This window comes from Dicentrarchus labrax, unplaced genomic scaffold (genome assembly GCF_905237075.1).
Source record: "Dicentrarchus labrax unplaced genomic scaffold, dlabrax2021, whole genome shotgun sequence".
Taxonomy (NCBI): Eukaryota; Metazoa; Chordata; class Actinopteri; family Moronidae; genus Dicentrarchus; species Dicentrarchus labrax.
In genome coordinates this window covers 4,043,555-4,115,643 of record NW_026136706.1, presented here as the reverse complement: position 1 = coordinate 4,115,643, position 72,089 = coordinate 4,043,555, and the positions used below count along the sequence as shown (strand labels likewise).

Here is a 72,089-nt window from a genome sequence, read left to right as displayed (position 1 = left end):
CAATGGGGACAAAAATTGAAAAAGGCGGCAGAGCAACACATGCAATTACCCATTACAGTTTACTCTGCACCCTGTAATATCATTTTACTCTGTAGCATAGACGGTGAATAGTTTGAGGTTAAAGATGACTGGAAGCAACAGAACTGTTGTTTTGTTTTTAATGTGACACTCTAGTGTTTCTTGTGAATGTTTACCTCTTGACTTTGTATCAAATGAATTCATACAATACATACTCAGATATATAGCTCAGCTGGATATGGTTTTGGGGGATTTACATGGCAAGCCAGATTAGTTTAAAAATCTCTTTTTTGCTCAATTTCTAACGTGTTGTTTTGTCTGCGGGATTTCAAAAGAATGTAACCTAACCATGTTTTATGGTAATATTGGGAGAATGTAATGCTGAACCTTCTCTGACACACTCCCAGAGTTGGGGGACTACTTCAAAAACATTCCCATCATCCAAAGCTTTGGAACAGCCCTCCGCTTTCATTCTGCCACACTGCCACTCCCTTGACAATTTTAAGACAAAACTCAAGAAGTACATGTTTTCTATGGCTTATGATTGTTCTTAGTGGGCTTTAGTATTTTTTATTTTATATTGTCTTGTTCTGTCTCTGTTTTTACATTTGTGCATATATATATATATTGTATTTTAGTGATGGGCCTTTTTTTCTTTACATTAATTTGTATAGCACTTTTAAATGTGCCATATAAATAAACTTGATTTGATTTTGATTTGATCAGTTATTGATTTCTATTAAGTAGGAGCGCATAGATGCTGCAGCAGATGAGGCTTAAAATAGGGGGATTTTAAAAATGACTACACAAGCAGCTTATTTGGATTACATTATACAATGTCTAACACTGTTCACTTTGCTTTGAAAACTATTATGTAAACTTTATAACAGCCAAATTTACTGGTACAGCTGAAACAATATCCAGTGTATACTCAATGCCAAACACAGCTGCTAGTGCTGCCAAAACTCTGTGTGCTCCTCCCTAATTGACCCACAACAACCTGTGACTTCAGTTCCTACTGCTACAGTTTGCCTTACACATTGGATAAAATATTTATTAGGCCTGTTGTTTATTTGTGCATGCACAATATTAATGTGTACTTCTTGTTTGCACAATTGCTCGCTTTAAATTGCATCTATAGGGACAAAATCAAATTTTAAGAGTACTTCAAATGCACAAATGTGTTATTTGTATGCACTGTGTATTAATTTCAGATCATAAATGTGCTATTTGTGTGCAAACATTAGGCTTTAATTCCTCCATAACTCATGCCAGGCGGTAGGATTTAAATAACAACACACATTTTTATTACAGATTGCTTCAGAACCACACAGTACAGCCACACACTGATAAATGATCTATCACTATTTCTCCTGACAAAGTGAAGGCAAGTTTGGGGACTGTCCATTCGGTTTTTGACTGGGAAATCCCGAAGACGCGCCGGAAAATACCGAACGCCGCGGTGCCTGCTGGGAAACTACAAACTCGACAAACCGCCATCTTTCTTTATAGCGAGTTAGTAGGGGCAACATAACAACCAGTTTTTTTGAATGGTTATTCCTGCAAAATAGAACCGCTGAAGCGAGTCCACTTGGTCAGTTATTGTAAATAACAAGTCTAAAAGAGGAGCGAGTGGGTCGGAGTTGCAGATACTGTACAAATATCAGCCATAAAGACACAGTAGTTTGGTGTAAGCGCTCGACTTGGTGGAGGTGGTCAACATGGGCCGCTCTCGAAGCCGCAGCTCGTCCCGGTCCAAACACTCTAAAAGCAGCAAGCACAGCAAGAAACGGAGCCGGTCTCGGTCGCGGTCCAGAGACCGGGAGAGGTCCAAGAAGCGGTCCAAGTCCCGGGAGTCGAAGAGGAACCGCCGCCGAGAATCTCGCTCTCGTTCCCGGTCTACAACAGCCTCGTCCCGCAGAGAAAGAGCAGCCTCGCCGCCGGAGCGCATCGACATCTTCGGCCGGACGCTGAGCAAGAGGAACGCTCTGGACGAGAAGCAGAGGAAGGAGGAAGAGGAGAGGAGGATAGAAATGGAAAGACAGAGGAAGATGTGAGTATATATTTATTATTAACGCACCCACCCCTGGTTGCCTGCGGCGTTACATAACGATGCCCTTACAAACTGCAATGTGTGCTAAGCTAAATGCTAGGCCAACTGCGTGTGTGTGTGTGTGTGTGTGTGTGTGTGTGTGTGTGTGTGTGTGTCTCTTTGCAAGCTAATGCTAACGCTGCGCAGGGCCCTGGCTGCACAGGGAACATTGTGGCCCCTGTTAGAGCCCCACCGCTGCACCACAGGGGCATGTTCACCCTGTTAAAGGAAGGGTTTGCGTCTCACGTTTTAGTTGAATTATGGAGCCCATTTGGTTTTTAATATAACTTTCTATACTCTGCTGTGGTGGTGTTCACAAGTAAAAGTGATCACCCCTGCAGTTCTGTCCATCAATCACTTCTGTCTCGATACGATTGATTACATTGTCCTTGGTGTAAGGAAGTGACGTAGAGCTGATTCTGCGGGTCAACCTGTGGCTCAGTGGTCAGAATAAGTTTAATACAGTTTATTTATACACACTTATGTACAGTTATTTTCACCATCAGTCAATCTGATGATGATTTGGATGATCAATCGATCATCGCTGATACTGTGAGTGCTTTTTATTGAGCAGCAATCACAAACATTGGGGTGCTTTTCTGATTACATAAGCATGTTTAAGCCCCATACCCCATAACCTACCTCAAAGTACTTTAGTAGATATTTAAAATCCATGCATAAATCATTATGGACAATATATCTGGTAGCAGTCTTACATATGCGTAAGAAAACAACCCACTTTATAGATATTATATTTGCTAATGATGACAGATTTACATACTTTATGCATGCAAGAATGCGAGCTTATAGTATCTAACTCGGTCAGTTAGCCTTTCAGCAATGTCCTCACACTGTCACATCTCTGCATCTTAAAGCCCCTCAGTGGTTGCCACACATAATGCCCACGTCCTGCTTATTGTCTGCAGGCAGGTTCTGTCTGTTTGACAGGGAAGCTGTTATTGTGAAAGTGTGTGTGTGTGTGTGTGTGTGTGTGTGGGGTAGCCAGAGGCACACAGACACCTGAGATCTGAGCCGCAGTCCCACACCTGGCCTCCTGTGTAGCTCCTTTTTTTTTTTTTTACTGCCTAATAGCCACAGGGCCACTTAACCAAGCATACAAATGTAAATATCCCGACACAGAGACTTGGTAGATAAGGAAGGACCTGGGCCTGGGTTGGGTAAGGTCTCTGGTTTCCCAGTGGCTGACGGGATGAAATCAAACCCAGGGAGGAGGGCAGGTTGTGTGTTTACAGTTGAGCCAGAAGCGATGTGACAACACACCTCCCCACTCTTAATAGCTTCCTGTTCATAGTGTCGTTGGAGAAAAGAAAGAACAATTTAAAAGCATTTTCAACAGGCAAACAGGATGACAGGTGACCTCCATCTGCGTTAACCCTTCAGTCTGCCACAGTACTGGATGGGGTCATTCATCCTTACAGGGGTAATAGCCTGATAGAGGAAGTTCCAACATCAGTGCTTTTATAAACGTCACTCAATCTGTGAGTCTTCCTTAGATTTAATAATTACTATTAAACACCTATGAAACCACCAATCACAGTTCATTGTGTGCACACACTTTCCATTTCATTTTAGCATTACGCTGCTGACACATTTATTCTATTTCACTCACTGCATTGTAATGTCACTTTAAATATAAAGTGATGGAAGATTAAATCCATATCACCCACTCTTAGATTGCCTTAACTATATCCTAACACAGCAACAGACTTGTCTATATCTTAACAGCAGAAGAGACCAGACACTTTTAGGCTCTTTACTGTTGAAAAGAAGTGAAACAAACTTTAATGTAAAACTATGTGACTACTCACAGATTGATATAGTGACGGTTTAAACTGCACTTAAGTTAAGTTTCATGCATGATCCCACATATTGCACCAATCTGTTTGTCTTGAGGACACATGTGGCCTGGGCCTGGGCCCTTCTCCTTCGCTGGGCCTAACTGTGAGCTCTAGCACTCAACGGGGAGTGACCCGCAATATTATGGCCCTGTGGTCGACCCCGCTGTGAGGGCACAGTGGAAATAGATGCGAAGACAACGCTGTTAAAGCACCAAAGCAGTGGGGAAACTACACTACGCTCACTGTAGACCAATGGCAAAAATGTTAATCGCAGTGACACCACATGTCATTTAAATGATGGAGATCACTGAGAGAGCTACAGAATGAAGAAACAATAAATGTTTTATTTACAGAGCGCTTTTCTAGGAACTCAAAGACAAAACAATGCTGTAAAAGCTAGAAGTGACAGATACTTCCTTGTTTTTGAGGTATGTTTGTTGCTCATGCCTCGTAGGGCATTTCTAAAACATTTTCAGAAGAATGAGTGTTTCACTTTCTGGTTTCTGCATTTGTGTCTTTGGTATCAGATCATCTTTAAGATAAATACACTCTATCCCCAATTTCCTATAACCCGTCCCTCTGTATATCTGCGTTCCATCCTCAGCCGGCAGCAGGAGATCGAGGAGAAGCTGATAGAGGAGGAGACGGCGCGGCGAGTGGAGGAACTCGTGGCCAAGCGGGTGGAGGAGGAGCTGGAGAAGCGGAAGGACGAGATTGAGCGGGAGGTGCTGCGGCGTGTCGAGGAAGCGAAGCGCATCATGGAGCGGCAGCTGCTGGAGGAGCTGGAGAGGCAGCGGCAGGCCGAGTTGGCGGCGCAGAAGGCCAGAGAGGTAACGCTCGGTCGTTTGGAACGCAGCCCCTCCCTCCCCTACATACCCCCACAACCCCTTACCCCCCTGTCCCCATCTCCCTCCCAGTCACCTGCTCTGACTGGTGCCTTTCTACGGGACATGGTGGAGGTGCAGGGGCCTCCCACCCGATCTTAATTTACTTCTCAGAACGTAATCTAGCCATGGTACAAGTTTCACTGTGGGGAGGGTGGATGCAGAGCCTGGAAGTGGCCGTCCTGCAGGGAAACACTGTATTTAATGGGAGAGTGTTTGTCTGCACACAACGTAGCAAACATCGTATATAGAACAAGAGGAACCCTGCCAGTTTGAGAGTCTCTTGATTCATCAGTAGTAGGTATGTTTATCTACTGAGATGTGGCAGCAAAAATTTCTAATTAATATTAATAAAACTATTCATATTTTCTAAGAATTTCAAATATGTGAGATGAGACACTGTGCAGTGGGGAACAAGGCTGCAAATGAATCACAAAAAAGGAACTTAATACAAAATTGTGGCTTCACAGTATACATATATACATATATACACATATATTATTCTACATTTGTTTTGGAGCCATTTAACAGCTTTTGCACCGAGCTAGATGGAAATTTGGGTTTTAAACAGCAGGGTCTTGCTGGAACTGAAGCTGCAATTTGGTTTTAAGGATGACGATTGTCTGTTTCATATTTAAAGGTGGAACGTGAATATTGCCACTGTTAATTCTAGCGTCTCGAAAGGATTACCTAACCTCCCAGTGAGAGTTTTGCCATGGCAGGGTTACAAAAATTGACTGACTTCATTCATTACCATAACTTTGGACCGGCTTGATTTTTTGCTTTCATATTTGTAAGCATCTCTGTTGATGTCTGTAATAAAGAGCTGTCTCTCTTTTTTTTTTTTTAAAAGATGACATTTCTGTTATACATTCACCGTCTCTGTACATCACCGATTTAAGATTTTTTTCCCAAATGCCTATAATTGACAGCCCTTTTAAAAGCGTAACGTAGTTGTTTTATGTGTCGGGTTATCCAGCCTTTAGTTTGAGTTCTGTTCAGAAGCCCTAACGGCCTTTATCACACAGCTTTTAAAGGAACCGTCTCAGGATTCTTTAAAGTTAACACAAACCTCTTTGCTTCTGTCTTTCCCTTTTGCGTTTTTTAGAGAGTAAAGGTAGACAGCTGTCTGACAAACCCTCTGCCCCACCTCCCCAGGCGTCATTAAGAAAAAGAGGGTTTGTTGACACTACAGTAATAATGTATTGTGAATGAGAGGGGCAGCTAAAGCCTAGTGACCCCGACTCGCACAGGCAGGGAGCAGCCAGTGGCTCGGTACTAATAGGATGAGAAATGTAGTCTGAGCGCGCCTCCTTTACCTACTTGGACTTATTCGGTCACCCCTCCCCAGCCTTATGCTCTGTCTGTGCGCTGCCACTCTGCTCTTTCCAAATCTCCCACTCTCAATCCTAGACACCGTTACCGACAGGACCGGTAGAACTAACAAGGCTCTTCTGTAACCAAAAGGTCGAGGTCAGCCTTAAAGTATTCAGCTGAGTAAGCTTCAGCTAGATGCCAGCGACAGGGCACCAGTCCAATCTTTCCTCTAACAGGAGCTTTTGAAACATGGCTGGAGACGTTCTGTCTGTTTTCTCTGACATTTTCACTCAGATTTGATGTGTAGAAATGTTAATCACGTTTGTTTAATTCACAGACAGTTTGTCCTGTACAGGTTTTCTTTACCACCCGCCCTTACCTTCTCTTTAACAAGCCTCTGCTCGGGGATACATTATGATGGACCACTACATTTCCTGTTTCCTGTTTTGACACAGTTAACTATCTCTGACTTCACCTTTATCTGTTAATATCTATATTTTTCTAATATTCATTATTTTATACAGCTAAAGAGCTTTTTCTCCCTAGAACAACAAATGTACTGTGTTGTGTACTCATGACTTGCTTCTCCTATAGGGTTGCTGCTAAGTTTGATATTGTTATCTTTAAATACATTTGTGTTGTTTTTATTTTGGAAACACAACTCACCACCTTCCTAACTAGCACTTGACCTGAGCTGGCCTGCAGCCTTTCAGCTCACCTGTGACTTGTGTCCTGTACTGTAAGTGTACCGTGGTCCGGTCCTCCTCGATCACACACAGACACCACTTTGCACTGTACTCTCCTTCACTCTGCTATCGTCTCAATGGGGACTGAGCCACTGTAAAGCAAAGGAAAAACGTAAAAAAACAAACAGATTGTGAGCTGTGGCTGCAGGCGCAGGTTAAGCAATACAGAGATCAGAGTTATAAAGAGGAATGCCGCGGGCGCGGTACGGCAGAATCCCCCCATACCTACCTACCCACCCACCCACCCACCCCAGGAGCGCTTCTCTGTCTCTGCAGGGGCCACACAGTCCGGACGAGACAGTAAATATTCAACCGTTTAATGCCGAATGCTTTCACCAGTTGTGTAGGTACACAGGCAAGGAAAATGCGTAGGTATACGTGCATTGGTGAGCCAAAACTATTCCCTCCTTTATTTGTATCCTTTTTTCTCTTGCTTATAATGATTGTTAAAAAAACAGCAATTGTATTTTTCTTCTAGATTGTATTGTCTGTCATTTATATCTGTCTTCTATTTATGAATGTGATGAGTGGGTTTTCCCCCTTTTTTAAATTCTTGTGTTTAAATGTTAATGTCTTTCACAATAATGCAGTGAGTGCCCTAGGTGTGGCTTAGCTTGTAATTTATCTAGGAGGGTAATAACAGCAGTAGAGGGAGGGACAAAAAATAGCGGGTTCACCCCCCCCCCAGTTTCTTTATGCTTTTTGGTCCCCCCCCTCCCTTGTATTTTTAAAACAATTCAGGCTGACTGCAAAGAATGCCACAGTGTGGTCATATGTGAGAGGCTAAACAAACTTCTCTGTGGTGTAATGAGTTAGCTGTGCGTGCGTATGTGTGCTGGTGGCGAGTGCGTGTGACAATTAGAGGGCAAGCGTGTGTATGTATGTACATAAAGTGCTTTGTGGCCGTAGCCTGTTCGTGCGCTAACATGGAGCCGTGTCACCCGTCTAGGAAGAAGAAAAATCTAAGCGGGAGGAGCTGGAAAAAATCCTGGAGGAGAATAACCGCAAGATCGCCGAGGCTCAGGCCAAGCTGGTACGCCCTGCTCTCTGAACAACCGTTGCTTCTTTTCTGCCTGTTTCTGGATGCATTTCTCCCATTTCTGTCAAATTCATAACCCTAAATTTAAACATTTCTGCATGCCGACCTCAACACATAAAAAAGCACTAGCACTATTAATCTTGATAATGTGTTTATGTAACATTCTAACACAAGTTATTTTCTTCCTCGATTCACGTTATATTTATATCCCAATTATTTTAAAACATAAATGTAACTGTCCTGATCGCATCCAATGATAAATCACATCACTCCTATGAACTGAGTCCAGTAAGAAAAACAGACGCGCATCATGTCTGGGTTATGTGCTTTTAATGTCCCTTATGTGTCTTTAATTACAAATATCTGTCCTCCACTGATTGAGACCTCAAGGCTTTCACCACACCACAACACGACCGAATAACTTAATAGTCCTTTGGCAAGGACTTATTCTATTGAGTGGCTCTGAACTGATGGTTATCAGCCGTGGTTAACAATCCAGTGGGTTTTATTTTTTTCCTCTTGGCTATGTGAGCTTAAGTTTGTCTAATTTGTAAAGCAGTGTTTATTTGATTCAGGCTTGATTTGGACAAGCTGTATCAAACAGCTGCACACTAAAAAAAGAAAGAAAAGCAGACACAGTGATGCTGGATCTTAAACGGGGGGGGGTAAAGAAAATGCCAGCAGTTTGTGGGCACTTGGCTCGAGGGATTTGGTCCAGTGTCCCTGTCTGACCTTATTGTTTGTGCTGCGTGCTTTCTCTCCGACAGGCTGAGGAACAGTTGCGTATTGTGGAGGAGCAGAGAAAGATTCACGAGGAGCGCATGAAGCTGGAGCAGGACCGTCAGAAACAGCAGAAGGAGGAGCAGAAAATCATCCTCGGCAAGGGCAAGTCCAGGCCCAAGCTCTCCTTCTCCCTCAAGGCCACCGAATGAGACTGCTCCCCCCTTCGTTCCACATGTCACGCCCTGCCTTCATCCCCATCCAGCGCTCCCTCCTCATCGTCCGACCCCCGCTCCTTCTCCTCCTCCTACTCCTCCTCCTCTGTGGAACGCTCGCTTCGTTTTGGAAGTGCAGAAGGAAGGCCGAGGAAAGGGGTGCAACAACCCGGCGTGTTAACTGGCTCGTCCCTGCGAAGGCCCGCGTTGTTCCTCCCGGCCTTGAAGAGGAGGCAGCTCTTCGCCCTCGAAGGACCTGACTGCTCCCTCCATCCTTCCTCATCCCCGCCTGCACAGATGACTCTTGTTTGTGCTTTTCTTTTCTCCTCGGTTTTATTTACATTTTTAGGGAACTTGGAACTTTTGATGTAGAATGCTATAACATGTCCCTCGCCCCGCAAGTCTTAACTCTGGTGTAACAGCGAGCAACTGTGCGCCCGTGCTCTTCTTACATGTCTTCACAGCCAGCAAACTACAACAGAACGCCAGTCCCTGATATAGAGGAGTATGTGTGACTTTGTCTAGTTCAGTGTACTGTAAAAGCTCATGCGCAGCTTGGGAGTTGGCCTGTGGTTTTCCCCCCGTTTTTCATTTAAAAAATAAATAAATAAGGTTCCTAAAATGGCTGACGCAGTAAAATCACAGCGCAGCCTTTTAAAAGCACAGTTAACTTCCCGTCCAGCTGACAGGTTTGTGTCTTCCACCTCCCTTACTTCCTTTGCCCATAAGCTCCGTTCACCACATAAATCCACAGCTTCTTTTCTTTCTGCTTCAGCTGTCTGCCATGTATATAATTTTTTTTCTAAAGGACACAGCAGAGCATGTTGAGAGGAAATGTAAAGCTTGTGTTCGATTTGAAGTCGCTGCAGTGCAGGTGAACTCAGCCTCCACTCCCAAGCTACCCATGACTGAACCACAAACCTACAACAGGATATTTGTCTCGTCCATGATAAGGGGGCCCTGTGGGTTAATGGAGGGGGGAGAGAGAGAGAGAGAGACGGGGGACGTTTCCTGTGTGATGTAATGTTAATAGCCTTGCTGTGATGTCCTGACTCCCACTCCACCTCCTCCTCCAAGTTACAATTGTGTTATAAAATTGATCCACATGATTAGAAAACAAAAGTCACGGTAATGGTTAATACTCGGTTTGTTTTTATCAGACTCTTCGGGGGGGGGGTAACTGTGAATTGTACGAGAACACCCGACCAACACAGTCCATGTTCTGTCCCTGAATTTTGTTTGTAGTAAATTAACTTGGCAAGGCGCCTCACTTGGTAAGTCTTGATTCGTAGAGGATGGACAAGTTCAGGTAAGATAAGGTTTGAGGTCAGCAGCAGTGCGAGTGTGTGAGAGTGAATGAGAGAGAGAGGGAGAGAGAGAGAGAGAGTGTGTGTGTTTGTGTGTGTGTGTGTGTTTTTGACTGACAGGCTGATCTCAGGTGGGTATAATGACTTTTTGTTATGTTGTGGGATTTTTTTGAATTTGTCATGTAATTTCCCCCGATTGTCAAGGGACTGAACAGTTCAATAAATCCATTGAATGCCTCCTGATGTGTCTGTGTGTGTGTGTGTGTGTGATGCTCTTAATCTGAATACATATCTGAGGGAACATTTGAAGAAGTGCAGCGTAAACCCACTTGAACTCTGTTTACTTAATGTCCCCCTTCACTCAGATCTGTTTTTCTTGTCCTTCCTACAGTGTGATGTTAGATGTTCACTGTGCAGGGCGATGTATGTGCAGAGTTTGACTCTAGAAGGATATTTTCACATTTATCTGCTGAAAGTGGAAAGTTTCTGAGCTCACTGAACTTCAGATTTTAAGGGGCGTGGCCTACAAGCGTGATTTTTTACATCACAGTTTAGAAAGTCAGTCCTGATCCAGTATGCAACTTGTATAGTATGATGTAGAAACCTGAAGCCACCAGTGCACACACTGAGAATGGACTTAACAGTGAAGGAGGAGACATCTTGTGTCCAGCAGGAACACTTTAGAAATGAACAACATTTGCATAATCATCGGTTCTGGAATTTTTATTGATGTAAAATGCGTAGATGCTTTTTTAAAAGATTTTAATGTCGAAATGATACCTTTTTTGTTGTTGAGAAATAAGGCAGACATTGTTCCAAGTAGACTATTTGTATAAGTCATAATACATCTGGAGGGGATCTTTAAAATTGGCTTTATCGAGAGTCATAACCTCACAAAAGAAGGTCCAATTGCAAATTGGAACGGCCTTAATTCAAACTGAAGTCACTTCACACAATCATTTTAAATAAGTAGTCATTTGACCTGGTCAATGACAAATTTTAATGGCATTACTGGCACCGTCTTGTGTTTTGTCAGCGGGTTATTGCACACTATGATCCATTTTCTACCCTTGAGCCGTGCAGGACCAATACATCAACGTCAAGTTAACGAAATCCCTGCAACAACACCACCTAATTAGTTGGCAGCTCCAGTTTGAGACTCTTGCAGCCGCTGGTTTGTTTCCAGGCTGCTGTGACTGAGATCACTGCAAACCGAGCCGTGAGTTCAGCAGACCACGGCCTGGCCTCGGTCTCCTGTTCACTGGATTAAAGTCAATGATAAATAACCTCAACAAATACACACTGATACTGTGGAAGCCCATTTCCACCAATGTAAGGGGGGAAAAAAGGATAATTTGAGTCATATAATGAGAAACCTTCAAATAATTAGAAACTTTCAAAATACCGTCATTATTTTGAGTAAACGTCTCAAAATATTGAGAAAGTTTCTCATTATTGTGAGACGCTAATTCATTATTTTGACATAAGTCAAAATAATTAGCAATTCTCATTGTTTTTATTATTATTTTGAAATACTAAATCATTATTTTATAATAAAAATAAATAAAAAATATGAAAAAAGAGTCACTATTTTGAAATACTAAATCATTTTGAGAAGGTTTCTTATTATTTAGAGATTCTAAGTCATAATTTTTGAGAAACTTGGTCACTATTTTGAGAATATTTCCCATTATAATGATTTACAGAATCTTTTTTTTCTTTTCATCACATTGGCCGTAATGGGCTTCCATAGATCTCAGAGCGGCATTTGGAAACAGTTTAATTTTAACGGGCGAGGACTTTAAAACTAATGAATCCAATTGTTAACTGCCGACTACATTTAAAGGTGCCAGTGAAGCAGTGATGGATGAAGATATGAATGTTTGATTAATGTGATTAATTATTAAACTCTGGTCACCGGAGTAGAGGAGCGACGCTGCTCTGCTCATCAATTAGATTATTCTCATAAAATTATGATTTATATGTCAACATGTGTGACCCGCAAGTGAGGTTGTGGTTTAGAGTGTCCATCACCAGCATCCGTAAGAAGGAAGGAGAAGGAAGTCCCGCGTCCCCCCAACAGCCAGCGGCCCCGGTGCCAAGAGCTCCACCGCGGCCTGCCCTGTGCGCGCTGTCCCGCTGCTGCCTCAGCCGGTCTGCCTCAGCTCCGCAGCTGAGTGAGTCAAGTAATTAAAACAAGGAGGAATTTTAGTTGGTAAGAAAACAGCTGGCTTTGTAAAGTTTTTTTTTCGCCAACAAACCAATTTTATAGAAAAACACAACAGAGAAGGCAACTTGGAACTGCTCAGTGACAGAATACAGGCGGCAAATAATGAGCTTATTCATATGTGGAGCAATTATTATTATTAGTTAGGTTATTTGAATAGTATTTTCATTGCAAACTGAGCTTCTCAGACACTTTTTTTTTTGTTGCACTTACTTGAATTAAATTATCAGTCTGTCTGCAGGAGAATTTCCATTTCATCCACTTTATCTTTGAGCATTGTGGAGGACAACAATAGTCCGACTCCTGTCCAAACTGCTTTCCTGTTTGCAAGTGTCAACCACAAAGATTCACAGTTGAGTGTGTGTGAGTGTGTGAGAGTGTGTGTGAGTGTGTATTTCCCAGCTCTTTGTGTGAGCCGGGCTGGTCTTCAGGAAAGACGCTCCGCAGCCATCCCCCCGTCCGACGGCGGGGCTGATGCGGGGCTGAGCGACCCGCATCAGCCCGGCGGAGGAAGGAAAGAACACGGTTAAAAATAAAAGAAACTCCGAACTTTCTCTGCGCTGTCAGCCACAGATTCTCACTCAAACATACATTTAAGAACTCAAGAAAAGTTCAACTGCACATTGGTATTAAAATGCAGTGCCACAGAGTTGCACAGTGTAAAGCCCCGGCTGTGGAACCGCTTCAGTGACGATGAGAATGGGCAGGTTTTAGGAATATTTTTACAGTGAGGGGAAAAAAACAATTAAAATACATTATGGGCTTTTTTTCCAGCCACTTTTATTTAATTTTAAAGATGAGTGAAACTCGATTTAAAAGTCCTAAACTCTTCTGAAAACGTATTATACATATTCTAAGTCACAAAAGAAGTATTATAGAAATATTGTAGGGTGGTCTCCAGCCAGTAAAGAAACCTAAATTTAAATATTTAGAGAAAGTTGTGCAGGGGCCCCGTGCACAGAGCCCGCACGTCAGCCTCGTTAATCTAATATACATTCCCTGTTTGAATGCAATGGATGTAATGCTGCTGCAATAAACAGCCAGTCTGCGCTGGAAGCTCTCCTGTGTTTATTCCGGGGACAGAAGTGGGGATCGGACTCGTCAATTATCTTCTCGGTGTTATATCAGCCTGATTATCAGCTAAGCAAACAGCGGCTGCCTTTAAAAAAAAACAAAAAAACAGCCCTGATCGAATTAAGTCGTTAAAAAGTGTCAAAACTTCACACTTTATATTCGGGGAGATGGCTGCCAGAGTGTGTGTGTGTGTGTGTGTGTGTGTGTGTGTGTGTGTGCTCGTTAAATTAGAGGCCATTGACTAAAAAATTCAGTGTTTGCAGAGAGTGTGAATGTGCCCTTTCAATCAGCTTTGAAGGAACTTTTGTTAAAATAATGTTTTAATAGTTCAGGAACAATACAGGGTTGAATTCTGGGAATAATAGGAACTGATTTTTTTTTGTCCTTATAAGGAAGAAAATCAGTAAAAAATCAAATAAAATAAAAAGCTCTTAACTTCTCAGAAGTTTAAGGGACATGTGAATTTCCCCTTAAAAGCAGCTCTATGTGCGGAAACAATATAGGTTTTAAATACCACAATGTTCTATAGTATTTGTTATAAATGAATACACTATATTTTATATGTTTTTTAGATTTTATTTAGATATAAAATAAAAGATAATTCGATTGTTTCTGACTCTCCTCTGATGCCTCTGAGGCGGATTTTCCGCTAGTGGGCGCTCTTGTCTTTCGAAAAAAACCTCTTATCCGTGCAGGGTCGGCGCTGTGAGTGGAGCCTCCTGCAGCGGCACTGTGGCTCACTACAGTGCCGCCGTGTACGAGCCTTGTGGGAGCAAATGTTTGCTCGTTGCTTTCATTATGGGGCTATCCACAGAAAACCATAAACAGGCAGGAAGTGCCGGAGAACGGGCTGTGTAACGCTTTCCTGAGGAGTAAAAACACGGTCCACTCACATAGAGCCTGCTCCGCTCAGCTGACCTGCTGTCAGCTCTTTATGTTCTTATTACAGGTAATAGGAGGAGTGCAAACACACAGACTTTTAGTTGAATTCACCTTCATTGGATGTATATTTGTTGGATTCATTTTATTAATACATCAGATATTATAATTAAACAAAAATCACAAGTCTTATCCATCCACCTGCCTGTTTGACAAAAGCAGCATTCGGGCTCTAATTCCTCCCCATTTTCGCTCACCACTAGTCACCGTGCTGAACCAGTTGCCCCCCCCACCACCACCACCTCCCCTCCTCCTCTTTGACTGACAGCAGAGCTCCTATTGACTTCCCCGCCGAGGGACCAATCAGCGGCGGCGGGGGGCGGGGCCTGGGCAAAACCAGCTCAACCAAATATTCCCAGTCGCGGTCCCTTGCAGTTACTTTCCATCCAGGTTTCGGAGCAGCGCTGAGGCATCACCCCTGCGTTGTCTGCGGGCGTTCGGGACGGATCTGCAGGAGAAGAAAAAAAAAAACAGCCGCAAAGCGCTCGTTCTTTGGGGACCTCTAGTATGAGAACTTCCATTCCAGCTCCTTTGATTTCTTTCATTCTCATATTTGATCATTTTCTTTTTTTTGACCATCCGACCTCATTGTTTCGCCCTTCTCATTTTTCTGCTGCTGTCACCCACAGTTTGTTGCTCACCACCACCAGCTCCAGCTGAGAAGGGGAATATCTGAACCATTCCACCACCAGCCATCACTGTCCTTTTCTCTGCTGCTGCTGCTGCTGCTGCTCTGGATTTTGGCGTGCACACTGCTGGACTATAACGCAGGGGGATTTATATTTGTATTGATTTCCATCTGCCGCCCGGTCCACAGCGGACACCAGCACTTTTTTCTCTCTGAGGGATGTATTACAGCGGGTTGAAGTCTGCGCTCTGAACAGGGGAGAATATTAACGCACTGTCCGCTGAATGAACTACAGCCGTGCGCCTTTGGCTTTTGGAGCAGGTCTCTCATCTGGAGATGCTCTCGTACGTCTGATCGGGGTTTGTGATTCGTGCGCATCTCCTCTGGATCGGGATATAAGGTGAAGAAATTGCATCCCTTTCTGGAGCGCTGGTCCTGATTTTTTTTTTGTTTTTTTTTTCTGTGGACACATTTGGTTCTTTTGAGAAGGGTTGTGCACCCACCCGGAGGCGCGCAGGCTAACCATGGGGGACTCGATGTGGAGATATTATTTCGGAGTTTTGTTTATTGCCTTCAAAGTGGACTTGTGCCGGGCGCTCATCCTGGAGTCCATCTACTGGAACACAACAAATACCAAGTAAGTGGAGCACAAGCCGCGCTGATTACCGGCCCCCGTAGCGCCGTACGCTCTCCCGTGTGGAGGCGATTTCATGCCAGACTCCGTTGAAAAATCGGGCAATTTAACGTTGGCTCGCTGGCCGCCCATGGCGTCTATGCGTAAAAATAACACGAGTTAACATTAGGTGGTTATGCAGCAGCAACTCTTCAATTCAGCACACATTGAGTGGAACAAAGAGCCCTCAGAGTGGCGTGATTTTTAAATTTCGAATTTATCTACGCATGTTATTCCAGTTCCACCACACTCCACCGCGGCGGGCGGCTCAAGTCGCGTCTCTGAAGTAAGATTTTGTGAAAATAAATGTAGCTCAGTGAATCGTCTGTACGCCGACTCTCCCAGAGAGCCTTAATGATTCGAAAAAAAAAACCTAAATGAATCTCAACCCGCTCTGCAGCTCCACTCACACATTTATTTGAACTGAGTTTGGGTTTTTATTGCTGGGAAGTCTCAGGGTTAACCACATCGGATAATGAAAAGCCTAAAACGATAAAGCCATCACCAAAACACCTGCCGGGATAAAGGAAGCTGCGTTTATCTCTGCTCGTTGCTTTACTCACTGCTGAACTGATAGATTTACTGTGTGTGTGTGTGTGTGTGTGTGTGTGTGTGTGTGTGTGTGTGTGTGTGTGTGTGTGTGTGTGTGTGGGTCTGGTCGCCGTTGGGGAATATTTACGCGCAGTGGACGGCGAGGGCCCGCTCGGCCGTGCGTTATGGTGCCACTCAGCAGTAAACCCGCCTCAGTACTTTGTGTGATCCCTACGTTATTTTGCTGCTTATTGGCATGTTCCTGCAGAGTCTATCGGCTGTGTGGCTCATCTTGGTGGGGCGCTGGGGGGTTTGGGTTGAAATGAATTCTGAAGGTAACTTTACGCTTCGCCTCCTCGGTCAATAATAACTTCGTCTGGGCGTATTGTAATTCATATCTGACTGTAACAGGTCCCAATCAGCCAAAATAGCAGAGACCCTTTGCAGCTGCACTCAGCCTCATTAGCAGGCCAGTTTCGTCCCTTTAGATATTAAATGTTAGTTGTGAGATTTTTTTTAAATCCTGAGAATAATATTAAAGCGAAGAGAACCCTTGCTGTTCCTGACGTGCCGAGGCGGAGGCTCCGTGGAGCTGCTGGGACGCTCCACCGGGCCTCTGCTGCTCTGATGCGGTTTCCAACACTCTGTGTGGAAGGAATGAAATAATTAACTGAACAATGAGCCGCATTTGAGGGCGGATGGTGCTGGAAATATGCTCGATTAGATGCAAACTTTTGATGGACCGTCGTGCGCCTCCAGCCCGCTGCTCTCACGCCGTTCACACGCATAAACCCCCAGAAGCCTCAACGTAAAGGCGTCACAACAGTGCAGCTGGGTGCGTTCGGATGTACATTTTCAGGCTGTCCTATAGTTGTGTGTGTGTGTGTGTGTTTTTTTTTTTTTTTAAGTAGTGCTTCAGCTATGAGCACCGGTGTGTGATTATTAGACGCAGGCCTGTTTGTGTATTCCCCAATCTAAGATCATCTACACCATCCATTAGCCTCCTTAATATTCCTACGGGCCAAGAAAGGCGGTTAAACTCCTTTCCTGCAAATAAAAAAGGTGTCTTTCTCCTCCTCTACACCCCTGGTCTCAGCCCGGCGGGGGGCGCCCCTCTTTGTGGCTGTTTAGTCACGGCCAAACTCCCAACTCGCTCAATAATTCAGCTTTTGGCTCCGGTGCAGCCAGAGAGCCCCTCGCCCTCTCTGCCTCCTGCTTTTCCCCTCAGTGAAAATGCTCACAATGGGGGCGTTATGATGGTCTAACAGGTGTCTATTGTTGCTTAAAACTGCAGGAAATGAGCGTCCACTTGTGTTGTGCGTAACCGTGCGCGCTCGGGCCTTGTTTGTCTGTTGTGCCGAGTGTTTCAGAGGATTGGCTGCGTAGCTGTCTGCGGGACAGAGCTCTGGTGTTCTATATGCTGCAGCCTCGGCCTTCCAAAGCCTCTTGACTGCCACGGCCATCTGTGTCCAGACGCGTTTGAATGCGGACTGCGCATCCAATGACGCGCTAATGTGGACTCGTTTTGAGGAGCAGCAAACAATGCATTTCTACAGGTTAAAATCGGCTGTGGTTGCACTTTGCAGGTCGATATTCCATCCCAAATTGCACTGTGGTGTGTGTCAAATATAAAGCCATGATGTAGTGAGCAGTTGTGCCCCAGTGTACCATTTGGTGACCATTTGGCTTCAGTAAAGAGACAAAAAAAAAACACCCCAGGATGGTTTTAGCAAGATATTTGCTTGAGAGATTTTAGCCTTGAAGCCAAAGTGGCAGATCACAGCAAATATAAACACTGCTAAGAATAGATATTTTTGAAATATCTTGCTCTTATGCTTTCTGGGAAGGCTTTCTTTCTATATAGGGATCACCCAACAAGTCATTTTGTGCTTTTAAAATACCTTCCTCACAGAGCCAGAACATGAAACCTCCTCCATTTTGGAGCTGCAGCAGCCCTTGCAAATTAGTATGTCATTTCACTTGGCGCGTCAGCTTTGATTTTGAAAAGGAGGCAAAAAAAAAAAATGAAAGAAAGAAAGGGGAAAGTGTGTCCACCCTCGGAGCAAGTATAGGCCCCGAGCTGCCACAAATGCGGCGGGCATTCCGGCGGAATTAGTGTGTGCATGTGCGCATTCTTTGCGTTCAGTCTGGGTGAGGAGTTCAGAGGTAAAAGGCCAGAGAGTGATATCATTGTGTGACCGGTCACCTCTTTCTCTTTAGGTGAAATTCCCCCCTTTTGTGAGTCGCCTCTTTTATGGAGCTGAGGCAGAAGAATGATTTCATTTTGTAGTTCAAGTTCTGTGGCGGAAACAAACTTTTTTTTTTTTTTTTACACACAAACTGAAAATATTTTGGACATTTGGCTAACATCTTTCTTTTTTGAAATCCGTCTTCTCTATTAGTCTTTAGGGGATGCTGATGAGGACACAAGTTTGTCCAATTTCTAAACTTTTTTTTTCTAATTTCTCACACATTCTCCTGTCCGATAAATAACTTTCCTGTGAGTCTCGGCCAAATAAACGACACCCAGACTTTTTATCGTCCCCTTTCACAGCTTCCTCAAAGTCCTCATGCCTGTGTGTCAGTTATTCCTCCTCGGTAACAGAGAACCCCAAAGCGTGAATATCTTTATTCAGCAGGTCAGCAATATGCTCGACAGCTCAAGTTGTCCCTGCCTCCGCGTCTCTCTTTTAGTCGGTGTTAGTCCTCCTCTTTGACTATTCAGGGAAGGATGAATGTTAGAAATGTGAAGGCTGCGGGCCAGTCTAATGCCTTTGTGTGTGTAGGCCGGGGGAGAGTATAAAGAAACAGCTAGGCTCTCTCTCTCTCTCTCTCTCTCTCTCTCTCCGTGTGTGTGTGTATTAAGTGTGTGTGCATCCATCAAAAACAAAAAAAAATCCCTCCACAGGGCCCACGGCTGTGTCGATTAAACCTCATTGTTGTTTGCGCTTTACTACTTTACTGCCCTTATGCATGAACCTCCCAAGAAAAAAAAACGAGAGAATGACCCCCACCACCTCCTCCCCCCCATCTCCCCAACACACACACATCACATCACACCACACACACCTCCTTCTCCTGGTAATCCATTTTGTAGTTGGGAGGGAGAAACAAAAGAGAGGCCTGCTTTACATGGTTTATGTAAAAGGAGCGCTCCCTCTCTTCCAATGCAGTTCATTAAGAGATTACATAGAAGCCCAAAGACCCTTTGTGACCGGGCAGTGACGGGGGCACCTCTGTGGGTCCTTTTGTGAATGTGGGGGGGTGAGAGAGAGGGAGAGATGAGGGGAGGGGGGGGCAGAGAGATGCAGGTCCATCATGAATGAGTGACGAGGCCTTGCACTGAATGTCGTAACCCTCCCTCTTCCTCCAACCATCCCTCCCTCCAGAACCCCCGCGGTGCCTCTAATTTTGCCTTTTTTCCTTTCTTCTCCTCCATGAGAGAGAGAGGAAGATCAGTTGTTTTAATTTAGCTACATCGACCAGCAGCGAGAGTGAGGGGAAAAATGGAAGGAGAGAAAGTGAAGCACCACCATGCTCGACACACCAAGTTCACACCGCCGGGGCGACGTAGGTTGACGCCGCTTTTTAATGATTGCTGCCCAGAGAAAAGTGGGTGATTAAGATTGTGAAATAAAAGAACGGGGAGAGAAAAAATAGGAGGAAAAAGTGAGAGAAAATGAAACAGAGGGGGAGAGAAGAAAGCGTCAGGGCCCCTTGGGGCACGGAGGGTAATTATGTCTAGGCCTGCTCAGATCCCATAGGCCTGGATTACTGGATGAAAGGTAGGGCCGAAAGGCACGGAGCGCAGACACAACCGGAGAGAGGACGAGGGGGGATAGGGTGACGGGCCGGCGCAAAGACCTCTGTCCCCTCGGCCAACAGAGGGCGAAAGCCGGGGCGCTGCGAAGAATCACTGGGTGGATTAACCCTCACTACGCCCCGGCTTGGCCTCTTTGTCTGCCGCCTTAATGAATCCTTGCATTGCAGCTGGGATTCAGAGTCAAACAGTTGCTCTTGATCTGCGGTAAATATTCGCCCTCCCCTCGTTCCACTTTGTTTTCTCATAACTTCGGGGCCACAGGAAGAGAACGGAGGGGAGAGTCGGACGGGGGGATTACGCCGGGGCGGCCACCGTGGCTCTGTTTTGTCACACACAAATCCAACAATCCAGTGGGTTAAATAGAGAGTCTAGATAGAGAGAGAGAGAGAGAGAGAGGGGAGGGGGGGAGGAATGAAGGGGGTGACATGGAGATGTGCAGTGACAGGGGGACGCACCAGCTTTAGAGACTCACAGATCTAACTTTTCTTGTTGTTTTTTACTAGGGACAGATGCAGCGGTCATAACCTCTCAGGAAGTAGGTCCACAGCCCCCCCTTTTTTGCTCCTTTTGCCCCCAACCTTTCCTCTCTCCACCCCGAGCCCCTTCCACACACACACACTAAAAAAAGACACCAAACCTAAAGGTGAAGACAGGCGGTTAGGAGATAAAGGAGAAAAGCAGATGTCACCCTGCGAAACTCCCTTTCAAGTCCCCAGCTCTCACCCCACCTGTGCGTCTGAATCAGCGGAGGGGGGGCGGGGGGGACACTTCACTTTCACTCAGTTGGAAAAGTAGCCCAGACCTAAGAGTTCTAACTCTCATATTTAATGAAAAGGGAAAAAAAATCATCAATATGCGTGTTCCTCTTTTGTAAGTCATGTTCCAGACGTAGAAAAGCAAAGACGACCACTAAAGAGCAATCACAGGCAGAAGTCATTGCTTTAAAATCATTTTTCTAAGAAAAGCTGCGAGGGCTTTTTGTTGGTCGAAAATTGCGGCTGTCTGATTTTACCATTTCATTATGAGAACCTTCTGGGTATTATAAAAGCCTTCTTTTTAATTCTCCAAGTCTGACAAGAGACTTTGAGGAGGGCGTTCAGGCACCTGTGGCTGTTCTCACCTTCCCACCAAATGTCCTGACAGTGTGGTTGGAGAGGAGAGGATAGAGCCGACAGCTCCACTCAGCCTCTCTGTTAACTCCTCTGCTGGCTTTGTCAGAGCAGTTGGTGCGTTCGTTTGTCGGAGGGGAGTGTGTGGAGGGGGGGGGGCAGATAGAGGGATAGACGGAGAGAAGGAAGGAGTGCTACTTCATGTCTCCACGCCGATTTCTCTCCTCCTTTCACCCTCACGCTCTCTCGTCACCTCCTCTGGTTATACATTGTGCGGGGTTACACTGTGAGGAGTGTCGCCCTCATTGTGTGAAAGGACAAATGGTGCGTGACGTGACAGAAAACTGTAAAAAACACAACAGTGCTAACAGCCGGGCTGCAACTCACAACAACGTTCATTATTATTAATCAACTAATCGATTATTTGTTCCGTCTGTAGGACACGCAGCCTAAAATGACGTCTTCAATTGTATTTTTTTCAGCCCAAACCTCAAAAATCTTCAATTAACAAATATATAAAAAGAGAGAAAAGCAAATGTAAACGACTTCGATTAATCGTTAAACTCAATCAACTAATCGAATACGTTTTTCTGCTTTCTTGCTCCAAATCATGCACGATAAAGGTTTTCAGACACACACACACACACACACACACACACACACTTTTACTGCACAACATTACATAGAGCTGCCATTATCGGTAGAGCATACAGCAGATATTTCACTTTTAGTAATCCCTCGAAGAAAATGATGATTGTGAGCCTTGAATGAAGAATTGCCGACAGCATTGGACTGCTTTGAAAGTAGCCAGACATCATTTTTACGAGATTTTTTTAGATTTTCTCATGCATGTAACTTTTCATCAAAGTCCTGTGGTACTGCCTGTGTCCAGCGGGCTTCACAGTGGGCATTAAAAGGTTAACTCTATTTAATGAAGCAATCAATACTGTAAATATGACCTAACAAGTTTAACAGTGTGTCCCTCTGTGTGTCTTTACATTACGCCACAACTCCTTAAATTGTGATTTAGCAGCCTTTAATGCTTTTAATCTCCGTGCTCGCTCCAGGCCTCTGTGATAAAATGCTCTCCGCTCTTTGGTTCAGGAATATTTATGGTGTTGGTGGTGGGCGGGGGTGTCTTACTAAAGAAGGGGTTTTTAGTTTGAGGAAGAGGGCTGAAAAACAGGAGGGGTGAAGGGCCAAGTGTGCCTTAAAGCTAGGTGGGGGGGCCAGTAGAGGGTGGAGGGTCAAATGCATTTACAATCATGAGATTGCGGTGGCAAGCTTTTATTTGTTTTCTGGCCCTCCCCTCCTTTATTCATCCTCTCTCTGTCCTCCCCCTCCCTCCCCCCCCACCACCACCACACAGGGCCTGAATCAGGCACCTCAGCCTGTCTGTGTGACCTTGTGTACCTGTTGTTTTGTTGTAATGTCTGCCATTGAGCCAGGTGTCTGGTATCCAACACGCTCATTTACCCATCGCGACGGAGGGAGACAGAACAAACGGATGAGCGTCCAACCTGTCTCTTCTCTCGTTGCTTGCCTCCTTTTGTGTTTTCTTTTCTAAGAGACAATCCAGAATAGCTCATATTTACCCGTAATCAGCCTCTTGGCAGCTTATCTTTAAACCCACATTTAAACAGTTTTATTCTTCTTTGTCAGCATTTATTGAATGCTTTCATTATACAGCACTCTGCTGTAAATCAGCTGGCTAAAACACAAGGTTGTAATAGAGAGGGTGGTGTGTGTTAGTCTTGTTTGTTTTGCCCCTGGCAAAGGCAGATCTCAGTTGTGATTTGTAAAGACAGTAAAAGAACAAGATACAGCCATTATGATGCTGTGTCTCATATTCTGTCAGGAAAAAGTGATTCATAATGTGTTTGTATGAGAGGAACAGTGAAAGGAAGAGATGAGGACATCTTGGGCTGCTATATATCGCTGTGTGCCTTAGCTTCGTGTAGGTTGGAGCCATGTTTGATCTCCTGCTAGTTGCCCACTCCCTGTAGAGATAGCATTCATGTTAGTGGAGCAGGAGTTCCGACGCCCGGTCTGATAGCATTATCAGACAGGTGTTGAAAATGATTCACCTGTTCACCGTGTATGCAGGTGTACAGTAGGTGTGGGCCTGTGCATGTGTGACTGTGTGTTGAGTTAACATGTTCTGTTTGTTCCCCAACCCTGGACTGAACCCAAAGCTAATTCTGTCTGAATTACATTTGGGGAATGTTTTAATGCACTTTTTGTTTTCCAGTGTGAAGTGAGTCCCGTGTGTGTGTGTGTGTGTGTGTGTACGCAGCTAGCTCCAGGGCGTGTTCAGCCTATATGAGTAGAAAGACAAGTAGCAGGGAGCAACAGCTAGCTTCCCTCTGTCCTGTGGGAAAATGCACCGAGCCAGCTCTTCTAAAGCTGTTGTATACACGTTGTTTATTTGTTTAACCTGTAAATTCACAAAAATGTAAAAACTACAATTTGTGGATTTATCGTTCTACATGAAAAATATCCAGTGGCCCACTTCTGTGCAGAGCTAGCGTGGATAGTTAGCTCATAACTGCCCATAAAACCCACATATTTATATTTGTGTGTGTGGGAATAAACAAACAGGATTCAACATGTTATTTTGTGAAATTTAGAATTGTTGACAGATGTATTTTTTTTTTTTACCTTTTGACAGGCAGGCTAACTGTTTCCCTATGACTTCAGCCTGTAAGCTAAGGTTAAACCTGCCCTGACTTTAGCTTCAACCTTAATGCACAAACATGAGACGGCCATCGTCGTTGATACACCAGGATCCTGAGCAGCAGAGGAGCTGCAGAGATCTGCTGTTCACCTCTCTGTTGTCATTATAGCACTACAAAAGCACTTCTAGATTAACCCTTTTTAGACAAATAATGGCCACCGAGAGCTACGCTACACACACACACACACACACACACACACACACACACACATTCACTCAGACATTTGAAATAAGCACATGCATGCATGCTTTCACCCCTGTATAAACACACATGCACATTTGCACGCATGAATGAACGCTTCCAACCACGCTCACACACAAAGTTAACTCACACACATACAATTCCACAGTGTTTGTGTAGAAGTAAACCCCCCCCCCCAGGCTTTTCTAAGGACCTTTCCTGTCTCTCTCTCTGCTCTACTTCTCCCCTCTCATCCACCCCTCCCTCCAGACACACACACACACACACATATGATAAGATGATGCCAGATGGCGCTGCAATGCATAGACATACATACCCTTCCTCTCTCTCTCTCCCCCTCTCCCTCTCTCCCTGTGTCCGTCAGTGGACACACTGTACCACCGCTGAGTGTGTCCCCAGGGGGCAGAAAAAATATTCTCTCGGCCTAGTTAGCCGCTGCATGCGCATGTGTGAGCTGGTGTTTGTGTGTATGTGAGTGTGTGCACGTATCTGTGCGCTCTCGCTCGCGCCGGAAGCAAAGGCGATGATGCACGCTGTCGGAGAGGGAAGGAGAAATAATGTATGTGTCTGTATGTTTGAAAGACAAAGAGTGTGTGTGTGTGTGTGTGTGTGTGTGTGTGTGTGTGTGACAGAGATAGAGGGAAGAAGAACTGGGAGACATTTTTTTTCCTTCTGTGAGAGCTGGCAGCCAGTGTGTTTATATATATAAAACTGATTATACGTTGAATTTTTTCCCCCCGCTATTTCATTTAGTGCTCTTTGTTAATTATGAATCGACTGTGCCTTGCCACCGGTCTCCTGTGTGAAGGCTCCCCTGCCGCCCTGCGGTGGCTGTCTTTGTAGTCAGAAAAAAAAGCAGTCAAAGCCTTACGCTGGTGCTCAGTCCTCACTGGGAGAGCAGAGTGTGGTGCTTTCAGTATCATTGCTTTTGTAATGTGCCGATCTTAGGCTCTCCACTACTTTCTTCCAGGCAAAAAGGTAAAAGTTCACTTGGAGACATGTTTACAGTATGTACCTTGTACAGGCTGGATGCAGGTTTCTGAGGCAAAGGCAAAAGGAGAGGAGAAAAGGGAACAAACTAGTGTCAAAACATTTTGTTGATTTTCAGAAGTTCGTTCACAGTTTTGATCTTCTATTAATAATTTAAGTAATTTATCAGGCAAAAATGTCAATCAGTTTGCTGCCTTACTCTCATTTATATAATTGTAAATGTCAAACAATTACAAGATGTCTTCCTGAGAACCGATTCATTCCTAAATAATGAGTCTGAATGAACAATAGGGACAATTATGTTTAACGAAAAGCAGCAAATCCTCACAGCTGAGCAGTGGGAACCGGGTAATGTTTGGTATTTGTGCTTGAAAAACGTCGATTAATCGATTATCAGAATAGTTTCCGACTAATTTTCTGCCGGTCAACTAATCGACCCATTCTTTTGGTGCATCCTCACCCACCAGACGCACACAGTACCACAAGTACATATGATCAACACGGTAAAGCTAAATGGTCCCACTAGATATTCCCACCGTTTTCATTAGTCAGTATTAGCAATGCGTTCCTGACTTATTTACTTGCAGTATTCACAGCATGCCATAAAAAGCCTCCAGGGCATCCATGGTTAACATTTCAAATTGTATTCAAGCGTGGGGCAAATTCGTTTAGCAGATAAATACAAGGTTTCACCTCCAACTCAAGCTCCAACTGTGAATGTGTGTGCGAGAGAGTGTGTGCAATCACAGGAATGCTGCAGGGGCTCTCAGTACTCGGAGACTAAATGGCAACATTATTTTACTTTTGGGAAGAATTTAGGGAAATTCAACTACACTTCCAGACAAACCCCTCCAGGCCCTGTGTCTGAGTGTGTGTGCGTGTTTCTGCTGGTGCTCCTGTTGTTGTAATTTTGCTTCACCAAGCCGGGATTTTATTGTTTTTTAATTTTCTGTTTTGTATGCCAACGCTGTTCTTCCATTTCCCTCGCATCCGGGAAGTGCGCGGCATTCTCCTCATTTATCCGCTTAATTATTCTTCCTTTCCGTCACTGCCACAATGCTGAAGAAGAGCTCAATGATTTCATCTTCAGATATGGGGGTCACTTTGCCCCCCCCCCCACACACACATGCATACATCACACAATCCGCCATTATCCTTCATCATCTAAAATTAATGGACACAATCAGTAATTACCACATCAATAATTAAGCCGACTTCTCTTTTTTTTGTGCAAGATATGGAGAGGCTCAATGGCAAACACTCCAATCCGAAATGCATAATGAATGACTTATCATCAGTTTTTCTGCAGCTGACTAATATCCTTCTCTCTCTGCCCTTGTTCCCCGCCCTCCCTGCCTCTCCTTTCAGATTCGTGCCAGGCCAAGGTGTGGTATTGTACCCCCAGATTGGGGATAAGTTGGACATTGTGTGCCCACGTGTGGACGGCGGGGTGCCTGATGGCGTGGAGTATTACAAGGTGTACATGGTGCCCAGGGAGCAGCTGGAGAGCTGCACCATAACCAAGGCCGACACGCCGCTCCTCAACTGTGTCAAGCCCGACCAGGATGTCAAGTTCACCCTCAAGTTTCAGGAGTTCAGCCCCAATCTGTGGGGCCTGGAGTTCTTCAGAGGGAGAGACTACTACATCATCTGTAAGTACATATCTCTCCCTAGAGGGATAATAAATTAGGCCTTGCATGATTTAAGGGGAGGAACAGATTCAACAGTTCAGTAAGGTTTAAGAATCAGCAGTTAGTGACATACCTCAAATTTCTTGGTCTAGTTTATTGTGTGTTTGTGCACTTTTCTTGTTCTAGTCAATATCTGCTCCAACAGACAGAGTGAATTGCAGTGCTGACCTCACTTTGGGGTATCATTCTTTCAAGACTCACCATTTCGTAAAGTTGCTTGCAGTCACTGTTGCCCTCTCCGCCTACACACAGTTCAATGCAAGTTCACACCTTCCCTAGATGTTGCTGATGGACATTCTGAGATATATAGCACATAAACTGAAGTACATGAGGCTGAGGTTGAGATTGAGGGGGAAGTTGACGAAGCTTCATTGACAGATAACTCTGAGAATTTCTTGAACATCACATATTGAGGCTATCCAAAGGCGGGGTTTTCCCTAGAGATGCGACAGATGTAAGCATGAGCAAACGCTCCATTTTAAGTTACGCTAGACGTCCATTCAAAGGAATCTGTAGTGTTCTCAAAGATTCCCCCTCTGGGATTTGCTTCTTGTATAAATAAAGCCTCTCTAGCATGATCCAAATGAGAAAGTGAGAGTCTTAAAGTCAAACCATTTAAAGTTTTAGGGAAACTTTACAAGCAGTAGTTGTGATGCTTAAAGACTTCAGTATGTTTCAAACAAACCCGTAGCATTTCGTCACAGTCAACCTTCTCTTGGCTCAGAAATGACTCAGCATCCAGTCTCACGGTGCAGGTGTGGCTACTCTGCTTTGCTGATTGCCTCTGATGTACTAACGCAATCCTGGGAGGAAGTTCTGATGGGGTTTAGCGCCGGCCCCCTGGTTTGAAACATGGGAGGTGGACTGAACCATCTGTGTGGCGCTGATGGGGGGTGCGCCGCAGATAGGACCATCTGTGAGGCTCTGCCACAGCCATCTGTGAGCTGTCACAGTAGTGGAAGGCCATATTTCTGACTGAGTAGAAGGAAGGGGAAGAAAAGAGAATGAAGTGGGGAGGAAAGAAGACCAGGAAATACAGAGTCTTATCCAAACACTCTACTATGGTAGAGGAAGTGGAATTTTGCAAAACAAATGTGCAAGGACACGCCGTACTGTATAAATCCTACTATAAACTGCCTGCAGTAGACGATTCCTGCAAATTTAAATTTTCATCTGAGCTCCACAGCACTCTGAAATCCCGCAGAGAGATCTGTCAGGCAGCTGTTTGTGAAAAAACAGGTTCGCCGACACAATATGCTCATTCAGTTCTACTTAAGTTAGTTTAAAAGCAAACAGGCAACAGTGGCTGCTCTGTCACTAATGTGTCATAGCTGCAGGATATTTGCATGGCAGAGCATGTCTTGCTGTGTTAAATTCTAACAGGTACTTCTGTGGTCTCGCAGGTGAATTCTGGCAAATACAGCAGGTTAAAAGTCTGCTGGCAAATAAAGTATGTGACTGGGGTGGATGCACACACTAACACACCTGTGCAGGCGTGCACGTGCGTGAGCGTCCACACCCGCACAAACCATTAGATGTGGTATGTGTGAGTGTGTGCTGAAGGACTACAAAGGCTTCTGGCTGAAGAGGCGCAGACACGATCACCCTCCCCTCGTCTCCTCCTCGGCTCCCTCCACCCAAACCCTGTAGTTAATTATTGATGAGACGGTGCTGGTGTTTACTTACCCCGGTTCTCCCGGTGCTCTGCATGCACTCCTGCCGCCGAATGCGATCACATTGCAGTGGATCAGAATCGGAAGAGAATACCGGGTTAAGTTCAGGTTAATGAAGAACATGGATTAGAAGGTGCAGGGTAGACCACATAACCCTGGTTTGGAGAGACATGTGTGCGAGGGCAAACACGCTGATAATGCACACAAACCTCGTCCCTCAGGAGACTGGAGCTGCAGCCTGGAGCAGCTTTCCTGTGCACACACAGCTATATCAATACATACGTCCTGTGACAACAACAGTCCTCCCCACTATCTGTCTGTCTATAATATGTATTTCTCCCAGCGCCTCTCTATAAAGCCTGAGCAGACGAGAATATTCAATTTCCCACCGCCTCACTAAAAGCCCTCCTCTTCATCAGCCTGCCGAGTCGACAAGTTGGAACAGAAAGAGCGGTGGGAAAGTTCAATTCGTAACTTTAAAAAGAAGGGTTGGAAAATCCAATTTTGCAGTTCTTGCAAATTCCCTTTTCCACCGACATCCCCACTCCTCCAGCATCCCCCCCCCCCCCCCTTCTGCCACCGCCACCACCCGCCTGCCTCCCTTCACCGCTACCCAAAATGCTAATGTGTAGCCTAAAGAGGGGAGAGAGGGAGCTATTTCTCCATTGGAGTGTGTCTCGTTTTGCTGTTAATTGCCTCTTCTTGGCTAACTCCGGCCCCCAGTTCTGCAGCTTTAACAGCCCACTGCAGTTGCATTGTGGCGCTATGTTGTGTACTTAGTGCTGTTCCTTTTTATTTTGAATCAGCCGCTTGGAGAAGCTCCAGCCGTGCATGGGTAAACACCAGGAGTGAAGCGCAAACAAACACTGAAAAAGAAAGAGAATGAGAGAAATGCGCAGAGGTGTGCGTAGGTGGAGTCAGATTCATGGTTGTTTTTACCTTGCAGTGTTGGAGCGAGCCAATGTGTAAATCTTCGCCTGTGGGTGTAACTGAGTGTCTATGTGTTGGGTGAATAACGTATGGGAGTTAATAGACACATACATGCTCAGGGCTTGACTTGCCCTGTGTACTACTGTGTGTGTGTGTGTGTGTGTGTGTGAGAGTATGTGTGTGTCCGACCCCCGCCTGCCCTCCAGCAGCGCTGTCCAAGATCCGTCGGAGTGTGACACCGCCTCAGAAAGTTCACTGTGAGGATTTCATTAGTCTTTTGGAGTGAGCACTCGATACGTAATTAATTAACCAGCGTTTAATCCTCCATTTCTTCTCACAATTGCCAAGGCCCCCACATCAATGCTACGGATCTCAACCAATTGGATTAGCGCTGGCTTGTGTAGAGTATTGTGCCAAGGCTAGACCTAGATTAGATGGGTATGCTCGACCACCCCCCCCAACTCCAAACCCACCTCTTTAGATTCAAACAACAGTGACATCAGGCCTCAGCATTTGACTGCCTCATCCTGTAACTGTCCTGTAGCGAGGACTGACAGGCAGTCAGATCTGTCTCCTGTGCACCAATGGGGAAAGAAAAGGATACATGTGTGAAAATGCGTGTGTATTATATGGTGTGTGCAGTTTTGCATGTGGTTGTGAGTCTGCAAATTGTGTGTCCTGCGCCTACTTGCGTGCGTGGAAGGGGCTGCTGTATCTGCAGATTTCTGTCACTGGGCACATTTGTGTACTTGTGCATGTGTGTGTGTGTGTGTGTGTGTGTGTGCGCCTTTTTAAAGTGGCCGCGCACAATGCTGCTCCAGTTGAGAGCAGATGAGTCTGATGTGATTGTTTGGGGCAGCATGGCCTGCAGCCGAGAACCTAGTGAGCTAGATGATTACATGAGCTAAAGAGGGAGAGAGAGAGAGAGAGAGAGAGGGGGGGTGAGAGAGAGGGATGAATAAGGAGGGAAAGGGGGCAGAGGGAGTGACGAAAGCGAAAAAGAGCTAACTGGGAAGGGAGGGGAAGGAGGGAAAGGGGGAAAAAAAGAGCAAAGGAGAGTGTGGGAGAGGGAGGGAGCGGAGAGAGAGGAGAAACGGAGCTAAAGGGAATGGGGGCATAGCGAGAGACAGAACGAGAGAGATGAGCTAAAAAGGGCAGAAGAAGGACAAGGCTGAATTTACAGTCAGAGCAGACATGTGGAGGGAAATTTCATCAAGACTTTAATCACCCTTTGCCTCAGTCACAACAGAAAATAGTACCGTCACCTCCCTGTGACTCTGATTGTCGTGTGAATCCAACGTGAGCTCTGAGGGGGAAAATTCCCCTCATTAAATGTGACATGGATTTAAAATTTGCTTTTGGGGTTTTGTCTGATTTGTCTGATTGAAACTATCAGTTCTTTATTCACCTCAGTACTTGCAGGTTCACAGTGTCAGACTGGTGGTGGCATTATTATTACATGATGAGACTGTGGTGGCGGGATTAATCAGCAGCAGTCAGTGCTGCTGTGTGTCTGCGTGGGAAATATCTAAGTGGGGAGAAAGGTTAAAAACAAGTGGATCTTTTTTGTTGCCACAACTCAACTCACAACTGTAATTAAAGCACTCATCTCTGCTGTATTAATTGAGTGTTAAAGATCTAACTTAAGTGGAATTTTTTTTTTTAATTAATGGAATTGAAATGTTTGTGTTGTGTTTGAGCAGTGGCGGTTGTTAGTGGTAGTTATTAGACGGCTTTGGGTATTTGGGGTGACCCCACATTGCCCCGGCCTGTTTCTGAGGGTCACCCTGATCGCAAAGGCGCCCCCTGTCACAGGCGATTAGGGCACTGGGTGGTGACGGGTATTAACCAGCCCGTAACCCCAGCCCTGCGATGATGGCTTCACGCTCCACAGCAACCCGACGGATGGCAATTACTCTCTGCGTTTAGATCATAGCTGCCTTTGTCTCTTCCACTTCTCCTTCTCCTTCTGTCTTTCTGGGACACATCCTCATTCTGTCCATCCGTTCATTCTAATTCTCTCACTGTGAGCACTATACGTTCTCTCCCTTCCTATCCGTCTCTCTGAGATGCCTATTCAGTTGTTGCCATGCCTTTGCTCTGTTCCACTATTTATGAGTGGCCCAGCATTGTCTTTCGGCGGTGCATTGTGTATTAATTATACCCACAGATTTTGGCAATTGTAGCGAAGCAGCTTTCAAAGAGAAGTTTTCCAAGCTTTATACGGCTTTTCATGTTTTATAAAGCTCCTTTCTAGACTTTTTAAGTTAAATAAAGTATTGTAAAATGATAAATCTGAAATGCTAGGACATTAAGCTATCCTATTTAATATCCAATGAAACTAAAACATTAGCTTACAGCTAATCAGAAGCTTAGCAGAGAAATATTCATGCACTGGCATGAGGCATGGAGACTTAAAGGGGTGGCACAAATGTATGCAGATTTAATCACCAATCACATATATCAATATTTGCTTGGAAAAGAGCCCAAATGTGAACTCAAAAGCATTACATTATTGTGGAACATTAGTGAAGCATTGAATACAGAAATCAAAGTTGGAAAGAGATATATATATATATATATATATATAAAGATAGATAGAATAAATCGTTTTATTACCTATTTTAGTCTTTTCTCCCTGAATTTAAGCCTGCCAATTAGTCTAAAATGTGACTAAATTATATGTGTTAATTCTAGTTTAATTAAATAAAAATGAATCTAAATGAATATGTTCGATTTGACACCAAAGGGCTGCTGCCACCCCTCTGGATCCGCCCCTGAAGCTTAAAGCTAATCAAAGCTACTCTAAAACTAGCTCTACATGCTAGCACAGATATCTGTAGTATTGAGAGTTTTTTTCCTCCATTTGCTGGTTACATTAGGAGAAAGCAGGAAATGGAGATAAGAGCTCACAGTCTTTATCTGGATTGCAGCTCACAATTGACTGTCTCGTTAAACACAGGCTGATTTTCCACTCTCTTGATTTGATAAACAGGAGAAAATTAAGTTAAGGAGGGTAAATTAAGTTAAGGAGGGTAAATTAAGTTAAGGGGGGGGTGAGGACGGCTGGGGGTGGGTGAGTTGTGGTGTGTTTACAGCGCGGGGGTGGGATTGCGGTTGGAGTGCTGCGTGCTCGTACAGGTGGGTCTGACACACACGCACGCAGGCAGACGCTCAAAGCGAGGACACTTCCTTGACACACTCCTACCATTTGTTTGAGACTACATGTGACTTGTGTGTGCTTGGAGTAGTGAGTGTGTGTGTGTGTGTGAAAGAGAGCTGGAACATTTTTTACAGGCCCACTCAAGCTGTCACTTTGGTCTCAAGCGGTACTTTGTCACAGCCGGTGAGTGATTTTTCCTGATGGCCTTTTTCCCCCGTTGTGGAGCCTGTTTTTGCATTTGTGTGTGTATGAGACCAGTCTTTCTCAGCCCCCCCAAAAAACAAAAAGCCCCATCTGAACCACATCGCCTGCTCGTAAGCAGTGAGAAGATTGACTCAGTAATTCACAGTCAGGATGGAGTGAACGGTGAAGGAAAATCAGACGTAGCTTTTCTTTTTCTTGTACTTTTTCCCTTCTTGTTTCTCACTCTTTGTTCCTCTCCCGGGGTCCCTGCAGAAGGTCGCACGCACGCTCAAGTAGCGGGTTAATCTTTCTCACTATTTTTCTCCTTTTTCCTTCTTGTACTCCCCCGCCTCTCTCTGCCCCCCCCCTCCCCACTCCCTCCCTGTCTGTGAGTCTTATCTGCAGCGCTGTAATGCCAACGGTAGTTGGTGACTAAATCCATTTGTGAGGGTCTTGTATGAACCAGGTCTATCCCACCCCCCTCCTCCAGTGTGTTCCCCCAGCATTACGGATTAGCTGGTTAACTCTAGCCAGCTAGTCTGTCAGCCTGGCCCTTGTCTGGCTAGGCCGAAGAGGGCCAAGTCATTCAGCCAGCCTTAGCCGATTCAACAATCACATTCTGTTTAAATCCAAGTCAGGCTTGCCTGGACTGCAGCCTTGGCATAGTGAGTGTGTGTTTTACTCCGCATTTAAAGGGGAAGAAGAATTGAAAGTTTAAAATGACTCCAGATTGAAGGATATTTTCCAATTTCTTTTAAATGTCAAGGAAATGTTGCAGCCAAGTTTAAAAAAGATCTCTTTTTGGAAGCTTGACAAGGAGGATGTCTCTGTGTTTTCTGTCTTTGGTGCAGATGGGTGTCGATGTGTTAAATGATTTAATAGGGCAAAGGGAAAGATTGAAAGAGGAAGGGAAGAGAGCAAAGAAAGGACGCAACACAAATGGCGATATGTGTGACAGTTGAGACTTTAATACACCTTCTGTGCAGTTCACCGCCCTTCACACCCAGTGAACTCTGACCTCTCGGGCACAAGTGGGTCTGAGCCCACATGCACCTCCACATCCCACGTACCCCATGCCTCAAACCCACCAGCACAAACACCGTCATCCTGCCAATCACGCAACAAAGTCAACAGCATTAAGATGACTAATGACATCCTGCAGGATTGTAAAATTCATGTGTGTTGTGCTAACAGGTTTATGAAATGAACACACGCTCGCGCGCATACACACGGGCACAGGAGCGCAAGCCTTTAAGAAGCTTTGTCTGTAATGTGCTTTTCGGTCTCCACTGGAAAGCCATAGGTCAGCTAGAGAGGGAGACAGGGGGAGAGAGGAGGCGAGATGGAGGGTGGGAAGGAGGGAGGGAGTCCTTGTTAACATGCTCTTTGTGTCCGCTCCCATCACCGTCTAATTGAAGCAAGGGGATTCGGATCTAAATGATTGGTAGCTGGGAGGGCGGAAGAGGAAGGGGGGAGGAAAAGAAAAAGAAAAGGGACTGGGAGGAGGAGAAGGAGAAAGTGTCAGACTATGCAGGGCTTAATTTTTCAAAGCTATTTCAAACAGGATCCCGACCGAAGCACCTGCCTTTCACTTCCCCTGCAGTTGATGGAGACGCTCCGGCTGCAGCGGGAATGGGAGGGGTCAAGGTAACGGCGTGGAGAGGGGGGGGCGAGTGCGCTCAGGGGTAAAGGGGTTTGGGGAAGAAGGTAGTGGCTGCAAGGTGGCCGGCCCAGAGAGGAGGAAACTGGGGATGATGGGGTGTTGTTGAAGGGAGGGTTGAGAGAGGCCGGGGAGGAAGCAGAGGGGAGGGGACGGGAGGGGGGGGGCAGTCATGGTGAATGCGGGCCACTGCGCGCTGGCGGGAAGCCAAGCCGCTAAGCCCTGGCAGCTCGTTAGCCTCTGTGTTACTGACCTGATAGACCACAAGCCCTGCTACCCCCACCTCCCCTCTCCTCCCTGCCTCCCTGTCCCACTCTTGAGCCACGCTAGCTGCAGTTCTGCCCGGCAGCCTCCAGGGGCAGCGCAGATAAAAGCAGACGGAAAGAGAGGCGGGGCGGCGGCTAATGGGCTTGAAAGCATCCAGCTGATTGAGCTGTGGCCGGGGCAGCTCGCTCGTTGGATTTTGTCCGCGTGTGTGGGCCACATCTGTACAAGTTTGACACAAGTAGAGATTTCTTTTATCAAAGTGCAGTTTCCGTTTTTAAAAGGCCCCTGCAGCATCTGCTCACAGGGCCCGTTTTGTTCCTCCTGTCACATGTGGGACGTCTTGCACCGCCCCACCAGACTCCTCTCCCAACATCTGCTGCTGTCCCTTAAACACAGTGTTTAGCAGTGCTCTTCTGTTTTCTCCTGTGTTTAAATGTTTTTTTTAGATCCTTTAAACTCTTTTCATCTAAGGGCCATTGAGGTATTTATCACCTCCCTCTGTTCCCTTAATTTCACTGCCTCTCCTGGAAAAGTGCTCCATTTTTTAAAAACCATTTCTCATCCCCTCCTGTTGACACCCCTGAATATTTTTTTCTTCATGTTGTCAGCAGATCTCTCCTTCTTCTTAAGCCTGGCAGCAAGTTTGGCTCTCAGATCTGAGCATTTGAGGGCTTTTAAAATCCAAAAGTGTGTTCTTTAATAACTGGCTACCACTCTCTGGAGTGTCGTTAGCACTAATGCACGATAAGCCGGCGAATTTCCCGCGGCTTGCCAAGATGGCCGCTGTCATCGCAGTCATCGCTGTTTCCCCTCGCTCAGTCTCCCCCCTCTCCTCACCTCCCTTAACTGCCTCCTTCACGAGGCCCATCAGCACAGTTAGAGATATTACAGTCACAATTACTCAAGCTAATTGACTTTGGGGATGTGAAATATTCCGCCGGAGCGGAGCGACTGAGGTGATGAACGGGTGAATTGTGATTTTATTAAAGGGAGTATGACTCATATCCTTCCTCAGCGGAAGGCTTTCAGTGCCTCTGTTGTCTTTGGGAACTGGCTGTTTTTTCGAGATAGGCTTAAGGCATATATGGCAATGCAATTTCCCCAACACATCTTCTCTGTACCAGATGCTCGCAGTGACAGCTAATTCTAACCTTGTACCTCTCTCTGTGTCTGCTGTAGCTACATCTAACGGCACCATGGAGGGCATCGACAACCAGGAGGGGGGAGTGTGCAAGACCAAGTCCATGAAGATAATCATGAAAGTGGGACAAAGTGAGTATTGTATTATTGAATCATGGTCGTGAGTGCCTGCAGGCATGAGCAGGCAGCCACAATGCAGTGCTCGTACAGTCTGTAATATTGTGTGAGTCTCTGAAAATGCCCTAATAAGGTCATAGGAGGCTGTGCGGCACACAGCTCCATCGTCTCCATGACACCTGGGGCTGCGAGGGGGCAGGAGATGTAATCTAGCGGAAGTTCTAATGCGCCGAAACATACACACACACTCATACACATACAACACACACACACACACACACACACACACACACACACACACACACACAATTGCGTATGCTTGCACGCACACATGCATGGAAAGCATCTGCTGTTACACACTCTCAACTAGAAGGCTTTCTACACATGCAAATCTCATTTAGGTGCACACAAACATGCTCATGAGTTATGACCCTGTACACCTACACATTTGCTGTCCCTGACTGCACAATCTACACACCGCAACTGAAGCACACACACACTATACGTAGAGTCGCACCAGGCAGCCCAGACCCTGTTCTTAATTATAGCAATACTTATTCATAAATCAGGTGCCCGGCTGCCACCGGGAGTGGTAATTTCCTGGGGTTGACCCTCTCGTCAGCACCAGCTTCAGAGCTATTGAGAATCGCTGAAGGTCAGGGAATTAATCGAAGCTGCTGCACTCCGAGGAAGAAAAGAACAGGTGCTGAACGGGGCTGGAAATTGGTTCTGCGGCTTAATAGTAGTGAAAATCAGCTCCGGCGTCGAGAAGAGTTGCTTACAAATCAGTAGATTTATTCAATTAAATTGTACTATTAAGTGTAGTTTCAGTACGGTTGAGCTCGGCGGCGCTCAGTTCAACCCGAGAGCACTCGTGATTATAACAGCAGATGCTCTGTGAATTACTGCACCATTTAGCGTGACTGTTTAGGAGTCTGCTCAGCATTAGACGAAACAACCACATTTTTTGCAGTTTATAGAACAAAACAGACTCATTGCAGAACCAAAAACAGCCTTTAGCTACACTTTATGGCTGCTCAGAGTAATATCAGATCTTGAGATACGGTTTGCTTTTATGTGCTTTTAGGTGTTCAAGGAAGCTGCTTTTTAAGATAAATTAATCAATGCTCGCTTAAAGGAGAGCTATCTTAGGTCAGTACTCTCATGCCCGTATGTATGTTGAAAGAGTTATTGATCACTGTAATTGTCCCTCTTGTCCATACTTGCCATGAAGCCAAATTTACATTGATGGAGGGCAAAAGCCATAGTACCTGTCCCATGCAGTAATGCATTCTCAGGTTCAGCTGAAGAGTGTCTAAACACGAGCATAAACAACCATGACACACACTGCAAAGAATTCCCCATTAATTCCTATGTATCTGCATTTTTTTCAGATCCCTCTGACCCTATTTCACCCAAAGACAACCCCACCAGAGTACCCTACCCTCCCAAGCACTCAGATGGCAAGGACTCCCACAACCCCAACGACGTTCTGGAGAAACCAGGTGAGTCCACCTATATGCAGCTTAAATCCCGGGGAGGTGGTAATTGAGTGGAGGATTTATTGAGACGATTGTTCAGCCAGCTAAGAGAAGATAGCGCTAAGTAAGCGTGTGCGCGCGTTTGAGTCACTGAGGTGTGTGTGTGTGTGTGTGTGTGAAAGTGAAGGAAAGAAAGGTCAGCGATTCATCAGCCAGTAATTGAATGTTGCCCATAAAACTGATAGGCATCTCCGGCCTCTCAAGGACTTATAAGGTATCTCCACGCTGGCCCCATTCCAGCCTTAACCCACCGCTTAAGTGACATTTTCAGGAAAATGATCTGATCGCTGTCTGCCATCTTTTTAACGAGCTGTTCTTAGTACAGACACACACTTGTTTCTGCCCCGAATCACAACTCAGGCAGACGTGCAGCTACGTGCAGACCGCTCTTATCTCTGCTATTATATTGCAGTTAGAAATCTCTCAAGAAAAAAAATCAGACCGGCAATTTCCGCAGCGAGCTGTGTTCAGAGAAAAGAAACAGGAAGGGGCCAAGAACAAAAACAAGCTGACCTATATTAACAGTCCTCCAGTCCTTCCCCCTGTGTCCTGGTTCACTGAGGGCGTGGCCCCCACCTGACACTTTCTGTTTTCACTCCCAAATTCGTCCGACGTCGAGCATGCAAATCTGCCTTCCCGCCCGTTAAATCCATGTTGGCACCGTTCTCTGCAGACATCAGCATCTTGCTCTCTCCATTTTCCTGTCCTCTCTCGTTCTTTTTTATGTCTCATCCCTCCATCCCGGCCGCTAGCAGGAGCATATGGGCGTCAGAGTGCTATGGGCAGAGCGTCTGAGGCAGCATAATCCCCTTGTAAAACAACGGAAGGGTCCTTGCTTTGGGCTGCCTGCCATCCCGTATCCACTCCCCCTACCACAGCAAAAGCACTTTTAGGCCCTCAGGAGAACAGACAGGGACAGGGAGACACAGTAATCCTGCCTGCTCAGGGACCACACTTTGTCCCGGGGAGAACAGAAAACACTGGCCCCTGAGTGCTGGACGTGAACCAGAACTGTCCATCGCTGGGAGTCAGAGCACAGCTTGGCTTTCATAATTGATGTCTCATGATGACATCAAATATTTCTTTCTTATTTTCCTCCCTCTGGGGCTGTTAGTTAGAAAATGAAGTTACTTTTTATGTCTTTCAAAATGCAATTTGTCTAAGTGCCATTTGCCTGTATCTACGCCGGCCTTTGTATCTCCTATCAGGCTGCGCTTGCCCTAGTTTCAAGGTTGCAGTCTTCACCGGCTGAATTTGAATAGCCACCGATCGAATGTGACCTTTATACAAAAGCCGTCCATAGGCAGGCTTCACTCTCAGCCACTGTGCTGCTGGCCTGTTCGCTGCACCTTTACTGTGACATGATGAAAAGATTGCGATGAAAAGGGAAAGGCAGGAAAAGACACACTGCTTATAACACGTATTCTACCTCCCTTTCTTTCCTTTATACAGGCTATTATGCCTTAACTGAAGTGCTGTTTGGATTCCCCCCCCCACACACACACACACACTGGCCTAATATCAGAATTGTGAGGGCTGTCACAAACACATTTTTATGACTTTCACAATAACACAATAATCCCCAAATCACGCCCCCCTCGCACAGCGATTTGCCCGGATTTGAGCTTCAAAGCTTCAAACTCATTTTTATTCTTGACACCATGAAAGCCTGTGAGGAAAGACTGTCCGGAGCTGTACGCTGCCAGCCTCTTTGGATGATTATCACATCTGTAATGGCAGAGTACGGCTGCACCTAACGATTGTTTCCCTATGGTTCAGTCTGTCATCATTTTCTCAATTAATCGATCAGTTGTTTGGTCCATAATGAATGAAATCAGAGAATTTGGAAATCGTTTCTTGACTTAAAACGATTAATCAGATATCAAAATGGTTGAAGATTGGTTGAATAGTTTACAGCTAATTGATTAATCTACTATTCGTTGCAGCAGATAAACACAGAGCTCATTTTGCCGTTGTTCTGACCTCTCCTTCCCTCTGTCTTCCAGGAGTATCACCCAGAGAAAGCAACGAAAACGACAACGGTGGAAAATCCTCCAGCGTCATGGGCTCCGAGGTGGCCATCGTCGTTAGCATCGCGTCAGGCAGCGTCATCTTCATCATCATCATCATCATGCTGGTCCTGTTGCTGCTCAAGTACAGGCGGCGGCACCGCAAGCACTCGCCGCAGCACGCGGCCACGCTGTCTCTAAGCACCTTGGCCACGCCCAAACGGAGCGGAGGCGGCGGGAACAATAACGGCTCTGAACCCAGCGACATCATCATCCCGCTCAGGACTGCTGACAGCGTCTTCTGCCCGCACTACGAGAAGGTCAGCGGCGACTACGGCCACCCGGTCTACATAGTTCAGGAGATGCCGCCTCAGAGCCCGGCCAACATCTATTACAAAGTCTGAGGTGGAACTTTTAAAAACAAGAGACAAACTGGAACAATCCCCGGGCAGAGCGGGTTTTTGGTTTCGCCTGGCGCCGCCGGTACGCCCGCAAACACTCTCGCTCTTTCTCTCTCTGTGTCTCTCACTCTGTCGACTCCTCCTCCTCTCCTCTGATGTTTTGTCACTATTTTTTTTCTTTATCAAAGTTTTGCTGATACCTTGTCGCTCTGGTTTGGTCACAGTCGGTGCGGACGGTGGGTGGAGGGCCAGAGAGAAGGCTGCTGCTGCCACTGCTGCTGCGCTCTGGGGCTTTTGGGAAATAGAGAGGACGATCTCTTCTTTCCCCAATGTTGCTCCCTGTTTTGTTTTGTGCACTGCGGCCAGCGTTTTAGGGGAACTGTTGTGGGATCAGAAAGTTAGGCAGATGCACAGCGTGTTGTTTCGTTTTCTCGGATTGGACAGACAGACGGATGTATGGACGCGAAGGTTTCCTGTTATGAGAGGAGGGGAAGAAATTTTTGGCCTCACCTTTAAGAGAGACTACTGCTTGAAACAAGAGAGGGAAAGAGACAAAAAAAAAAACGAGTGAGGAGGAGAGGTAAAGGAGAATATGGGCTTACCATGAACTCACAAAATGGCTGCCCTCCCTCGATGCTCACTAGCCGGAGAGACTCTGTGGATTTACCAGCTGGACGAGGAAAAAGGAGAGAGATTCTCACACCCAATCCTCTCTGGGACTTTCCTGACTGACTCACGGAGATCACCCATTCACCCTGCCACCCACATCCTCACCATCATATAAACACACGTTCACCCACACGCACAGACACACTGTCTCACCGGTCAATGTGAACTGTTTGGGTTTGAGTGTGGATTACACCATTTCTCCTCATTCCCAGATATGTTTTCAGCAAATCACTTCTTTCAGATGTTACTTGAAGGTTTTAAAGATAAAAAAAACATTTTTGTACTGTCGACATTTACTGCTCTTGTTTTTGGTCGTATCTGGTTTTCATATCCTGGTGTAGTTCAATTGCAGATAGAGGTTTTCTTTTCCTTTAGTGACATGTCATATCGTACGTGACGTTCAAACACAAGTGACCCAAACAGTGGCTAGAAGTGGCGAGAGTGTGAAACAAAGGAGTGAGGATTTTTTTAAATTTTGCCAGGTCTGCCCAGGTGGCTCCTGGGAAGAGTGGAGGACTTTCATATACATAGAGCAGCACTTTTAACCCCTTTTTTGGTACCTCCACTCTTCGCAGTGGTCAGAGAGAGACACAGTGATAGCTAGAGATGGGAGAGCAGCTGTATCCCGTCAGATTTAGTAACGAGGGCTCACCTCAACTTCTCTAGAACCTGGGCTTTTCACATGGGCAGGTTTTAGGGGCAATAAATCCAATTCGCCTTACTGCCGTTTTTTTTCTGCATCAGGTGAAAGAGAGGCCCGAGATCTAGTTGAGGTTTGCAGATGGCTGAAACAGCTCTAGGTACTGTTATGTTTACCCCTAGGGGTCCAGTGATGATTAAGGGTGCCCAGAGGGCCCAAAATCAGCGTGACCGGTGCTCTCCTATTCTTGCTCAAAAAAAAAAAAAAAAAAAAGCACAGGGACATCTATTTACATTGTCACTGTTTCTCAATCTCCATTAGCATTTCCATATTGTGAGTTTTTCATTTACTTCTCTTTTTTTTTTTTACAAAATAGATGTACATTTAAAAAAAGGACATTACAAAGATGAAAAATAAAAAAATTAAATAAAAAGCAGAATTTATTTATGATAGACACATAGAGCACAGGTGTTGTCAGGCGGTATGGAGAAGAAGAAGTAATGTTAATATATTATGGTATAAGTGCACATTATGCAATCTAGGTTTTTGATTATTTGATATCTCTCCACCCACTGAGTCCCGTATTTTCATGAGCTCTCGTCCACTGACACAGGGCTCGGTCCTGGGAAGGAGGACCAGGGGAGGGCAGCCTGGGCCCCGGCCCTGAGGGGAGTAGAGTTATCTGACCCAAAATAGCTCACATTGGTGTACACAAGGGCAGAGTAGCTGTGTCTCCCACACTCACTCAGTGTAGCATCTCCCAAAGGTTAAATCCCATGAACACCCAGTGCCCCCGATTCTCCTCATACACACCCCTTCACGTTCTCTGTGCATGTGTGTACGTGTGTGTGTGTGTGTGCGCGTGTTGAGCAAGTCTATATTTCAGTGACTTCACATTCATTAATATCTTTGGCTTAGGATCACAAACGTGACTTAAGCAGCCCCCCGAGCATGTATCAGCCCATCATTAACATTGTCATTTGTTCATAAAGAACATGAAATTTCACCGAAGAGCCAAGCCTTGTATGATCTGAGGTTTGTGCCTCTAAGAGGCTACAAAATCTGCAAATATGCAATTCTTATTTATTTTTTTAATCAATTCTGAGAAAAAAAAACACCTATGGAAAGTGTTCTTAACCACTGAAAGATGTAACAACAAACAAATGACACAAAACTAGCAAAGTACGTCACACAAGCCTGCTGTTAGTTTTTGTTTCCTGCATTATTTGTAGTATTATTTTAACCTTTTCTGTTTTAACAATGTGCCGTAGTACAAAGGTAAACTGTGAAAAACAAAACCATTAAAAAGCATATATATCACACCTGAACAGGTATTTAAGAAAAGATGAAAAAAGACACACACACACACACATACTACAAAGAAATGGCTGTTTAGTTGCTGTCTGTCTGCGGCAGAATATGACAATCTTATTAGTTTCTTTGAATCTGACGTCCTTTTCTTAGCTGCCACTAACTCTCTCCCAACATTGACCGGGTTCGGCTCAACCTGTTATGAAATGTCGTAGCGATGCTGTGAGAGTCTTAGCACACGGGCTAGGAGAAGCACCTCAGGCTACTGTAAAATGCCTTGCTCGTATGGTCAGCCCTTGGTCACTTGACTCAGTAATTTTGCACCGTACTTCTGTAGGTAAGAAACTGTAAATACATTAATGTTTGTATTGTATATGGATCCTGGGTTGTTACAATAGCCTTATTCACCTTTTTAGGAAAGTAAATGGAAAAAAAAGTACAGAAAAAATGGAATACACTTCAGTAAAGCAGAGCATACTACTTTTTTGGTAAATAGCTTATGTAAATATTGACCAGAACCCAATAAAAACATTTTTTATAAACTCTTAAAGTAAGATGTTTTGTATAAAATTTGAATTTTTTGCTATGTATTTTAGCTAGCGCTCGATGGAAAGCCCGTGTCCTCCCCACTCCCTCCCCTTTTGCACTGTTTCCATGGTAATTTGGTTTAAAAAAAATGAGAGAAAAGTTGCCAAACCGACTGCTGCATATTTGTGCCATAAGTGTGTACCATAAATATTTATTGAATTAGTTTCTTTTTTTCCCTTTTTTTGTTCTGTTTATGATTTAATTTCAGTCCAGTTTGTAAGTAACACAGTATTATATTTGCATTGTTTGTTCGTCTACCCCTGGTTTTCTTTAGTCATGTCATGGTTACCGGGTGGCTGTAGCCCTGTTCTCCCCCTTCCTTGCAGTATGAGATGGCCAGGCTGTGAAAAATGGTTTTAACATTCAAAAATTTAAAACAAGTTCAAAGTGAGGATAAATGACACACATTCCACCAGTCTGTTACAAACTGAAAATGTTTTTCAATAAAATGTTTTTCCTATGGACGCGCTGTCTGTCTGCGTTGCTTTGTTGCTCTGCTTTCATACCGCATGAATAAATAATGTATTTTTTATTGTTTCACACAACTTGGCAGTAAAAGAGTTGATATGTCTCATTTACTTATTTTAGATGTTATTTATCTCAGTGAAGAAACACTCCCGAGGACATTCATACAATCCTCCGCTTAAGTCCCACTGTGGCCACACTGACACTTAAATATTTATATATTCTCATAAAATACTTAAAATCACATTTGCGCATTGAACTTTGTACTTTTATGATAACTGAAATCCAGATTTTTAATTTTATATTCGAGAAATATACCACACGGTCAAACACACACACACAAATATTACACTCATATCTAATAATTGACCATCTTATTCCAGAAACGTGGGCATTAATGTGCTGATACGGTCGACACTGATGGAGAACAAGCTGATATATCCTTCCATCTGGCAACTCATCATTGGAAACAGTTTGGAAAAGGGCAGGCACTTACAAAAACTACTTGGCAGGTGATTGGATACCATTTGTCCATCACCTTCTATCACCAACAAACTTCAACCAGGCAGATCAATGAACCATATAAGGTAGTCAAACTTACAGAGTCCAGTCAGGAGAAGAGTGAAATCAAGTTTTCTTCTTTCAATGAAGAAATAGTTCTGATGTAACTGCCCACTCCTTTATCTGCCAGTACTGCCTCATAGGATACTCATTGGTCCGGAAGTACTATGCAAGGATTGAAGCTTGGCAAGATGGATTCTCATATGATCTTGTGATTTTGCAATCCAACTGCTTCGTGAGGACAGTAAATACCCACGTCTTTAAAACTCCATGTCCCGAGTTCTACTACCTGACTCACACCTGATGGGTCCAAACAACAAGTTATATATCAATAATATATTTTCATGGAATTTATTAAGAAATCTGTCTCTCTGACTATGCCAATTGTCTGTTTCCATATGTTCAGACGTGTAGATGTGCAGTGCCAAGTGGGAAGAGTGGGCGAGTTAACAATCAGTCATAGATGAAATTAAGACAAAACATAGTTCAGTCAGGACCACTTTTGTCAAAATAACTTTTATTCCAAAGCAGAATGTTAGATATGGCAGTATGGCTCTGTTCAGGGACCTCCTTGTCCTTCCACATGCCTACGTGGAAAACCTTAAGGTGTGCATACATGGAAAAGTTTAAGACAAGGAGAGCAGCAGCAGAGACCCCCCCCCATACAAAACAGAGCAAGCATCAATGGCAATCAGAAAATGACATTGATTAATTAGATACAACATAAAAGGAGGAGCTTGGGTGGAGGTGGGTTGCAAAATGGCTTGCAGAGAAAACAGCAAAGATAGGCAGGCTAAAGCAGCTTAAATAAGGCGCCATGAATGATATTTGCCAATTGAATGCTTGAGGGAATCAGCTGAGCTGTCACATGACTATGTATAGTTTTCCAATAGGAAGCTTAGGAGGAATCAGCTGAGCCATCAGCTGATGTGTTTAGCTGTGATCAGCTGATGTAGCCGGAATTGAGAGCTGAGCTTGACTTTGTGGCCTGCCTGAACTAACGCTATGCTTAATTTTTTTGGTCTTTGGTCAAATTCTGTTCTCAAATTTGGCAGCATAAGTCAGGATCTTGGAGACCATCCTGATTAGCCACAATGCCCCCGGTTTGAGTCCTGGGGGCCTTTGTTTGAGTGTTAATCTCCAATTTCCATCCAATATCATGATAGAAATGAAACTACAATGAAGGGTTTGGGTCTCAGTTTTAGGTCCATGCAGACCACTAGTTTCTCACACAGGCTTTCCATTAAAAAGGTGCAGTCTCCAAGATAACCCCAATGACATCAACATCAAAACATTATTCTGTTTTCACAGGCCGAATACTCCCCATGATGAGTAAATTAAACTGATGTGGAAAATCGGTGGAATGCCAAAACCAGTAAACCAGCTTTAGACAAAAGGAAGTGGACGGTGGTGTCCACATAGTTTTGCAACACCAAGGATTGATGTAGTCTTACAACACAGTCAGTATCAAGAACACAGAGAGGCGAAGGTGTGTCTGCTGTGTGTAGCGTGGCCCACTCGTTGTTGATGTAATATGGAGCCAGTGATTAAGGGATCCTGTTTCCTATCAGTGGGATGATGGTTGCTCTCTGAAACAGAACCAGCAAAGGGCCAAATTGTCACTAAGCCGGTGAGTCAGTCTTGTTGTTTTGTCAGCCAATATATCCAGGCAACTAGCCCGTATAACCAGCCATACTGCCAGTGAGTCAGGAGAACCTGCCAAAATATAGCCAGGCAGAGACACATCCATAGCAGGCCAGGCATCCCTTCCACTATAGCTTGTTAATGCCAGTCAGCCAGCCACCAAATCAGCTCTTATAGCCCATCATCTCGCCACCATAGCTCTCTGTACAGCCAAAGAGCCTGCACGCCAGGATATGGAGCAACAGGCAAGATTATAGCTGTGACGGCCAAGCATCAGCTAGCCAGCATTCTTGTCCAAGTGTAGATTAGGGCGGTCAGAGTCTTGGCTTTATTTTAGCATCAACACTAGGTCACTGGGTCTGTATTTGCTTTCTGAGAAAGAGAGAACCACTGAATTGGGTATTAAAATCGAGCAGCAAGGTTGGAGGCATCAGACTATCAGAAAAGGTGTTTTTTTAAGATGTACTCTGGTTTTTAACTCTCTTTTTAGGCCATATCTTCTGTTTGCTGTAATTGTGGCTCCAATCAGCGTTTGATGATAAGGATGGGAGCACTGTAATTTCCATGATGAATAAATTGAACCTTGTGCTATCCAAAAACAGCACAAGGAGCCAACAAAATAACAGAAGCACCTGACAGTATAATGCAACCGTACACAGAAGCCCTCAGATATATAGAACTAGTGTAAAGTAACTGTCTAGGATCGCGTCAAACACGTCTCATGTTTTTGTGATGTGAAGCGACGGACTGTAGCGCTGTGCCCAAGACAGATTTCCCCTCTGGGACAATGTAATTTACTCCACTCTAAAGCAGTCAGTATGATTCACACAAAGTGCTTGTTGGCTTGACAAACAGAAATTGAAACCCATCTTTCTGACCGTGCATGACACGCCATACAAACTAGTTAGTTTCAAGCATACCCTGACCTAAAAATAGTAGTTTGACATTTTGAGAAATATGCTTTTTGAGAGTTAGATGAGAAGATTGAAACAGATTGTTTCATACACTCTTTTATACAGGTTAACTAGCTGTTTTCCCCTTTTTCAGTGTGTGTCAGGGTTGCCAATTGTCCCGTAAAATAAGGAATCATCCCGTAAGTGAAAACTAAAACGTATCGAACTGATACTGGACGCGGTTCGTTCCTTATTTTTAAAAATCAATTCAGGTCAGATCTATGCAAAGGGATATTCCAATAAGACTATAAGGACAGGTCTGTCATGTTATGTTTCACTAACAACCTACTCAAATGACTCAAGCTTTACCATACGCCTGACAGCCGTGCTATATTTAAAAAAATTGGAACCTACAACCTATGTCCTAAGGGAGCCGAAGTCTGCCAGCAAAAAAAAAAAAGATTACATAAATAGCGAAGGGAAAAAAAACATCAAATATTTTGTATAGGTCCACTGTAGTTGGAGCTTGTCAGATGGTTTTGATTGGTGCAACCCAGGAACGCAACGTGGGATGTTGATCCAGAAACTGTCCTTCTTGGCTAATTCATCATGCATACTTCCACTCCATTCCTTATTTGAATTTCAGAAAATTGGCAACTGTAAATTAAGCTAACTGGTTTCTGGCTAAAGTTGAACAGATATGAGAGTGGTATTGACCTTCTCATCTAACTCTTAGTAAGAAAGCAAATAAGTGCCTTTCCCAAAATGCTGAACTATTCCTGTGAGCCTTATGTGGTTTCATTGCATTGATGGATTACTGCATTGCAGGGCTTCCTGATATTTTGTCGACCCCAGTATTTGACATTCAGCACCTCGAAACTATGAGGCCGTAAGTGTAAAAAGCTGCCTTGTTAGTCCTAAGAGAAGAATTATGGCTAAAACCTGCAGTTAGTGGAGCACAAAACCTCAGAGTTGAAAAGTACACGCCATCTTTTTTTTCTTCTTTTTCATCATTATCTAATACAGTTCTATTCTTTGCCACATCCATGGCGAATATTAAAGATATTAAAGCCACTGGCTATATATTCATCATTTCTAACCACATTGTCTTCACAGCCCTCTGTTTATGAGGCTGCAGCTGAAAATGAAAATATCTTCACGGCACTGGAGCTTAGCTCTTGACTGTTTATCAGGAAAAAAAAACTGCCTGAGAAGCCAAGATGAAAAAGAAAAGCAGGAAACAAAAAGAGAAAACAAATTGTGAGCCTCCCATCGCTCACTCTCTCGCGGTGGTCCGTCATCTCTTCGCATCTTGCTTGCACACTTTGATGAGGAAGAGGAGAGGGAGAGGAGGGAGAAAACTTTCTGATGTTTTTCCTATTTAATGTTTCCGTTTTATCTCCCTCGCTTTCATGCCTTGGACCGCGGAGTGCTGTTGAGAGGCGACGAGGCGTTGCGGGTGTTTAATGGGTTTTTCGTTTTGAGGAGGCTGAAGAGTTTATCATCGGGGAGTAGTCAGGTTTTTAGGCCCTTAACCTCTCTCCACATGTCTGTAATTTAACATTGTTCAGAACCCAAGGGTTAGTGTCTTAAATGCCCAGGAGGTTCCTGTGTCGACGTTGATTACGTCTTTGGTGGGAAGACAACCGCTGGGACTTTGGTTCGAGTTGTTTGAGTACGATAGAATCTCTCTGGAGGCTGCTATGAATGCAGACCTGGGTGTGTTGACATACTCTACATGTCTGGTTTTGGAAGTATGAAAAAAAAAGAAAAACAACTGCAAATGCATACTAAAATAATAAAACTTTAAAATACTATGTACTCATGTCGACCACTGAGGAACGTTCCTGTGCGATCCGAGTTGTGCAGTTGTGTTTGATGTTCCTCTGCAGCATTCGCGGGCTGGGAGAAGACGTGAGAGAAACACTGGACTCGTGTGCTCAGATAAGCTCTGATGAGTAAGTTAATTACTCAATCATGCGTACACGGTTGTGTCAGGTGAATGTGGCATTCCATCCCAGTTTCTGGTATGTGGAGGAAGTAAACAAATAAGGCAGAAGGGTGCATCAACATCTTAAATTAAGAAGTTAATCCACACAGAAACTCTGGATTCCTGATGCATGACTCATCCAGGGAATATGGATTCTATCCGTGGGTGTGCTCACGTGGGAGATATTCATCATATCAATGAGGATTTCACATGTTTGTGGTCCTCAGGCTGCTCGTATTAACACAGATCAGTCAAGTTTTGCTGCATTCTTTCATGTCTCTCCACATGTTATTTGGTTTCTTTAGGGAAGTACAATTCAAACACACACACACAAAGGAGTCTGAAAAGAGAGGAAAGAATCACAAATAGCATTTACAGGGACAGAGGATGATGTTTTGCACCTTTAGGGCTGCATTTATTGATTTTTGGAAACTTGGGGTCAGCGGACTAAGCTGCTGGAAACACATTGACATACTGTCACCATGTCAAGTTGCTACGATAAATCCGTTAGCAAAGAATTATTTACACATCCAGCCGATACAGAGCAATATTAACAGTTATTGTTTGTCTTCAAAAAATATCTGTCTCTTAGTGTAGCAGCTAAATGCTACACAATGTTCACCTGCTAGTCCCTAATTTTACCTGTCATTTACTAGAGGGTAGGTATAGTGTATAGTGGGTTTATGGAATATGGGGTTGATGAGAGCCGTGATACAGAACCCAAATATTAACACTGTGGGCCCTAAAACCAAAATAATTAGCCAAAAGATGCTAAAATGCTACTTATAGCTGAGGGGAATTGCAAACTTTTGGTTCGTCACTATGAGTTATTCCTTTCACATTGCATGTAAGTATTTGATTCCTTGTTACAGTAATATAAAACTATTGATTAGTGCAGCTTTAAATAGAGTGAGATGCTTTAATTTTTTAGTTTACTTATGTACAAGTAGCATTTCTGACTTTTACCAGGCTCAGTTTGAACATAAAATGTCAAGAAAATTACCAATTTACAATGCAATTTCCTTTACTTAATTTAATGATAAGGCTGCTGTTATTCTATATTGTTATTACTGCAGTGCCTATGTTCGTGGTAATGAAAACCATGTGTTTTTAATCGTTTTTGGACAACAATGAAGCTCTGTGTCGCACAGGAAGATATATCAGGCTTTGGATACACACAATTCTTGTTATTTGGATACACTCAATGTTAGTTATGGTATTTTCATTGGAGTTGTTGACAATAATAAAAATAGAGAATATAACTAGATTTATTACTCCTTGCTTAAGAGGACTTTTTGAATAAAAGATATAATGATGAGTGAGCTCAGGTTTAGCTCAGTGTTAAAGTACAACAGTACATGTATATGAACACTGTAATCCATACATTCCAAACAGTTTCAGTATAACAAACCCACTGTTGCTACTAATAAACTTTGGGTGGTGACCTTGTTGACATGCTGCAGAGGTATGTAAATACAGCCAACACCTTAAACCAATGACCGCAAATGTACACACACTTCTCAAAAATGTGTTTCCATTCCCTGAACGGAGAGCCTCCCTCACCTGTTGGCTCTGCGCTGGTATTGTACAGCCAGCCAGCCAGCTCCACCCCTGTCCTTTGTGTGGATGAATGGAAGGTGTTAGCATCCATGGCTCACACTGTTACGTGTAGAAAACAGGACAAAAGAAAAAGCTCTGGAATCACTTAATCCCCTCACCCTGCCTCTTTAACTGGCTGTACCTCTTCCCAGTCTGTCCGTAATTTCCTCCTCCATGTTCTGTTTCCGTCATTTTGATCAACCGCCATTTAGTCACAGATTTAGTCATGTCATTTTGTAATTTGAATGTCACATGTGTGTGACATGGTGAAACTCTACAAGGAGGGGCACTCCCAGATTTCCTGTGTTTTGATAGTGATGAACACAGCAACACCAGTATCTTCTTACAGGAAGCTGTGTGATCATTTCTTAGTAGCGACTAAATAAGATTTATATAATGACTCATAGAATTCCTCGTCTCACTCGGTATCATACATTTCACTTCCTTCTAATGGTATACAAGCATGCAAACTGTATGTCTTGTGTTGAGATACCTGCCTGTACCTGAGATTTCTGCCATCCTAATACAACAGAGGTGCTATGGGGTAAAAGTTAGGAAAAGATTGTGATTTGGGAAAAAAGCAAACAATAGCAACCACATTGTGCTACATATGGTTGCATATATACATACGCAGCATAGTGTATATATTATTTAATATGCATGTTACTAAGTGTTTTATGACACTGTGACAATGGTCTAAGTCACATGGAATCCAAGTCACATGCTTTGTTGACCCAACCATCCACCTCCCCCTCCTTCCATAATGCCACATTCACATTATAATGGAAAAATGAGGCTCTTGAGCCTCTTATTATCAGGCAAAATGACTTTTTTCAAATACCTGAAGGCTCCAATACAATACTACTTAAGAGGCATGACAACATACTACTATCCTACTTTTGTTTCGGAGAAGCAGCAGTCATTAAACAACTTTGCGCCTTGTCATGCAAATGTGAACACAGGTCTCTTCAGGCATTCAAATGAGTAATGCAGTGATTCCTTAAAGGTTATATAAGAGATTTAAAACATTAAAATAGAAGCAAACAACTGTTTGCTATGTAAAGATACAGTGGAGTTGTCCTCAGCAGAGAGTTGCGTCACACGCCCTTTAGCCGTGTCGCTGTGTACACGTTAGTGCATGTACATTATTTTGAACCAAACCAGTTTGTGGTTGTTACGATGTTAAGACGATAAGATGATAAGCAAGATAAAATTATTGTTTTTGTCTATGGAGTCTGGTTTATTAACCAAACCCTTAGGTTTTAAAGACAATCTCACCAGTCAAATCTCATGGTTCTGATATCTAAAGGTGGGACATTAAGCTGAGCTGAAGCCATGTCACCAGCACATGTCAATCAAGCTCACTGACAACCAATCAAGGGGTGCATCGGTGCAGGACTCCATCCCTCCCGCCGTCCACAACAAGCCCGGAGCTGTCAGTCATCCTGTTGTCATGGGACTCTCCTTACTTTGAACTGCTCAGCTACCTTTGTTGGCAGGGTCACACCAGCATCATTAGAACCATATCGGTCCCACCAGTGCACTGTTTGAAGTTCACTGTGCTCTGTTGCTGTCCCACTGGTGAAACACACTCACATTGCTGTCGCTGGGTTGGAGATTTTGGTCGGGGTCTTTTTGCAGGGGGGAGAGTTTTTGTTCCTTTGAACATTTTATGATTTTGAAACCCTTTTGAATCTCAGTGGATGAGCTAGTTATCCGACTTCCTGCAAAGTTGACATTTCAGCAATATATTTTCTACCTGACTTATGATAGACACAAAGGCAGATACCAGCATATTCTACGATACATGTGGGCTGATATTTGTTCTGTTCTTTCTATTTTAATCTAACCATTTATCTAGTTTCAACGCTGTGCTTGCAACAATCACTGCTGGATGAACTTGCAAGGGGGGATATATTGCAAATTTGTTTTTTGGCCCCCGTGTTTCCCACTAAAAACCAACCTGTACTCCTACACTGTAATCACATTACCTGGTCAGAGGTTTAACTGTGTTAATAAAGGCCTTAAACTGGCATCATACATATGACTGACTTTTCTCATCTGAGGGTGTACGCCTTAGAGTATTGTGACATTTTTGGAAAAACATATAGAAACAACTACGTTTTTTGACAAGAGTTCATTTGTCATCAAAATGGAGCCAGAAGACAGTTAGCTTAGCTCAGCATAAATGGGAAGGAGGGGGAAACTTTTGTGGCTGGGACAGTTACCGACCACGGGTTCTAGACAATTCTAGACAATGCTCGAGCAGCATAGAGGATCCAGTCAATTTTCAAAATAAAATACCACATGCAGACTCAACATTGTGGCACCAGTCAATCAGTCAGAGGAGATTTTAATGAGAGAAACATCAATTTTGTACCATTTTCAAGGACAAAATACACAAGTAAACAGCGTCTGGCAGACAAGATGCTCCGCCTACGAAACGCTCGGTGAAATTTTGGGGTTACTTCCTGGAATCTCTGTTGGTTGCCTTGCAACATCATGGTCACAACAAGACTTTAGTAAGTCACTGAACCCGGGTTGAAATAGTTTCAGTGAGTCACTCCCCATTAAACCACAGCTGGTTGTTTTTACATTTGGATTGCACAGATTAAACAAACAAGATACAACATGTTAATTATTGAGCATTACAGTTGTTGGGAGGCAGATTCCTTCTTTTTTTTTAAAGGTATCAATCTTCCCATGTAACTCAACAAAAAAGCAAATGAGCGTATTTCCCAAAAATACTTATTATTGATTAATGATGCAATTAATGAAATGACATACAACCAATGGATATGGAACCTGGGGCTTTTGGGCGCCCTTGGGGTAATTACTCACTGTTCCCTGATGGTAACAGTAATGTACTTTTGGTAAGAAATGCATGTTCACAGTGGTAGTTTAACTATTCCATGCAACTGTCAAGTTCCATCAAGTTGATTTGAACATTGTTCTTTCCGTGAATGGAAAGCTAATGACTGGCTGAAAGGCGGACTGCACTAATATCACATGCATGATTCTCAGTTAATGGGCCAAAACAGCCAGAATCTAACTGAAAAAAGGCTCTGTTTAAAGGTTGATGGCTTCCATGGAACCACTGTGGCATTCATGTGACTATTTCATATTAAAAGGAGTGGAGGAAAATGTGAAATGTAATGGCAGTGTATATGTGATGGCATTATTTAAAGGCTTTCTGTAAGCTGCTGGTTGGGCACCGGTGTTTTTGAAATTGAATGTGACCACTGCATTGCGGTTTTGGAGGGGGAAGAAAAATTGGATTGCAGCATAAAGTGTCTGAAATACCTCCTCACCCCATCACCATTCCAAAACTAATCTCCATCACCTCGGAGAGGATCATCTCACAGCATTGAGAAAGAAGGAATGCTATTCGAGCCGTGGCCCGACTGCTTAGCTTTCACTTCCCTGCTCTTCCCGGTCTTCTTCTCCCCCTTATTTCCGAAAGTGGATTGACCTTCTTACTCCAGTCAGCACTGCAGTCACTCCCCATTCTTTCATCCCAGGCTGAAAACTCATCTTTTCAAAACGTACCTCATGCTACTCTTTCCACACATAATCATATCCCTTCACCTCCTCTTCCACTTCTAATGCGATCAAGACAAAAGAGAAAATCCCTCCCACCTCCTCTTTACTTCTTTCCTCCTTACCACCTACTTTTTTCAATTCTTTTCTCGTCTCCTGTCTGAAATCATCAGTTTAGGGTGACAGTTTGTTATTACTTGGTCCTGTTCAAATTTTGTTTTTTTTCTCTCACATAGCAATTTTCTACACTCAGATGTTTCCTGAAATTTCCAGAAATTTAGAGGATATGGCATCAAAAAGAGAACATTATACAAACAGTAAAATGAACATGGGGGGAGAACTCGAGGACATTTGACTTAACTGTATAGTATTAATATGCATGCAGTCTTTCTATTTTGTTGTGGTTGAAGCAAAACTGATCCAAAGTAGACAATCATTTACTTTACATTCACAATAGTTAACAGATTTTTTTTTGCATTTATTTTTTTGTCATCAACATTTGTTTATATTGTGATATTGTCTGATATTCTGTACACATGTATTTCCTGTTTATCAGTCCTTGGAGGGGGGTCAATCCTCCGTTGTTGTATTTCCTTCTCCAAAAAGAGTCTAAGACTCATACATACAGGGTGTAGACTGTAAAGCCCTTTTAAGGTACATTGTCATTTGTGATACAGAGCTATATAAATAAAATTTGCTTGACTTGTGCAGAGGGCCCTAACAGTGTTCCCTAGGAGCAGACCGGCTGTGTAAATAAACCACAGAGAGGCTGAGATAGTAATACAGGTAGAGGGAGTGTGACGTCATTCTCTGCTACTCCACTTTAGAGAAGTGTGTGGGGGGGGGGGAGCAAATTATTATTTCGACATACAGTATAACCGATATTTTTGTTCTGGTTGCCAGTACATAATGGTCAAAGTCTTTAATACTGTATTATTTAATTATACCCTCATCAAAGGCCTCATGAGTCTCAGTATTATATGTCAGTGTCTTTCTGTGATTCAGAATTCTTTCCATCGCCCGAAAACAATTGTGATGTTAAATCCAGGTTCAATCTCACCTTGTCCCTATTTTCTCTCAGCCCAACTATTTCTGGCTACAGCAGTGATTTCTCCGTCCCTGCTGCTGAGATCATGGACCTCTTTTGTCAGTCTTATCAGCTCACACTGGTTTTCTTATTTCCTGATGTTCGGTGGCGCATGACTACAGCACAAAGGTTCAGATCCACATCTATCTGAGGATTTTGGGGATATAGAAAAAGAGAAAAATTAACAAAGCAACTCAATTTCATTTGCATTGTTTTAATGGCAGAGTGGAAGGGGGTTTTGCATACATACATATAAATGGATGAATTAGCTCTTTTGGCTCAAAGAGTAAAAGCGTCAGTGACAGGTTTGGACCATTGTGGTGGAGATAGATAGAAAGGAGGAGCCAGTCCAAAAACAATAGCTTGCTTTTCTTTCCTCACGCTTCAGCCGGATCATCGGCACTGATCCGTATGATTGGCTGATGATGAGGTGTCTCACACGCGCACACGATGAGCTGGGATGCAGCGCTAATCACAAGCGGGGAGACGGACGATTGGATATTATGGTGGAATAATGAGCGGACTCATGGCGGACAGTGAAGATGGGAGATGAGGTAGATTTGGAAAAAGATGAGATGGAGGAAGGATATCTTGTAATGTAAAAAAAAAGCATGTCTGGATCGACCTATTAGTGCCCCTGCGGGCAAAGGATTCCTGTTTTGGGATTGTGAGAGATCCCAGTGGGTTCCCAGTATTAAGGGCTGGTTACTGCGGGTTGACTCAATTACTGCGGGTTGACGAGAATCCACGGAACGCTGCAATTCCATTAAAATGAAATTTGCCATAAACATTTTTCTGGTGTGACCTGGCCTTAAAGCAGTGTTGCCAACGTGCTAACTTGTCACTATTATGTTAGGCTACACTTCTAATAAAGGCCTTTCTCTGATTTTCACTTCATAGCTGTAACAGGTTTACAGGCATCCTTGAAAAATGACAAGGTTTTGGAGAATACATGACTGCAACAAATCATATTTTAAAAGGCCCAGTGCGTAACATTTAGGAGGATCTATTGGAAGAAATTGAATATAATATTGTATGGTATGTTTTCATTAGTGTATAATCACTGGAAAATAAGAATGGTTGTGTTTTTGTTACCTTAATATGAGTTTTGCAGCCACCGTAGTTCCTTCTGCCACGCCTGTTCAATCCCACATCGTCAAATACCGACGCAAGTTGTGCAATCTGCAATATGCACTGCTAGATGCCACCGAATGCTACACACTGGTCTTTTAAAGTTTCTGGCAATAAGTTAGAAGAAGTTTTATCTTTCAGGAACTCTATCTTCTATAAAATAAAGCCTAAAGTAATAAGGTAATAATGCAGAACCCACATGGATCGATACTGTGCTTTAATGGTTCAAACTCTGCAACAGATTTTCAATTCATCAAATGACGTACAACCAGTTCCTACTGAGTAAACCGAGGCTATTTGTGGTCCCTACACTTTCTTTTTCGTTGTTGATAATCCAGCCCTGACAGGCAGAAAGAAAATGCAGAAATAAAGAAATCCAACAAGCGTAGCAAACAAAGGCTACAACAGAATGCTACAAGAAGAGAAATAAAAGGCTGCAAAGGACAAAGAAGGAGAGCGGAAGAATGATGAATGAGAAGATGGGGTTTTATGTCTTTATCTCATTGCGTGCATTTATTATGCATGAATAACTTTACATACAGCTCAGTCCCCGATGCCGGAGGCTGTATCTTCTCTGATGTGTGCTTAAAGAGGTACAGCCATGAAATGATATGGTCATATACTGTATGTAGCTTACTATAAATATTATCGTCAGTGTTGTGTAGCCTATCTGAGTCAGTGTAATCCTATAGAGTAATATGTCACAATCCCTAGAGCCTATGTGCAATGACTGTGCTACATTAAAGTAAAAGTAATCCTCAAATTGGGTTGGCATACATTACTGTGTTGAGCTCAGTCTTTATTAAGTACATAAACAACTCCAACCCCAACTCAAGCTGCAGTCCTCAGGAGCCAAAGTTCATTGTGTGATGTCACCCACGAGACAAAACGTGGAGCCGCTCCACTGAGAGTAATTCGGAGAGTTGTGGCGCGTTTACCCCAAGGATGTCGGGCTTTATTCAGACTCCAAAGCTCTCGCAAATAACCGCACCCAGACGGCTGCAAATGCGGGTTTCAATCGTCTTCCAGGAAAACTGTGAGAGTTTTATCCGAGCCAATGAGGAAAACAACGCCAGACAAATAAGGGCTGATGGATAAAAGGAGACAGATGATGATGGAATGACAGGTTACCAAAACTCTCTAATAAACAAACAAACTGTGAATCAGAATCGGAATTGTGTTTCTTGAATCTGGGCACTTTTCCACTGCGGATCTTACAAAGAAAAGTTGTTTCACTCAAATTAGGTTGCATCTTAAAAAACCTAACAGATTCTTGTCATAAATTGTGCCTGGATTAAAAATAAAATCTCTCTGGGCAATGCCACAGCAACCACAAAGTCTGATTGACTGTGAGAGCAGATTGAGGATTTATCCTGTGCTGTCACCTGCCAGAAACACTTAAAGGGAAACTATGGTTTATGACAACTTTGGTTTATTCAGTAACTTGTGTTTTATTGATTATCATAACATTGTACTCCCCAAAGTAATTCTGACAACTTGAAATGCAGCTACATCGTTAAAAATAGATCAGATTGGGCAACAAACAAACCCAGTTTAGCTTCATCTTATTTAGGGGTAAAATCGCAAGTGTTGGTTGGTAGTTGGTCTGTAAACGGGTGTTTACAATTGATCATCTGCCTTCATTTTCTTGCCCAAATACATTTGGTGTACCTTTATCAGTTGGTTAGATCGTCTTACTGGTTATGTTTCTGTGCCCGCTCGACCTCTTCAGTCCCTCCAGGATTTTGAAGGCTTCTTCTGTTATTGTTGTGGCCTAAAACGCCCAATTTCCCGTCATCTTTTCTAAAAAAAAATGCATCTAAAAATGTTTTGGGGCATTTTTTGCAATGAAATCAGTTAACTGTTGCGATCGCAGCTTCCTGGAGAAACTGCCTTTTCAGTGATGTCCCTACGATGACCAGAGCTACCAAAATACAAGACAAACTGTTGGACTTTTAGTCTCTACCAACTCCTGAAAGAAATATCTGTCTGTTTAGCTGCTAAATGCGAGTCGAAACCAAGTACACCGACATTGCAACGGTCATAACACCAATGGGGCAGACGTCACGATAGGTTCACACTTGCATGCTGATAATACTGGTCCATATCTATATGGACACCACAAAACTGCCTAGATTCTGAACAATACCGTCCAACACCCCAATAGTTTCTCACAGGGGCAATTCTCAGAATGTATTTTATGCATGTTTACCAGCCGCAACAGCATGTGGCTGGTTTTGTTTTCACGTTGTGAGTCTGAGTGTGTGTGACATCATGGCAAAATGTGGTCCTCGAGACACGAGGCAGCGCCAACTACCAAAAAGTTTTTCAGTTCTTTCACTGTCTGTTCAGCTTTTGTGTCTGTAGCAGGGCCACATCAAAGATGGGTGTGGTCCGACCCATGACTACTCAGTACTGTGATAATGTAGTAATCATTACATTACATGAGTATAATAGTGGACTACATTATTACACAAGTACTTATGTAATAATGTAGTAATGATTTCTGAGTACTGATGGGTCGGAGGGTCGTTGGGTCTTTTTGTGTGTGTGTGTGTGTGTGTGTGTGTGTGTGTGTGTGTGTGTGATTCAGTAGCAGTGATAAGTTGACCTCCCTGTGTGGATACTGTGGGCAGATATTCATAAAAATGGGATTATACAACACCCACTCTATGTGGACTCCATAATGTCCATAAAATGATGTGCACTTAGCATTTAGACCCACAGGCTGGGGTTCTGCGTCCACCTGAGGCACTGCTGTTAATTGTACATCTGTCTCCTTTTCTGTTGCAAGGCAAAAACACATCTGGCTGTAATCTGTTTCTTACAGCAGTGCAATGTCAATTTGAGTTTAGCCTAGTTGTTAGTTTATTTGCACAGTAAAGAAAAATGTTAGGGTAATGACAAGAAAATAAGGATAAAAATACACCACACAGAGAGAGACGGGAAGAGAAATATCAAATTGGCTCAGGTGAGATTAAAATACCCCAGGAAATAGTGAAGACTCTTCCAGAAAACAAACAGCACAACAACAAGAACAAACATTACAATTAAGATAACAAATGTAGACACAAGACAGCCCGTTGTTTAATACGGAAAGGTTTCTTATTTCAAGCAGCATGTTCTGAAGTTAATGGTTATAGTGGCTCCTGAAAAAAAAAGTGAACATAAAAATGGCTATAAAGAATATCTGTGTGTGTGTGTGTGTGTGTGTGTGTGTGTAGTAGAACCTACTGATACACCAGTCTATCCGCTGAGAGTCTGAGAGGTCGGTGTCTGACAGTCTGCGGCCATGGCTGACTGAGCTCCACCATTGATCCTCTCTCTACTCCTGACCAGCCCTGGCACATTCTAATCTATGCTAGACACACACAAACTCTTTCCAACCGAGAACACGCGCGGGGAAGGACATGTAATTGATGTGAAGTGTATTTTCTGCGTATGTGTGTATGAGAAAAAGAGCTGGGGAGCAGACGGCGCTGTCTGGGCTCACAGACAGCCCAGCATGATTACAGGACCTCCTCACCTCTAATGACTTGACTTTGACTTTCGTCTGGTGGAGCTGGATCAGTCACCTGCCAATCATCCTGCAGGAGTTAAAGCCCACCGGCCCTCCCACACACACTCTGTTGGCGGCGTGTTCGGGGCCACACCCGGAGACGAGAGCCAGCAAGGCAAAGTGTCACGTCAACATACGGTGACGTTACGCTTTCGGTCCTGCAAATATTCACTTACACTTTCTAATGAAGAATGTGTTACCTGGTCAACTCTTCATCAATATTACACTAGCAGTTACTGTCTGATTGGGGGCACTTCGGTGGACTGTTAAAGTGGCTAAAGTGACCTTGATGCCTTTTTAACCAAATGGTTTCACAGGAACTGAACTCAGGAAATAAACCAGGAACTAAAAGGTCAGTTTTTGCCTTCCTGTTAGCATTTCCACCGCTAACAGAAAGAAAATACTAAATTTGTCCAAAGAGTTAAAAAACGATGGCTATGTCACTCACTTCTGAAGAAACAGTGATACAGAGTGACTGAGTGGTTCCTTGTAGGTTACTGTTGTGTGAATTCATCCAATGAATGGATGCAAAGGATACATTGAAGAAACTCCAAAGTAGCGACGAGTGTTTTATGGCCTGTTTCTGCTTTAGCACATGATTGCATTGAAAGAATTAGCACCCTTTATAGTTCCTTGGCCATCGGAGAGTACTACCCCTAGAGCAGGGACTTGTTTGGGGCCAAGGAATATGGCCCAGAAGCTATTGTCGTATACTAATTCACTCCATATTCACTACTTTGTACATTGTATTTATCTTCCACTGCCCATTCGACTGTCTGAATCTTCAGTCTAATACTAATACTAATAGCAACATAGTGCCTTAAAAAAAACTAGGAAGTGATTTAGGAGACAACATCAATCCAGACCCTGAGTACTCCGGTCTAAATGCAGACCAGAGTTACTGAAAAGGATTGTGGGTTCATGAAGTTCCTGCTGGGGAAAAGGCTCATTAAACTGTGTACTGTGTTTTGTACTGTGAAAACTGTTCCTGCACAAATGTGCTGATGCTCATACTTTGGCTTTGGATCGCTGTCTTTTTATTAAGGGCGGGACATAAATATGAAATTACAGTGATATTGAAAAGATGTGCATGGACAGAAACAAAATGCACTCACTTGTGGTATTGTGGTGTGTGGGTTCAGCCAGCCTGCTGTCGGTGCAAAGGTTATGACAACTAATGTGACAATAAATGTAATGTTTATTGTTGATATTGTACCATTATAAAAATGTGCTATTGTGAAAATGTGAACTTGTATCTCTAATACTTAAGCTCAATAGCCTAACACAACCATACTGCAGTTTTCTTTTACAATTCTGGCATGTAGACAATGCCTTGCTCAAGGACACGCAGGGGTCATTGGTAAGAAAATGCCTTCAGTCCCTTAACCTAGATTTTATCCATTTACAGACAATGAAATACCAGACATGAATTGAAACCAGAGTTATAGAATAAATAAATGGAGCACATGGAATGAGACTAAAGCAGGTTAAACAATTTACTTTATTAGAGTGTGTCTGTAAAAGTGTACTTTAAGAAGTGATTTAAAAGATTACAGTGATATCTATTACTGATCTTGGCATTAAACATTCAGATTTTTTAATTCCCATTCAGATCTTGTTCCAGTGGAGGGGATATCGATCATTTCGTGGGCTGTAATGCAGTCCAGCATTAACATCTGCATTATGTTAATACTTGCAAGTAGAATAAGAACGTTCCTGGGCTAATTTCGATATACACTCGAGTGTATAACAAAGCTGGCGAAAACAGAGACATGCAAATCCCAGAACAAAGTGTTCCTGTTTTCTTTTTTTTTCTTTTATTCTTTTAATAGATGCGTGTGAGGTCTAATAAGTAAGATCATTTCTCACTGTGACAGTTTTTGCAGATATTAGCCCAGTATAACCCAGTTTAAACGTGAATTTGAATAGGCTCTCTGGGAGGTGCAACATGCCCCGGTTGTGTACACTCATACATATAGATAATATGCATCAAAGAGGAGGCGGGAGAGAGACACTGAGATAGAGGGAGAGAGGGGGGGTCTTAACGTTGGGAGGCTCATAACTCAAATTACAACAGCTACTTACAGGCCAGAAAGCTCTGTTTGATAGTAATGTATGCGGGCTGTGAGAGGAGGAATAATCCACCACCTGATTTATGTGTTGAGCACTTTCACAACGCTGCCATTAAAGGGGAGCGCCACCATTTTTACACGTCAAAGTCAGTTTGCTGGTCATGATGATGCCTCTTCGAGCCGAGCTGAAATATGTGTGTCATGATGATGTCATCTGGGTTATCTCAGCTTGTTTTTAGACAACAAACACTGTAAAACCAGATAAGTTCATTTAACTCAAAACAATTGTTGAAACTGATTATATCAAAATGTTTAAGGAACGCAAATTCAATTTTTACATTTTTAAATATATTTTTTAAATATTCTTGATTAAGCAGATTTAACTTTTAATTTTAAGTGACACCAACTTAGTTTTGTAAGTTACAGAAACATTCCTAATTAAGAAATTGTTACTGGGTATTTTGTTTTCAAAGTACATTAAGTCCAAAATTAAGTCAGTGTCACTTAATACAGTTACTTGATCAATAATGTTTTTTTAACTTGCAAAATGTTGTTAGTTTTACTTAAAAAATGTGATGTATTAAGTTTCAACAATTTTTTGAGTTAAATAAACTTATCTGGTTTTACAGTGAATTCATGGCCTAAAGCCTGCACTACAAATGGGGGAATGCAATTTTTAAGATCTAGGTTTTTACCAGGAAGAATCTGAAAAAAACGCTATTGGTTACATTGTGAGAAACGTAGTATCCGCTTCTTTTGGGGCTTGACTCATACTGGAAACCAAAGGTCAAGATATTTTAGTCTCTGCTGCTTTGATTGTGGCCATTCGTCTTTTTTTCATCTGTCTCTGAAGTCGGTAAACTTTATTAAGGCTGCATCAGGCAAAACCTGTGCAAACGTATGCAAAACCTTCCACCTGTCTCTCTGCTGCCTCGTATCACTTTGTTGTTATTATTTATTGTGGATAGCTGCCTACCCCAGCTTTAAAGTATTGAATTTACATTTATCCACCTTCTTACTACAATATCCAGCTGTTTTAGGACCCTACAGAGTCATTTGAGTTTGGAATCTACAATTTTGTTGTATTAAAATCAGATTTACTCAGTCATTCAATAACTCTGTATAATTCTGAAACATTGTCAAAGTGATTTTTTTTTTCTTTCTGGGCAGAAAACACGGAGCCGGCTTTTATATGGAACCGGAGGATTTGTTTGATATGAATTGGAATGATTGTACTGCATATTGTTCAGGGGGAGTTTGGCCTTTAATGCACTGGTGGGAATTCACTGCATTTGACAATAAAGTTGACAGTTATTGTTGGAGCACCAAAGTGAGGGTTTGGTGAGAGAAGCAGGCGACAAGACGAGGGCTGAATTTGGTGGAAATGTTTTTTAGATGTCTACATTACATGCAACAAGTTGAAAAGTGAAGTCTTTTACATAAACTACAATGCTTTTGAGTGGGTTTTCAACTGAGATGTCACTGTAAAAAAAACCTTGTTCACTGCAGCCTACTAACCGGATCAGTTGACATACAGTATACAAGAGTGAGCGGTGATGGTAATACAATGGTTCCTCTGAATGAAGATTTAAATATAAAAGTTCCTTCTTCCTTATTTCCGTTCCATTGTTTCTTGTATAGCTTCTCTCTATCTTTGTCCTTCTCCCCCCACTGAGACAAAATCATAAGAGAATATACTACCACCAGTTTGCTGTTTTTAATCTCCCATTGCTGTATTCTAAGTTATTTTTTCTATCCACTTAGGATGTAAGCACATCAGCTATGTTTGGGGCAGTTTACTTGGACTCTAGAGTGTTTACTCTTTTAGTGCAGTTTGTTTGGCCCTCGGAGACAATGACATTTGAATTTGAGTGGCTTCAAATAACTGAAATAACTGAAAAAGTCTCCTGTGAGGAGGATGTGGTTTGGTTTGTTAGAAGTGACAGAATAAATAGAGGGCAAAAGTTCATGTGAGGTTTCCCACTGTGGTGCAGATATAATTTTCCTTGACTTCTCCATAACTTCCCATAACTAACTACAAGTGCCTAGTAGGTGAGGTAAGCATGCATTCTGCTCCACTCTTTCACAAAACAGACTTCTTTTAAAATCTCACTTATATTCCCTGACTTCCCCTGAGAATTTATGAAAACTGCTGATTTTCTCTGTCTTGATTTACACCTCTCATTATTCCATGTTTCAAAAATTCCATGCGCAACGGGAAACCTGGCAAGTGAGCGCAGCGAAAACAGGGGAGAGAGCTGGAGGATGAAAACAAAGCCAGGCCTGTGCAGCAATGATAGCATCGCCGCCCCAGTCAAAGACCCGGTCTGTCTCCCCCAACTCTCAGAAGCCCGGCCAGCGAGAGAGAGAGATAGAGACAGAGTGACAGAGCAGAGAGAGAGAGAGACACAGAGAGAGATGGATGAAACAGAACACAGAGCACAGAGAGATGAGACAGAGTGAGTCCAGATTCTGGGTGCCCTGACATGGTGGTGATGACATGTAGACCTCGTTAATTATCATTTGATTTGAATGTGAGCTCAGCTGTTTGGCTCTCAAGTTGACGAACTTTGTCTCTTCTATGGAGAATACAGCAGCCACCACTTCTAAAGCTAATGATAGCCTTGAATCCATTAGAATACAGCCAATGGTGGAATAAGTATTAAGTAATAAGTAATAAGTACAGCATACAGCACGCATAAAATTACAAGCTGCAGTCATTGATTTTTTTGGCCACTTGGGGGCAGCGGTACAAGCTGAGAAACACAACACTGATATATTAATTGACATTAACATTAGCATTCATTTGGACTTTTTAGACACCAGTTGAATGTAAGTGCAAAATTCACTAATGTTTATCTTTCTATACTTTGGCTCCTGAGAAAAATATCTGGCTCTTTAGCTGCCAGATGCTCCACTATGGTCGCCAGCTGGTTGCTAACTATGTCTGCAGTTTGGTGCTGAGCAAGTAGTGTACAGTGGGTTCTTGGTGCTTTGTCATGAGAGCGGTGAGAGTGAATCCACTCATAGGTTAAAAACATCTCACCAAAGGACTGCAGTTGAAAATTTGCCGGCTGGCTAACATTTGGCACAGAAATGTTGATAAATGGCAGTAAACAAGGATAACAGTAAAGTTGTGAGTATGATAGCTAAACAGAGCTGAAACTCACCATTTCACAGTCTCTTTCTTTTCACACAGTCATTTGAGATATTGTCTTAAAAATAACAACTATAGCCACTTTAAGTATTATCAGCAACATATGGGGAATTGGAACAAGCTGTAAACAACGTGGGCCACCATATAAAGTTAATATGGCTAAGCTGTTAACACAAATCCAATATTCACCCTCCTTTTAGCTCTGGTTTGGGTCTCCACCACCTCCAGAGGGAAATATTTGGCTTTTTAGCCGCTAAAAAGCCAGCTAGTTGCTACCTTTGCTGTTTGGAGCTGGGCAGGTGGGGTAAAGCGGGTTTCTCTGAGCCTTTTCACTGAAAACAGCTGCCTTGGGGTTTGTGGGGCGTAAAACCAAAACCATGAGCTGGAAAGATACTGCAGAGCAGGGTTTGTCTCCATGACCAACGTCTTTCACATTAAACATAGTAACCTGAGTCATTGTTAGCAGTAAAAATATTCAATGCAGCTTTAAATAAAGTCTTTAAATAAATGTTCTTATACCACCATTGTTTTAAAGCATTGAAGCGTGTGCTTCACTACTGAAACAGTATATGGAGTCAATTCTTTACCAAATACAGAGAATACTTTGAATATCTGAACTTTATCAGTGTTTGCTGACCTGGCTGAAATGCATTTTGTGAACTGATGCTGTTTGGGACATATTCACTGGAGGTTTTACAAAATTGGAAAACAAAATCAGCTTTCAGTGAAACAATTGAGATTGTGAGGATTTATAGAATTGATTCCGAGCCGAGACAAAATGAAATTGCAATTCAGCTGTGTATTGATCTGTTAGCTTTCTGCTTCACTTCCCTAGTTTGACAGACTTGTTTTGTCAGACAAAAAGAGAAAGAACAAAAGAAAAGAATAAGTATTTACTGTTTACCTATTGATTTAGTTTATTTGACTCCGTTGTTCAATCTCACACATGTAGATGTTGAGAAATATGTTTAGATAACAACAAACACCTTTTATTCATTTTTTCCCCCAAGTGAACACTTTTTCTTGGTGAGAGGTGGGCAGCTAAGAAATCAGACTCACTCAGAAACCTCCACAACTAGCTGCCAAGAAAATTCTGCAGACATTTTCTCTCCTCCTGCAGACAAACCAATCCTTTTTGAATCAGGAATTAGCCACCGGTATCTTAATTGTTTTGCTTCAGCGTGAGTCAGTGTGCTGCTGAACAAATAGAGCTCCATTTGACTATCTCAGCTCTGTCATCTTTGACGTTAGCAGACAAAGAAATCTGTTTATCCCCGTCAAAATGGGTGCTCTCTGCAAAACCAATTAAATGCCCATTTAGTCAATTGCTTCAACAATGTACACCCGCAGATAATGCATGCACAAACAAAAATGTATGCACTCACACACACTGGACAATTTGCTTAAATACTCTGCAGCAGATGATGGCCATTTCCTGTCCACAGTCACATTAGGAAAATATTCAGTAATTTCTGCTTACAAAGGGGATCCCATACCATACCGTCTGCTGCCATCCTCCTACTTACTGCCACTTCAACCAGACTCTGTAGGAATTACTCTAAAATTTAAGTTAGAAATAGTTTCACATGAAAACAAAGAAAATACAAATTTTTTTAGTGATCAATTTGGTAAAACAGGAAATCATTTGAGAACTTAGAATTAGTTTAAAAATGTCCCTAAAATTCCTGCAACCAGGCTTGAAACCCCTGTTTTTGTATGAACGGACCCAGAATCATCCTTTTGTTTTTCCTAAGACACTGCCTGATCCGTTTTGGCCCCAGTGTTAACCCTGATATACTGACTGCAGTCTTACCTGGCTCCACAGGGCTCTGAGGGACAATACGGAGAGGAATAATCCTTGTAATTAACTTTAAGCTGAGAGGAACTCCAGGAAAGAGGTCTCTGTGTCTCTGCACTCTGTCAATCACTCCATCAAACACAAAAACACAGAGGCAAAAGCATGCACACACTCCCACATGGGCTTGAAGTAGGTATGGTCAGGGTCTCATGCATGTGTGCTCACATATATCGAGGTTTTACTGCAAGCTGACAGAAACCAAGTCCTGATCTACCATATGTGTGTGTGTCTCTGTGTGTGTGGGCATCTAGTTTTCTGTAGGTGTTGATCTTTCTTTGTGTTTTCAGACATGGTTCTTCTACATTTTTCACCCTTTTTTAAACCGATTTTCACTGGATTTTTTAAAAAGGAGCAGCTGTTTGAAGAGAAAAACAGCAGACAGACACAGTTAGAGACTGTATATATATATATCTGAGGCATGGACATTTTGCTTTATTGGCATGACATTCATGGCAAAAAGAGAGAGAGATTGGATTGGGCAAATGATTGATGATGTTGCTTCGTAACTAGTTTTAGTTGCAGGTTTAATGATTGCAATGTAGGTGAATAAAATGCTTGGTGAAGTTCATGGAATAATGGAATAATTGTGATTACAGCAACAAAAAGAAAATAGCATTTATTCTAACATGAACTTGGAATATTTGGCGAGAGGTCCTGTAAGTGTGAAATGTTTCCTGGCTGCTCAGCCATAGTGACCATCGTTGCTCTTGCTAACTTGCCACTTCCAGTTCTTCTTTCACAACATAAAGGCTTTTTAATTTTACTGATTTAACATAACAGAAGCAACTGGATTTTTTTTTCCTTCCCAAGAATCCTTGGCCATGTATACGAGTAATGGGGTTTCTAATTGGCTGTTTACACGTACACATGTGCATGATAAAGCCTTCTGACAGGAAGCGTGTCTCTGGGACAGCTGTGCAGCCTGATGAAACATGGCATATGTGCTCGTATTCAAAATACTTTATCCAAAATTCAGACTAAAGCTTAATCTGACAATAAATAGTGAGGATTTTGTTTTCTCGAGAGTGAACTGCAGCAGACTCTAAACCTTGCAGAGGTAAAAGCCTTTAATAACTGGCTGCAGTCTGAATCTCTATTGTGCCATATCAATAAGCAATAAAGAGAATCAAAATGACATTCATTCCTGTGAAAACAGTGCAGATTGGTAGTTAAACACCCAGTAAATTAATAGACAACTTTCTCCAGGCTGTGTTGGTGCAATGCCGGCTTGAACAAACAAACAAACCCAAGGAATAACAATAAGGAGGCAAATAATACCTATGCACAGCCATCAGTATAGATGTTAATTACTCTGAGATGATATGCATGCATCTGAAGAGGTAAGGGTGTGTGGGTGTATGGAAATGTGTGCAGGCAGATGAACCTCAGAGACGATTTACTGTTTGCACAGTATGACCATATGCTTTCCCAATTTTAATGGGTTTTTGTGGAGCTGCAGCGGCTTATTTATACAGCTCAACTAATAATATGCACCTTATGCCTTAAGTGTGCAGAGAGACACACCCAATAGACACCTGTGAATAACATGTATGTGTGTGTATGCAAATATATATGAGTGTGTGTGCGTGTGTGTGTGTGGCTTGGTATTTACTGTCTGAGTATGTGCTCCATCTGTATACATTACGTATGTTTATGTGTGTGTGCGGTTGAAGTGTAAAGTGGGGGTTTATATGAGTGGTTCTGTGCCGTAGGAGTAAGTTGATGCTGGTGGACAGATAAGGGTCTCTTCAGACAAAGGCACCCTTTGTGAGCCAGGACCGCTCTCAGCCGCTGCAAGACGATCTGTTGCAGCCCCCCGAAGCATGAAAAGCCTGCCGTGTCCCAAACCGAGCGAAACAAAGTGGCTCCAGACCCGTTAACAAGAGCCAGGAGCCACTTCCGTACACTGGGGGACAGGGCTGGGCTGGAAGGAAAGGATGGGTGGAAGGACAAAGAACGGTTGGTGCCTTTTAACCATGGAGGTAGCGTGTCGGTCAACCAGCTGCTCTACCACTTCAGTCCGGCCTATTGGACGGATTATAATAACATTTTATTGAGAAGAATCCTAATGACTTTAATGACTTTTCCTGTTTGTCTGACACTTTGTATTAGGGCTGAACATGTTAAACTAACCAGCAAACAGTAGAATGCTAATATGCTAAACTAAGATGGTGAGTGTAGTAAACAGTATTGTAAGCATTTTCACATGCTGATGTTAGCATTCAGCTCAAAGCAGCTGTGCCTAAACAGCCTCACGGAGCCGCTAGCGTGACTGATGTCCCTTTGTCTTGATAAAGTTACTTCTCGTTCCAAATCCCAGATGAGGCTAAATTTATCCAAATACAGCTGAAAAAAACACTGAGACTGGGGGTACAGTGTATTCTAAAGAGAGCCATGATGTAGGAAATAGCTAAAGGGCATTTAGTTTTACAGTGAAGAAGTTTGTGCAGAAGTGGGATGAAAAGAGATCGTAGGGTAGACCAGAGAAATCAAGAGCGAGTGTCAGAGTACAATTAAAAGTTCTCTTGTAAAATTGGAGTCAAGTTTTCTTGGCCAAGACAGCCTCCATATAATGAACCGAATTTACATGATGTATTGCTCTCTTTGCTACTTTCTTCCGTTACAGAGCACAGGTCAAGTTTTTCCATCTTACTCCAGTGTGGGCTGACATGTGGCCTTTGCTTTATTATAGGTCAGTTTAAACAAAAAATTTCAATTAAGTTATGGAATGTTATAAATAGCCACCAAGAAAATGCTTCTTCCACAAGTTACGTAGGAAGAAACATTCATTCATAATAATACATATGATGAACATCAAGAATTGGATTTGGGGGGTTATAGGGGGGTTAATATGTAATCCTGTGGCCTCTAGGTCAAATTATAAGATGCATTGCCTGTGTTAATTACAGTTTTGAAGTTGAAAGCAAAGAAAAAAACAGTCCCTGGTTAACATCAGTCATTGAACTGGAACAAATCGCCCACAGGGTGAGCTATTTCTAGCTGTCCCACCAAAGAAACCAACCGTCTCCATTCTGCATGTGTGTGATGTGTGTGTTTGGGAGAGGGGTGGAATGTAAAAAAAAAGGAAGGAAAGGTGGAGGAGGGTTAACGGTAGAAGGACATGGATACAAATCTCTTTATTCAAATACCTTTTTAACTGTTAGATGGAGAACGTAAGATACTGTGTCCCATGCATCCCAAATAGGCATAAACTGGCCCAGGTGAATCTAGTTGAGATAGATTTAGTTATTGTTCTGTTGAACTCAGTATATCAAAGAACTTTTGACCCATGACCTTCTGTTCATAAAGTGTTAGCTTGTATAGTATCTTCATGGGATTGTCAGAAGACTCCTTAATAATAGGCCCTTGCACAGAGACTGCACATTCACTGCAGGAAAAGTAGTTATAGCTCCAGAACATCTCAGAAAACTAAATATAAGTTTGGAAAAACTTGTTTTCTCTGTAGTCATAGCTCTATATCTGCATTTTAATGTGTTTATTATTGTCCAGGATTGTCAACAATTATAACTTCACCAACAAATACATATTTTATATTATTACATGTGTTTTACTACATTATTCTTCATTATCTGTTTGTTAAGCTATTTATAAGGTAGTTAGGACGGGCCCCAGTGCACACTATTATGACGGGCCCTATACTGTGTATCATCTCATCACATGATCAAATAATTGACGTCAACATACGTATTATCATTGCATATCTATATATGATAGAAATGCCAAAGAACATAAGAAATAATTAATTTAATTTAGTAGTTATTTATAGTTGATGTAGAATAAGTATATCATTTTGTTGTAAACTATTACTGGCACTTATATCTGCTTGTAACTATATTATGCACGTTATAATCCATTTATTGAATGTGTATATACTGTTTATAAAAGTATAGGGAATTAAACTGAAGTGTTTTCTCTATAGATCAATGAGTGGTGGCATTCTAGAGTCACTGTCTGACTGATGTTTAACCTGCATAAGTCCTGCATTATTGACTGTTACTATAGTAAAACATAAAAACAGTATGTGTGCCCTGGAACAGCTGCTGTGGCAGAGCTGACATGGAATATATAGATTGGGAAATACATATTCATTTTATATTACATGTCATATTCTCACAAATGAATGACAAATTGGAACACAACAAATTGGCCTTGGGAGCCAGTACAAAGTACCAAACCCACACTAAAACAGAACAGAACCTGTATAAAATGTCTATGGTAACCCTCATCCCCACATACCTATGTTTTCCTGTATGTGGCTGGTTTGAGTACAAGACTAAATTTCACATTTTTGGAAGTCTTAAATAGAATACCATCCCAGCTGTAGGGCCAAAAATAATCAGTCTCTACACTCCCTGAGCCTCAGGCATGTTTTATTTTTATCTGACTTTCTTGAAAGGATTCGATCTGGACCGGTGGATGGGAATCTGGACTTTGGGGTCTTTTTTTTTTTCGTACAAGATTTTGTCACAAAGCCTGAAAATACATTACGGCAAGTTAAGTGTGCTGGCCTAAAGTATGCCCACCTGTTTTCAATGGAATTGTCATCAGGCTCACACAGTAAAAGCCCTTATTTAAGCCCTCAAATGCGGCGATGCATTAAGCCTCGCATAAACACTCTCACATGCACACAAAAAAACTCACACACACACACACACATGCCCACTCACAGATATATAGCGATGCACTTGACTGAAAGCACGCACAAGGAATATGACGCACATGTGAACACACACACACACACACACACACATATATATTGTACCCACACGTGGTGATGAATTCAGACCTGCAGACACACACACACACTCAAGAGAAAAGAAACACACATGTATGAATACACATGCGAGCAGTTAGACACATGCACATATGAATGCTCAACATATAAATGCAGTGTCCATGCGGTGGGTCAAGTTCAAAGTCCCTAGTGTGTGTGAGTGTGTGTGTGTGTGTGTGTGTGTGTGTGTGTGTGTTCGTGTGCGTGTGTGTGTGTGTGTGTGCAGTAAATGGAGCGTGGTGGCTGTGGAAAGCTATAGTGCTTAGGGGTGTTCTGCTACCGCCTACTGCCCTGATCTCTCTTTGAACTTTGCCATCAAGGAGCCTCTCAGCAAAACACAACAGTGTGACTTTGTTGTGAGAGAGACTTGAAGAAAGACAAAGAGAAAGTGAGACAAAGAGAGAGAGAGAGAGGTAGGGACGGGAGAAGGAGAGAGGCAGGAAGGAAACTATCTTGCACGTCTTCAAAGGCGCTGACTTATGTTACCATCTGTGTGCGTGTGTTTTATTGCATTCTGGCATTATGTGTGTGTATGGAGCTGCGTGGGAATGCGTGGGCTGTCGACCAAACACAAGTTATTGTAGTGAAATAAATTAAATAAATTGAAATGAACAATGATTTATCT

At 43.2% G+C, this 72,089-nt stretch overlaps 2 protein-coding genes across 2 annotated transcripts; both read left to right on the top strand.

Annotated features, from left to right (window-relative positions):
• The first annotated feature begins 1,497 nt into the window (after positions 1–1,497).
• On the top strand, positions 1,498–10,434 carry arglu1a (arginine and glutamate rich 1a). The gene is made up of 4 exons (XM_051404277.1): positions 1,498–2,071; positions 4,574–4,799; positions 7,866–7,949; positions 8,723–10,434. Exons 1-4 carry the CDS (start codon positions 1,740–1,742, stop codon positions 8,885–8,887), a joined length of 807 nt encoding a protein of 268 aa, XP_051260237.1. The 5' UTR covers positions 1,498–1,739; the 3' UTR covers positions 8,888–10,434.
• Positions 10,435–14,800: 4,366 nt separating this feature from the next.
• On the top strand, positions 14,801–43,577 carry efnb2a (ephrin-B2a). The gene is made up of 6 exons (XM_051404273.1): positions 14,801–14,942; positions 15,067–15,702; positions 26,499–26,782; positions 35,877–35,969; positions 37,349–37,459; positions 39,502–43,577. The coding sequence occupies exons 2-6, from the start codon at positions 15,590–15,592 to the stop codon at positions 39,906–39,908; spliced, it is 1,008 nt and encodes a 335-aa protein (XP_051260233.1). The 5' UTR covers positions 14,801–14,942; positions 15,067–15,589; the 3' UTR covers positions 39,909–43,577.
• Positions 43,578–72,089: the final 28,512 nt, after the last annotated feature.

Excerpts from the sequence above, each read along its gene's own strand:
- arglu1a (XM_051404277.1), top strand. The coding sequence starts at position 1,740 with ATGGGCCGCTCTCGAAGCCGCAGCTCGTCCCGGTCCAAACACTCTAAA. Across the intron at positions 2,072-4,573 it reads ATGGAAAGACAGAGGAAGAT|CCGGCAGCAGGAGATCGAGG; the intron begins GTGAGTATATAT and ends TTCCATCCTCAG. Across the intron at positions 7,950-8,722 it reads CCGAGGCTCAGGCCAAGCTG|GCTGAGGAACAGTTGCGTAT; the intron begins GTACGCCCTGCT and ends TCTCTCCGACAG.
- efnb2a (XM_051404273.1), top strand. The coding sequence starts at position 15,590 with ATGGGGGACTCGATGTGGAGATATTATTTCGGAGTTTTGTTTATTGCC. Across the intron at positions 15,703-26,498 it reads TGGAACACAACAAATACCAA|ATTCGTGCCAGGCCAAGGTG; the intron begins GTAAGTGGAGCA and ends CTCTCCTTTCAG. Across the intron at positions 26,783-35,876 it reads GAGAGACTACTACATCATCT|CTACATCTAACGGCACCATG; the intron begins GTAAGTACATAT and ends TGTCTGCTGTAG.